The sequence below is a fragment of the Gorilla gorilla genome, chromosome 7 (assembly GCF_029281585.2).
Source record: "Gorilla gorilla gorilla isolate KB3781 chromosome 7, NHGRI_mGorGor1-v2.1_pri, whole genome shotgun sequence".
NCBI lineage: Eukaryota > Metazoa > Chordata > Mammalia > Primates > Hominidae > Gorilla > Gorilla gorilla.
Window position 1 is genome coordinate 75,637,895 of NC_073231.2, and position 72,089 is coordinate 75,709,983.

The following is a 72,089-nucleotide window of genomic DNA, read 5'->3' on the forward strand; positions in this document are numbered from 1 at the left end:
TTTTTAAACGAAGATATTTCCTTTTCTAACGTGCACACCAAAGCGCTTGAAATGTCCACTTGCAAATTCCACAAAAAGAGGGTTTCAAATCTGCTCTGTCTAAAGGAAGGTTCAACTCTGTGAGTTGAACACACGCAACCCAAAGAAGTTACTGAGAATTCTTCTGTCTAGCATTAGATGAAGAAATCCCGTTTCCAACGAAATCCTCATAGAGGTCCAAATATCCAGTTGCAGACTTTACAAACAGAGTGTTTCCAAACTGTTCTATGAAAAGAAAGGTTACACTCTGTGAGTGGAACGCACACATCACAAAGTGGTTTCTGGGAATGATTCTCTCTAGTTTTTATACGAAGATATTTCCTTTTCTACCGTGGGCGCCAAAGCGCTTGTAATGTCCACTTGCAAATTCCACAAAAAGAGGGTTTCAAATCTGCTCTGTCTAAAGGAATGCTCAACTCTGTGAGTTGAACACACGCAACCCAAAGAAGTTACTGAGAATTCTTCTGTCTAGCATTACATGAAGAAATCCCGTTTCCAATGAAATCCTCAAAGAGGTCCAAATATCCACTTGCAGACTTTACAAACAGAGTGTTTCCAAACTGTTCTATGAAAAGAAAGGTTACACTCTGTTAGTGGAATGCACACATCACAAAGCAGTTTCTGAGAATGATTCTCTTTAGTTTTTATACGAAGATATTTCCTTTTCTACCGTTGGCCCCAAAGCGCTTGAAATGTCCACTTGCAAATTCCACAAAAAGAGGGTTTCAAATCTGCTCTGTCTAAAGGAAGGCTCAGCTCTGTGAGTTGAACACACGCAACCCAAAGAAGTTACTGAGAATTCTTCTGTCTAGCATTAGATGAAGAAATCCCGTTTCCAACGAAATCCTCAAAGAGGTCCAAATATCCACTTGCAGACTTTACAAACAGAGTGTTTCCAAACTGTTCTATGAAAAGAAAGGTTAAACTCTGTGAGTGGAAAGCACACATCACAAAGTGGTTTCTGAGAATGATTCTCTCTAGTTTTTAAACGAAGATATTTCCTTTTCTACCGTTGGCCCCAAAGCGCTTGAAATGTCCACTTGCAAATTCCACAAAAAGAGGGTTTCAAATCTGCTCTGTCTAAAGGAAGGTTCAACTCTGTGAGTTGAACACACGCAACCCAAAGAAGTTACTGAGAATTCTTCTGTCTAGCATTAGATGAAGAAGTCCCATTTCCAACGAAATCCTCACAGAGGTCCAAATATCCACTTGCAGACTTTACAAACAGAGTGTTTCCAAACTGTTCTATGAAAAGAAAGGTTACACTCTGAGTGGAACGCACACATCACAAAGCGGTTTCTGAGAATGATTCTCTCTAGTTTTTATACGAAGATATTTCCTTTTCTGCTGTTGGCCCCAAAGCGCTTGAAATGTCCACTTGCAAATTCCACAAAAAGAGGGTTTCAAATCTGCTCTGTCTAAAGGAAGGCTCAACTCTGTGAGTTGAACACACGCAACCCAAAGAAGTTACGGAGAATTCTTCTGTCTAGCATTAGATGAAGAAATCCCGTTTCCAACGAAATCCTCAAAGAGGTCCAAATATCCACTTGCACACTTTACAAACAGAGTGTTTCCAAACTGTTCTATGAAAAGAAAGGTTAAACTCTGTGAGTGGAATGCACACATCACAAAGTGGTTTCTGAGAATGATTCTCTCTAGTTTTTAAACGAAGATATTTCCTTTTCAACCGTGGGCGCCAAATCGCTTGAAATGTCCACTTGCAAATTCCACAAAAAGAGGGTTTCAAATCTGCTCTGTCTAAAGGAAGGTTCAACTCTGTGAGTTGAACACACACAACCCAAAGAAGTTACTGAGAATTCTTCTGTCTAGCATTAGATGAAGAAATCCCGTTTCCAACGAAATCCTCAAAGAGGTCCAAATATCCACTTGCAGACTTTACAAACAGAGTGTTTCCAAACTGTTCTATGAAAAGAAAGGTTAAACTCTGTGAGTGGAACGCACACATCACAAAGTGGTTTCTGAGAATGATTCTCTCTAGTTTTTATACGAAGATATTTCCTTTTCTACCGTTGGCCCCAAAGCGCTTGAAATGTCCACTTGCAAATTCCACAAAAAGAGGGTTTCCAATCTGCTCTGTCAAAAGGAAGGTTCAACTCTGTGAGTTGAACACACGCAACCCAAAGTAGTTACTGAGAATTCTTCTGTGTAGCATTAGATGAAGAAATCCCGTTTCCAACGAAATCCTCAAAGACGTCCAAATATCCACTTGCAGACTTTACAAACAGACTGTTTCCAAACTGTTCTATGAAAAGAAAGTTTAAACTCTGTGAGAGGAACGCACACATCACAAAGTGGTTTCTGGGAATGATTCTCTCTGGTTTTTATACGAAGATATTTCCTTTTCTATCGTTGGCCCCAAAGCGCCTGAAATGTCGACTTGCAAATTCCACAAAAAGAGGGTTTCTAATCAGCTCTGTCAAAAGGAAGGTTCAACTCTGTGAGTTGAACACACGCAACCCAAAGAAGTTACTGAGAATTTTTCTGTCTAGCGTTATATGCAGAAATCCCGTTTCGAACGAAATCCTCAAAGAGGTCCAAATATCCACTTGCAGACATTACAAACAGAGTGTTTCCAAACTGTTCTATGAAAAGAAAGGTTACACTCTGTGAGTGGAACGCACACATCACAAAGTGGTTTCTGAGAATGATTCTCTCTAGTTTTTATACGAAGATATTTCCTTTTCTACCATGGGCGCCAAAGCGCTTGAAATATCCACTTGCAAATTCCACAAAAAGAGGGTTTCAAATCTGCTCTGTCTAAAGGAAGGTTCAACTCTGTGAGTTGAACACACGCAACCCAAAGAAGTTACTGAGAATTCTTCTGTCTAGCATTAGATGAAGAAATCCCGTTTCCAATGAAATCCTCAAAGAGGTCCAAATATCCACTTGCAGACTTTACAAAGAGAGTGTTTCCAAACTGTTCTATGAAAAGAAAGGTTACACTCTGTGAGTAGAACGCACACATCACAAAGCGGTTTCTGAGAATGATTCTCTCTAGTTTTTATACGAAGATATTTCCTTTTCTGCCGTTGGCCCCAAAGCGCTTGAAATGTCCACTTGCAAATTCCACAAAAAGAGGGTTTCAAATCTGCTCTGTCTAAAGGAAGGCTCAACTCTGTGAGTTGAACACACGCAACCCAAAGAAGTTACGGAGAATTCTTCTGTCTAGCATTAGATGAAGAAATCCCGTTTCCAACGAAATCCTCAAAGAGGTCCAAATATCCACTTGCACACTTTACAAACAGAGTGTTTCCAAACTGTTCTATGAAAAGAAAGGTTAAACTCTGTGAGTGGAACGCACACATCACAAAGTGGTTTCTGAGAATGATTCTCTCTAGTTTTTATACGAAGATATTTCCTTTTCAACCGTGGGCGCCAAAGCGCTTGAAATGTCCACTTGCAAATTCCACAAAAAGAGGGTTTCAAATCTGCTCTGTCTAAAGGAAGGTTCAACTCTGTGAGTTGAACACACGCAACCCAAAGAAGTTACTGAGAATTCTTCTGTCTAGCATTAGATGAAGAAATCCCGTTTCCAACGAAATCCTCAAAGAGGTCCAAATATCCACTTGCAGACTTTACAAACAGAGTGTTTCCAAACTGTTCTATGAAAAGAAAGGTTAAACTCTGTGAGTGGAACGCACACATCACAAAGTGGTTTCTGAGAATGATTCTCTCTAGTTTTTATACGAAGATATTTCCTTTTCTACCGTTGGCCCCAAAGCGCTTGAAATGTCCACTTGCAAATTCCACAAAAAGAGGGTTTCCAATCTGCTCTGTCAAAAGGAAGGTTCAACTCTGTGAGTTGAACACACGCAACCCAAAGTAGTTACTGAGAATTCTTCTGTCTAGCATTAGATGAAGAAATCCCGTTTCCAACGAAATCCTCAAAGACGTCCAAATATCCACTTGCAGACTTTACAAACAGACTGTTTCCAAACTGTTCTATGAAAAGAAAGGTTAAACTCTGTGAGAGGAACGCACACATCACAAAGTGGTTTCTGAGAATGATTCTCTCTGGTTTTTATACGAAGATATTTCCTTTTCTACCGTTGGCCCCAAAGCGCCTGAAATGTCGACTTGCAAATTCCACAAAAAGAGGGTTTCTAATCAGCTCTGTCAAAAGGAAGGTTCAACTCTGTGAGTTGAACACACGCAACCCAAAGAAGTTACTGAGAATTTTTCTGTCTAGCGTTATATGCAGAAATCCCGTTTCCAACGAAATCCTCAAAGAGGTCCAAATATCCACTTGCAGACTTTACAAACAGAGTGTTTCCAAACTGTTCTATGAAAAGAAAGGTTACACTCTGTGAGTGGAACGCACACATCACAAAGTGGTTTCTGAGAATGATTCTCTCTAGTTTTTATACGAAGATATTTCCTTTTCTACCGTGGGCGCCAAAGCGCTTGAAATATCCACTTGCAAATTCCACAAAAAGAGGGTTTCAAATCTGCTCTGTCTAAAGGAAGGTTCAACTCTGTGAGTTGAACACACGCAACCCAAAGAAGTTACTGAGAATTCTTCTGTCTAGCATTAGATGGAGAAATCCCGTTTCCAATGAAATCCTCAAAGAGGTCAAAATATCCACTTGCAGACTTTACAAAGAGAGTGTTTCCAAACTGTTCTATAAAAAGAAAGGTTACACTCTGTGAGTAGAACGCACACATCACAAAGCGGTTTCTGAGAATGATTCTCTCTAGTTTTTATACGAAGATATTTCCTTTTCTACCGTTGGCCCCAAAGCGCTTGAAATGTCCTCTTGCAAATTCCACAAAAAGAGGGTTTCCAATCTGCTCTGTCAAAAGGAAGGTTCAACTCTGTGAGTTGAACACACGCAACCCAAAGAAGTTACTGAGAATTCTTCTGTCTAGCATTAGATGAAGAAATCCCGTTTCCAACGAAATCCTCAAAGAGGTCCAAATATCCACTTGCATACTTTACAAACAGAGTGTTTCCAAACTGTTCTATGAAAAGAAAGGTTAAACTCTGTGAGAGGAACGCACACATCACAAAGTGGTTTCTGAGAATGATTCTCTCTAGTTTTTATACCAAGATATTTCCTTTTCTTCCGTTGGCCCCAAAGCGCTTGAAATGTCCACTTGCAAATTCCACAAAAAGAGGGTTTCAAATCTGCTCTGTCTAAAGAAAGGTTCAACTCTGTGAGTTGAACACACGCAACCGAAAGAAGTTACTGAGAATTCTTCTGTCTAGCATTAGATGAAGAAATCCCGTTTCCAACGAAATCCTCAAAGAGGTCCAAATATCCACTTGCAGACTTTACAAACAGACTGTTTCCAAACTGTTCTATGAAAAGAAAGGTTACACTCTGTGAGTGGAACCGCACACATCACAAAGCGGTTTCTGAGAATGATTCTCTCTAGTTTTTATACGAAGATATTTCCTTTTCTACCGTTGGCCCCAAAGCGCTTGAAATGTCCTCTTGCAAATTCCTCAAAAAGAGGGTTTCCAATCTGCTCTGTCAAAAGGAAGGTTCAACTCTGTGAGTTGAACACACGCAACCCAAAGAATTTACTGAAAATTCTTCTGTCTAGCATTAGATGAATAAACCCCGTTTCCAACGAAATCCTCATAGAGGTCCAAATATCCACTTGCAGACTTTACAAACAGAGTGTTTCCAAACTGTTCTATGAAAAGAAAGGTTAAACTCTGTGAGTGGAACGCACACATCACAAAGTGGTTTCTGGGAATGATTCTCTCTAGTTTTTATACGAAGATATTTTCTTTTCTACCGTGGGCGCCAAAGCGCTTGAAATATCCACTTGCAAATTCCACAAAAAGAGGGTTTCAAATCTGCTCTGTCTAAAGGAAGGTTCAACTCTGTGAGTTGAACACACGCAACCCAAAGAAGTTACTGAGAATTCTTCTGTCTAGCATTAGATGAAGAAATCCCGTTTCCAATGAAATCCTCAAAGAGGTCCAAATATCCACTTGCAGACTTTACAAACAGAGTGTTTCCAAACTGTTCTATGAAATGAAAGGTTAAACTCTGTGAGTGGAACGCACACATCACAAAGTGGTTTCTGAGAATGATTCTCTCTAGTTTTTATACGAAGATATTTCCTTTTCTTCCCTAGGCCCCAAAGCGCATGAAATGTCCACTTGCAAATTCCACAAAAAGAAGGTTTCTCATCTGCTCTGTCAAAAGGAAGGTTCAACTCTGTGAGTTGAACACACGCAACCCAAAGAAGTTACTGAGAATTCTTCTGTCTAGCATTAGATGAAGAAATCCCGTTTCCAACGAAATCCTCAAAGAGGTCCAAATATCCACTTGCAGACTTTACAAACAGACTGTTTCCAAACTGTTCTATGAAAAGAAAGGTTAAACTCTGTGAGAGGAACGCACACATCACAAAGTGGTTTCTGAGAATGATTCTCTCTAGTTTTTATACGAAGATATTTCCTTTTCTTCCTTTGGCCCCAAAGCGCTTGAAATGGCCACTTGCAAATTCCACAAAGAGAGGGTTTCTAATCTGCTCTGTCAAAAGGAAGGTTCAACTCTGTTAGTTGAACACACGCAACCCACAGAAGTTACTGAGAATTCTTCTGTCTAGCGTTATATGCAGAAATCCCGTTTCCAACGAAATCCTCAAAGATATCCAAATATCCACTTGCAGACTTTACAAACAGACTGTTTCCAAACTGTTCTATGAAAAGAAAGTTTAAACTCTGTGAGAGGAACGCACACATCACAAAGTGGTTTCTGAGAATGATTCTCTCTAGTTTTTATACGAAGATATTTCCTTTTCTACCGTTGGCCCCAAAGCGCCTGAAATGTCGACTTGCAAATTCCACAAAAAGAGGGTTTCAAATCTGCTCTGTCAAAAGGAAGGTTCAACTCTGTGAGTTGAACACACGCAGCCCAAAGAAGTTACTGAGAATTCTTCTGTCTAGCATTAGATGAAGAAATCCCGTTTCCAACGAAATCCTCAAAGAGGTCCAAATATCCACTTGCAGACTTTACAAACAGAGTGTTTCCAAACTGTTCTATGAAAAGAAAGGTTAAACTCTGTGAGAGGAACGCACACATCACAAAGTGGTTTCTGAGAATGATTCTCTCTAGTTTTTATACGAAGATATTTCCTTTTCTACCGTCGGCCCCAAAGCGCTTGAAATGTCCACTTGCAAATTCCACAAAAAGAGGGTTTCCAATCTGCTCTGTCAAAAGGAAGGTTCAACTCTGTGAGTTGAACACACGCAACCCAAAGAAGTTACTGAGAATTCTTCTGTCTAGCATTAGATGAAGAAATCCCGTTTCCAACGAAATCCTCAAAGAGGTCCAAATATCCACTTGCAGACTTTACAAACAGAGTGTTTCCAAACTGTTCTATGAAAAGAAAGGTTAAACTCTGTGAGTGGAACGCACACATCACAAAGCGGTTTCTGAGAATGATTCTCTCTAGTTTTTATACGAAGATATTTCCTTTTCTACCGTTGGCCCCAAAGCGCTTGAAATGTCCTCTTGCAAATTCCACAAAAAGAGGGTTTCCAATCTGCTCTGTCAAAAGGAAGGTTCAACTCTGTGAGTTGAACACACGCAACCCAAAGAAGTTACTGAGAATTCTTCTGTCTAGCATTAGATGAAGAAATCCCGTTTCCAACGAAATCCTCAAAGAGGTCCAAATATCCACTTGCATACTTTACAAACAGAGTGTTTCCAAACTGTTCTATGAAAAGAAAGGTTAAACTCTGTGAGTGGAACGCACACATCACAAAGTGGTTTCTGAGAATGATTCTCTCTAGTTTTTATACCAAGATATTTCCTTTTCTTCCGTTGGCCCCAAAGCGCTTGAAATGTCCACTTGCAAATTCCACAAAAAGAGGGTTTCAAATCTGCTCTGTCTAAAGAAAGGTTCAACTCTGTGAGTTGAACACACGCAACCGAAAGAAGTTACTGAGAATTCTTCTGTCTAGCATTAGATGAAGAAATCCCGTTTCCAACGAAATCCTCAAAGAGGTCCAAATATCCACTTGCAGACTTTACAAACAGACTGTTTCCAAACTGTTCTATGAAAAGAAAGGTTACACTCTGTGAGTGGAACCGCACACATCACAAAGCGGTTTCTGAGAATGATTCTCTCTAGTTTTTATACGAAGATATTTCCTTTTCTACCGTTGGCCCCAAAGCGCTTGAAATGTCCTCTTGCAAATTCCTCAAAAAGAGGGTTTCCAATCTGCTCTGTCAAAAGGAAGGTTCAACTCTGTGAGTTGAACACATGCAACCCAAAGAATTTACTGAAAATTCTTCTGTCTAGCATTAGATGAATAAACCCCGTTTCCAACGAAATCCTCATAGAGGTCCAAATATCCACTTGCAGACTTTACAAACAGAGTGTTTCCAAACTGTTCTATGAAAAGAAAGGTTAAACTCTGTGAGTGGAACGCACACATCACAAAGTGGTTTCTGGGAATGATTCTCTCTAGTTTTTATACGAAGATATTTTCTTTTCTACCGTGGGCGCCAAAGCGCTTGAAATATCCACTTGCAAATTCCACAAAAAGAGGGTTTCAAATCTGCTCTGTCTAAAGGAAGGTTCAACTCTGTGAGTTGAACACACGCAACCCAAAGAAGTTACTGAGAATTCTTCTGTCTAGCATTAGATGAAGAAATCCCGTTTCCAATGAAATCCTCAAACAGGTCCAAATATCCACTTGCAGACTTTACAAACAGAGTGTTTCCAAACTGTTCTATGAAATGAAAGGTTAAACTCTGTGAGTGGAACGCACACATCACAAAGTGGTTTCTGAGAATGATTCTCTCTAGTTTTTATACGAAGATATTTCCTTTTCTTCCCTAGGCCCCAAAGCGCATGAAATGTCCACTTGCAAATTCCACAAAAAGAAGGTTTCTCATCTGCTCTGTCAAAAGGAAGGTTCAACTCTGTGAGTTGAACACACGCAACCCAAAGAAGTTACTGAGAATTCTTCTGTCTAGCATTAGATGAAGAAATCCCGTTTCCAACGAAATCCTCAAAGAGGTCCAAATATCCACTTGCAGACTTTACAAACAGACTGTTTCCAAACTGTTCTATGAAAAGAAAGGTTAAACTCTGTGAGAGGAACGCACACATCACAAAGTGGTTTCTGAGAATGATTCTCTCTAGTTTTTATACGAAGATATTTCCTTTTCTTCCTTTGGCCCCAAAGCGCTTGAAATGGCCACTTGCAAATTCCACAAAGAGAGGGTTTCTAATCTGCTCTGTCAAAAGGAAGGTTCAACTCTGTTAGTTGAACACACGCAACCCACAGAAGTTACTGAGAATTCTTCTGTCTAGCGTTATATGCAGAAATCCCGTTTCCAACGAAATCCTCAAAGATATCCAAATATCCACTTGCAGACTTTACAAACAGACTGTTTCCAAACTGTTCTATGAAAAGAAAGTTTAAACTCTGTGAGAGGAACGCACACATCACAAAGTGGTTTCTGAGAATGATTCTCTCTAGTTTTTATACGAAGATATTTCCTTTTCTACCGTTGGCCCCAAAGCGCCTGAAATGTCGACTTGCAAATTCCACAAAAAGAGGGTTTCAAATCTGCTCTGTCAAAAGGAAGGTTCAACTCTGTGAGTTGAACACACGCAGCCCAAAGAAGTTACTGAGAATTCTTCTGTCTAGCATTAGATGAAGAAATCCCGTTTCCAACGAAATCCTCAAAGAGGTCCAAATATCCACTTGCAGACTTTACAAACAGAGTGTTTCCAAACTGTTCTATGAAAAGAAAGGTTAAACTCTGTGAGAGGAACGCACACATCACAAAGTGGTTTCTGAGAATGATTCTCTCTAGTTTTTATACGAAGATATTTCCTTTTCTACCGTCGGCCCCAAAGCGCTTGAAATGTCCACTTGCAAATTCCACAAAAAGAGGGTTTCCAATCTGCTCTGTCAAAAGGAAGGTTCAACTCTGTGAGTTGAACACACGCAACCCAAAGAAGTTACTGAGAATTCTTCTGTCTAGCATTAGATGAAGAAATCCCGTTTCCAACGAAATCCTCAAAGAGGTCCAAATATCCACTTGCAGACTTTACAAACAGAGTGTTTCCAAACTGTTCTATGAAAAGAAAGGTTAAACTCTGTGAGTGGAACGCACACATCACAAAGCGGTTTCTGAGAATGATTCTCTCTAGTTTTTATATGAAGATATTTCCTTTTCTACCGTTGGCCCCAAAGCGCATGAAATGTCCACTTGCAAATTCCACAAAAAGAGAGTTTCAAATCTGCTCTGTCTAAAGGAAGGTTCAACTCTGTGAGTTGAACACACACAACCCAAAGAAGTTACTGAAAATTTTTCTGTCTAGCATTAGATGAAGAAATCCTGTTTCCAACCAAATCCTCAAAGAGGTCCAAATATCAACTTGCAGACTTTACAAACAGAGTGTTTCCACACTGTTCTATGAAAAGAAAGGTTAAACTCTGTGAGTGGAATGAACACATCACAAAGTGGTTTCTGAGAATGATTCTCTCTAGTTTTTATACCAAGATATTTCCTTTCCTGCCTTTGGCCCATAAGCGCTTGAAATGTCCACTTGCAAATTCCACAAAAAGAGGGTTTCTAATCTGCTCTGTCTAAAGGAAGGTTCAACTCTGTGAGTTGAACACACACAACCCAAAGAAGTTACTGAGAATTCTTCTGTCTAGCATTAGATGAAGAAATCCCGTTTCCAACGAAATCCTCAAAGAGGTCCAAGTATCCTCTTGCAGACTTTGCAAACAGAGTGTTTCCAAACTGTTCTATGAAAAGAAAGGTTAAACTCTGTGAGTGGAACGCACACATCACAAAGTGGTTTCTGGGAATGATTCTCTCTAGTTTTTATACGAAGATATTTCCTATTCCACCGTTGGCCCCAAAGCGCTTGAAATGTCCACTTGCAAATTCCACAAAAGGAGTGTTTCAAATCTGCTCTGTCAAAAGGAAGGTTCAACTCTGTGAGTTGAACACACGCAACCCAAAGAAGTTACTGAGAATTCTTCTGTCTAGCATTAGATGAAGAAATCCCGTTTCCAACGAAATCCTCAAAGAGGTCCAAATATCCACTTGCAGACTTTACAAACAGAGTGTTTCCAAACTGTTCTATGAAAAGAAAGGTTACACTCTGTGAGTGGAACGCACACATCACAAAGCGGTTTCTGAGAATGATTCTCTCTAGTTTTTATACGAAGATATTTCCTTTTCTACCGTTGGCCCCAAACCGCTTGAAATGTCCACTTGCAAATTCCACAAAAAGAGGGTTTCAAATCTGCTCTGTCTATAGGAAGGCTCAACTCTGTGAGTTGAACACACGCAACCCAAAGAAGTTACTGAGAATTTTTCTGTCTAGCATTAGATGAAGAAATCCCGTTTCCAAAGAAATCCTCAAAGAGGTCCAAATATCCACTTGCAGACTTTACAAACAGACTGTTTCCAAACTGTTCTATGAAAAGAAAGGTTAAACTCTGTGAGTGGAACGCACACATCACAAAGTGGTTTCTGGGAATGATTCTCTCTAGTTTTTATACGAAGATATTTTCTTTTCTACCGTGGGCGCCAAAGCGCTTGAAATATCCACTTGCAAATTCCACAAAAAGAGGGTTTCAAATCTGCTCTGTCTAAAGGAAGGTTCAACTCTGTGAGTTGAACACACGCAACCCAAAGAAGTTACTGAGAATTCTTCTGTCTAGCATTAGATGAAGAAATCCCGTTTCCAATGAAATCCTCAAACAGGTCCAAATATCCACTTGCAGACTTTACAAACAGAGTGTTTCCAAACTGTTCTATGAAATGAAAGGTTAAACTCTGTGAGTGGAACGCACACATCACAAAGTGGTTTCTGAGAATGATTCTCTCTAGTTTTTATACGAAGATATTTCCTTTTCTTCCCTAGGCCCCAAAGCGCATGAAATGTCCACTTGCAAATTCCACAAAAAGAAGGTTTCTCATCTGCTCTGTCAAAAGGAAGGTTCAACTCTGTGAGTTGAACACACGCAACCCAAAGAAGTTACTGAGAATTCTTCTGTCTAGCATTAGATGAAGAAATCCCGTTTCCAACGAAATCCTCAAAGAGGTCCAAATATCCACTTGCAGACTTTACAAACAGACTGTTTCCAAACTGTTCTATGAAAAGAAAGGTTAAACTCTGTGAGAGGAACGCACACATCACAAAGTGGTTTCTGAGAATGATTCTCTCTAGTTTTTATACGAAGATATTTCCTTTTCTTCCTTTGGCCCCAAAGCGCTTGAAATGGCCACTTGCAAATTCCACAAAGAGAGGGTTTCTAATCTGCTCTGTCAAAAGGAAGGTTCAACTCTGTTAGTTGAACACACGCAACCCACAGAAGTTACTGAGAATTCTTCTGTCTAGCGTTATATGCAGAAATCCCGTTTCCAACGAAATCCTCAAAGATATCCAAATATCCACTTGCAGACTTTACAAACAGACTGTTTCCAAACTGTTCTATGAAAAGAAAGTTTAAACTCTGTGAGAGGAACGCACACATCACAAAGTGGTTTCTGAGAATGATTCTCTCTAGTTTTTATACGAAGATATTTCCTTTTCTACCGTTGGCCCCAAAGCGCCTGAAATGTCGACTTGCAAATTCCACAAAAAGAGGGTTTCAAATCTGCTCTGTCAAAAGGAAGGTTCAACTCTGTGAGTTGAACACACGCAGCCCAAAGAAGTTACTGAGAATTCTTCTGTCTAGCATTAGATGAAGAAATCCCGTTTCCAACGAAATCCTCAAAGAGGTCCAAATATCCACTTGCAGACTTTACAAACAGAGTGTTTCCAAACTGTTCTATGAAAAGAAAGGTTAAACTCTGTGAGAGGAACGCACACATCACAAAGTGGTTTCTGAGAATGATTCTCTCTAGTTTTTATACGAAGATATTTCCTTTTCTACCGTCGGCCCCAAAGCGCTTGAAATGTCCACTTGCAAATTCCACAAAAAGAGGGTTTCCAATCTGCTCTGTCAAAAGGAAGGTTCAACTCTGTGAGTTGAACACACGCAACCCAAAGAAGTTACTGAGAATTCTTCTGTCTAGCATTAGATGAAGAAATCCCGTTTCCAACGAAATCCTCAAAGAGGTCCAAATATCCACTTGCAGACTTTACAAACAGAGTGTTTCCAAACTGTTCTATGAAAAGAAAGGTTAAACTCTGTGAGTGGAACGCACACATCACAAAGCGGTTTCTGAGAATGATTCTCTCTAGTTTTTATATGAAGATATTTCCTTTTCTACCGTTGGCCCCAAAGCGCATGAAATGTCCACTTGCAAATTCCACAAAAAGAGAGTTTCAAATCTGCTCTGTCTAAAGGAAGGTTCAACTCTGTGAGTTGAACACACACAACCCAAAGAAGTTACTGAAAATTTTTCTGTCTAGCATTAGATGAAGAAATCCTGTTTCCAACCAAATCCTCAAAGAGGTCCAAATATCAACTTGCAGACTTTACAAACAGAGTGTTTCCACACTGTTCTATGAAAAGAAAGGTTAAACTCTGTGAGTGGAATGAACACATCACAAAGTGGTTTCTGAGAATGATTCTCTCTAGTTTTTATACCAAGATATTTCCTTTCCTGCCTTTGGCCCATAAGCGCTTGAAATGTCCACTTGCAAATTCCACAAAAAGAGGGTTTCTAATCTGCTCTGTCTAAAGGAAGGTTCAACTCTGTGAGTTGAACACACACAACCCAAAGAAGTTACTGAGAATTCTTCTGTCTAGCATTAGATGAAGAAATCCCGTTTCCAACGAAATCCTCAAAGAGGTCCAAGTATCCTCTTGCAGACTTTGCAAACAGAGTGTTTCCAAACTGTTCTATGAAAAGAAAGGTTAAACTCTGTGAGTGGAACGCACACATCACAAAGTGGTTTCTGGGAATGATTCTCTCTAGTTTTTATACGAAGATATTTCCTATTCCACCGTTGGCCCCAAAGCGCTTGAAATGTCCACTTGCAAATTCCACAAAAGGAGTGTTTCAAATCTGCTCTGTCAAAAGGAAGGTTCAACTCTGTGAGTTGAACACACGCAACCCAAAGAAGTTACTGAGAATTCTTCTGTCTAGCATTAGATGAAGAAATCCCGTTTCCAACGAAATCCTCAAAGAGGTCCAAATATCCACTTGCAGACTTTACAAACAGAGTGTTTCCAAACTGTTCTATGAAAAGAAAGGTTACACTCTGTGAGTGGAACGCACACATCACAAAGCGGTTTCTGAGAATGATTCTCTCTAGTTTTTATACGAAGATATTTCCTTTTCTACCGTTGGCCCCAAACCGCTTGAAATGTCCACTTGCAAATTCCACAAAAAGAGGGTTTCAAATCTGCTCTGTCTATAGGAAGGCTCAACTCTGTGAGTTGAACACACGCAACCCAAAGAAGTTACTGAGAATTTTTCTGTCTAGCATTAGATGAAGAAATCCCGTTTCCAAAGAAATCCTCAAAGAGGTCCAAATATCCACTTGCAGACTTTACAAACAGACTGTTTCCAAACTGTTCTATGAAAAGAAAGGTTAAACTCTGTGAGTGGAACGCACACATCACAAAGTGGTTTCTGAGAATGATTCTCTCTAGTTTTTATACGAAGATATTTCCTTTTCTACCGTTGGCCCCAAAGCGCTTGAAATGTCCACTTGCAAATTCCACAAAAAGAGGGTTTCCAATCTGCTCTGTCAAAAGGAAGGTTCAACTCTGTGAGTTGAACACACGCAACCCAAAGAAGTTACTGAGAATTCTTCTGTCTAGCTTTAGATGAAGAAATCCCGTTTCCAACGAAATCCTCAAAGAGGTCCAAATATCAACTTGCAGACTTTACAAACAGAGTGTTTCCAAACTGTTCTATGAAAAGAAAGGTTAAACTCCGTGAGTGGAACGAACACATCACAAAGTGGTTTCTGAGAATGATTCTCTCTAGTTTTTATACGAAGATATTTCCTTTTCTACCGTTGTCCCCGAAGCGCTTGAAATGTCCACTTGCAAATTCCACAAAAAGAGGGTTTCAAATCTGCTCTGTCTAAAGGAAGGTTCAACTCTGTGAGTTGAACACACACAACCCAAAGAAGTTACTGAGAATTTTTCTGTCTAGCATTAGATGAAGAAATCCTGTTTCCAACCAAATCCTCAAAGAGGTCCAAATATCAACTTGCAGACTTTACAAACAGAGTGTTTCCAAACTGTTCTATGAAAAGAAAGGTTAAACTCTGTGAGTGGAACGCACACATCACAAAGTGGTTTCTGAGAATGATTCTCTCTAGTTTTTATACGAAGATATTTCCTTTTCTACCGTGGGCGCCAAAGCGCTTGAAATGTCCACTTGCAAATTCCACAAAAAGAGGGTTTCAAATCTGCTCTGTCTAAAGGAAGGTTCAACTCTGTGAGTTGAACACACGCAACCCAAAGAAGTTACTGAGAATTCTTCTGTCTAGCATTAGATGAAGAAATCCCGTTTCCAACGAAATCCTCAAAGAGGTCCAAATATCCACTTGCAGACTTTACAAGCAGACTGTTTCCAAACTGTTCTATGAAAAGAAAGGTTACACTCTGTGAGTGGATCGCACACATCACAAAGCGGTTTCTGAGAATGATTCTCTCTAGTTTTTATACGAAGATATTTCCTTTTCTACCGTTGGCCCCAAAGCGCTTGAAATGTCCTCTTGCAAATTCCACAAAAAGAGGGTTTCCAATCTGCTCTGTCAAAAGGAAGGTTCAACTCTGTGAGTTGAACACACGCAACCCAAAGAAGTTACTGAGAATTCTTCTGTCTAGCATTGGATGAAGAAATCCCGTTTCCAACGAAATCCTCAAAGAGGTCCAAATATCCACTTGCAGACCTTACAAACAGAGTGTTTCCAAACTGTTCTATGAAAAGAAAGGTTAAACTCTGTGAGTGGAACGCACACATCACAAAGTGGTTTCTGAGAATGATTCTCTCTAGTTTTTAAACGAAGATATTTCCTTTTCTAACGTGCACACCAAAGCGCTTGAAATGTCCACTTGCAAATTCCACAAAAAGAGGGTTTCAAATCTGCTCTGTCTAAAGGAAGGTTCAACTCTCTGAGTTGAACACACGCAACCCAAAGAAGTTACTGAGAATTCTTCTGTCTAGCATTAGATGAAGAAATCCCGTTTCCAACGAAATCCTCAAAGAGGTCCAAATATCCACTTGCAGACTTTACAAACAGAGTGTTTCCAAACTGTTCTATGAAAAGAAAGGTTACACTCTGTGAGTGGAATGCACACATCACAAAGTGGTTTCTGGGAATGATTCTCTCTAGTTTTTATACGAAGATATTTCCTTTTCTACCGTGGGCGCCAAAGCGCTTGTAATGTCCACTTGCAAATTCCACAAAAAGAGGGTTTCAAATCTGCTCTGTCTAAAGGAATGCTCAACTCTGTGAGTTGAACACACGCAACCCAAAGAAGTTACTGAGAATTCTTCTGTCTAGCATTACATGAAGAAATCCCGTTTCCAATGAAATCCTCAAAGAGGTCCAAATATCCACTTGCAGACTTTACAAACAGAGTGTTTCCAAACTGTTCTATGAAAAGAAAGGTTACACTCTGTTAGTGGAACGCACACATCACAAAGTGGTTTCTGAGAATGATTCTCTCTAGTTTATAAACGAAGATATTTCCTTTTCTACCGTTGGCCCCAAAGCGCTTGAAATGTCCACTTGCAAATTCCACAAAAAGAGGGTTTCAAATCTGCTCTGTCTAAAGGAGGGCTCAACTCTGTGAGTTGAACACACGCAACCCAAAGAAGTTACGGAGAATTCTTCTGTCTAGCATTAGATGAAGAAATCGCGTTTCCAACGAAATCCTCAAAGAGGTCCAAATATCCACTTGCACACTTTACAAACAGAGTGTTTCCAAACTGTTCTATGAAAAGAAAGGTTAAACTCTGTGAGTGGAACGCACACATCACAAAGTGGTTTCTGAGAATGATTCTCTCTAGTTTTTATACGAAGATATTTCCTTTTCTACCGTTGGCCCCAAAGCGCCTGAAATGTCGACTTGCAAATTCCACAAAAAGAGGGTTTCTAATCAGCTCTGTCAAAAGGAAGGTTCAACTCTGTGAGTTGAACACACGCAACCCAAAGAAGTTACTGAGAATTTTTCTGTCTAGCGTTATATGCAGAAATCCCGTTTCCAACGAAATCCTCAAAGAGGTCCAAATATCCACTTGCAGACTTTACAAACAGAGTGTTTCCAAACTGTTCTATGAAAAGAAAGGTTACACTCTGTGAGTGGAACGCACACATCACAAAGTGGTTTCTGAGAATGATTCTCTCTAGTTTTTATACGAAGATATTTCCTTTTCTACCGTGGGTGCCAAAGCGCTTGAAATATCCACTTGCAAATTCCACAAAAAGAGGGTTTCAAATCTGCTCTGTCTAAAGGAAGGTTCAACTCTGTGAGTTGAACACACGCAACCCAAAGAAGTTACTGAGAATTCTTCTGTCTGGCATTAGATGAAGAAATCCCGTTTCCAATGAAATCCTAAAAGAGGTCCAAATATCCACTTGCAGACTTTACAAAGAGAGTGTTTCCAAACTGTTCTATGAAAAGAAAGGTTACACTCTGTGAGTAGAACGCACACATCACAAAGCGGTTTCTGAGAATGATTCTCTCTAGTTTTTATACGAAGATATTTCCTTTTCTACCGTTGGCCCCAAAGCGCTTGAAATGTCCTCTTGCAAATTCCACAAAAAGAGGGTTTCCAATCTGCTCTGTCAAAAGGAAGGTTCAACTCTGTGAGTTGAACACACGCAACCCAAAGAAGTTACTGAGAATTCTTCTGTCTAGCATTAGATGAAGAAATCCCGTTTCCAACGAAATCCTCAAAGAGGTCCAAATATCCACTTGCATACTTTACAAACAGAGTGTTTCCAAACTGTTCTATGAAAAGAAAGGTTAAACTCTGTGAGTGGAACGCACACATCACAAAGTGGTTTCTGAGAATGATTCTCTCTAGTTTTTATACCAAGATATTTCCTTTTCTTCCGTTGGCCCCAAAGCGCTTGAAATGTCCACTTGCAAATTCCACAAAAAGAGGGTTTCAAATCTGCTCTGTCTAAAGAAAGGTTCAACTCTGTGAGTTGAACACACGCAACCGAAAGAAGTAACTGAGAATTCTTCTGTCTAGCATTAGATGAAGAAATCCCGTTTCCAACGAAATCCTCAAAGACGTCCAAATATCCACTTGCAGACTTTACAAACAGACTGTTTCCAAACTGTTCTATGAAAAGAAAGGTTACACTCTGTGAGTGGAACCGCACACATCACAAAGCGGTTTCTGAGAATGATTCTCTCTAGTTTTTATACGAAGATATTTCCTTTTCTACCGTTGGCCCCAAAGCGCTTGAAATGTCCTCTTGCAAATTCCTCAAAAAAAGGGTTTCCAATCTGCTCTGTCAAAAGGAAGGTTCAACTCTGTGAGTTGAACACACGCAACCCAAAGAAGTTACTGAGAATTCTTCTGTCTAGCATTAGATGAAGAAACCCCGTTTCCAACGAAATCCTCATAGAGGTCCAAATATCCACTTGCAGACTTTACAAACAGAGTGTTTCCAAACTGTTCTATGAAAAGAAAGGTTAAACTCTGTGAGTGGAACGCACACATCACAAAGTGGTTTCTGGGAATGATTCTCTCTAGTTTTTATACGAAGATATTTCCTTTTCTACCGTGGGCGCCAAAGCGCTTGAAATATCCACTTGCAAATTCCACAAAAAGAGGGTTTCAAATCTGCTCTCTCTAAAGGAAGGTTCAACTCTGTGAGTTGAACACACGCAACCCAAAGAAGTTACTGAGAATTCTTCTGTCTAGCATTAGATGAAGAAATCCCGTTTCCAATGAAATCCTCAAAGAGGTCCAAATATCCACTTGCAGACTTTACAAACAGAGTGTTTCCAAACTGTTCTATGAAATGAAAGGTTAAACTCTGTGAGTGGAACGCACACATCACAAAGCGGTTTCTGAGAATGATTCTCTCTAGTTTTTATACGAAGATATTTCCTTTTCTTCCCTTGGCCCCAAATCGCATGAAATGTCCACTTGCAAATTCCACAAAAAGAAGGTTTCTCATCTGCTCTGTCAAAAGGAAGGTTCAACTCTGTGAGTTGAACACACGCAACCCAAAGAAGTTACTGAGAATTCTTCTGTCTAGCATTAGATGAAGAAATCCCGTTTCCAACGAAATCCTCAAAGACGTCCAAATATCCACTTGCAGACTTTACAAACAGAGTGTTTCCAAACTGTTCTATGAAAAGAAAGGTTACACTCTGTGAGTGGAACGCACGCATCACAAAGTGGTTTCTGAGAATGATTCTCTCTAGTTTTTATACGAAGATATTTCCTTTTCTACCGTGGGCGCCAAAGCGCTTGAAATATCCACTTGCAAATTCCACAAGAAGAGGGTTTCAAATCTGCTCTGTCTAAAGGAAGGTTCAACTCTGTGAGTTGAACACACGCAACCCAAAGAAGTTACTGAGAATTCTTCTGTCTAGCATTAGATGAAGAAATCCCGTTTCCAATGAAATCCTCAAAGAGGTCCAAATATCCACTTGCAGACTTTACAAAGAGAGTGTTTCCAAACTGTTCTATGAAAAGAAAGGTTACACTCTGTGAGTAGAACGCACACATCACAAAGCGGTTTCTGAGAATGATTCTCTCTAGTTTTTATACGAAGATATTTCCTTTTCTACCGTTGGCCCCAAAGCGCTTGAAATGTCCTCTTGCAAATTCCACAAAGAGAGGGTTTCAAAACTGCTCTGTCAAAAGGAAGGTTCAACTCTGTGAGTTGAACACACGCAACCCAAAGAAGTTACTGAGAATTCTTCTGTCTAGCATTAGATGAAGAAATCCCGTTTCCAACGAAATCCTCAAAGAGGTCCAAATATCCACTTGCATACTTTACAAACAGAGTGTTTCCAAACTGTTCTATGAAAAGAAAGGTTAAACTCTGTGAGTGGAACGCACACATCACAAAGTGGTTTCTGAGAATGATTCTCTCTAGTTTTTATACCAAGATATTTCCTTTTCTTCCGTTGGCCCCAAGGCGCTTGAAATGTCCACTTGCAAATTCCACAAAAAGAGGGTTTCAAATCTGCTCTGTCTAAAGAAAGGTTCAACTCTGTGAGTTGAACACACGCAACTGAAAGAAGTTACTGAGAATTCTTCTGTCTAGCATTAGATGAAGAAATCCCGTTTCCAACGAAATCCTCAAAGACGTCCAAATATCCACTTGCAGACTTTACAAACAGACTGTTTCCAAACTGTTCTATGAAAAGAAAGGTTACACTCTGTGAGTGGAACCGCACACATCACAAAGCGGTTTCTGAGAATGATTCTCTCTAGTTTTTATACGAAGATATTTCCTTTTCTACCGTTGGCCCCAAAGCGCTTGAAATGTCCTCTTGCAAATTCCTCAAAAAGAGGGTTTCCAATCTGCTCTGTCAAAAGGAAGGTTCAACTCTGTGAGTTGAACACACGCAACCCAAAGAAGTTACTGAGAATTCTTCTGTCTAGCATTAGATGAAGAAACCCCGTTTCCAACGAAATCCTCATAGAGGTCCAAATATCCACTTGCAGACTTTACAAACAGAGTGTTTCCAAACTGTTCTATGAAAAGAAAGGTTAAACTCTGTGAGTGGAACGCACACATCACAAAGCGGTTTCTGAGAATGATTCTCTCTAGTTTTTATACGAAGATATTTCCTTTTCTTCCCTTGGCCCCAAAGCGCATGAAATGTCCACTTGCAAATTCCACAAAAAGAAGGTTTCTCATCTGCTCTGTCAAAAGGAAGGTTCAACTCTGTGAGTTGAACACACGCAACCCAAAGAAGTTACTGAGAATTCTTCTGTCTAGCATTAGATGAAGAAATCCCGTTTCCAACGAAATCCTCAAAGACGTCCAAATATCCACTTGCAGACTTTACAAACAGAGTGTTTCAAAACTGTTCTATGAAAAGAAAGGTTACACTCTGTGAGTGGAACGCACACATCACAAAGTGTTTTCTGAGAATGATTCTCTCTAGTTTTTATACGAAGATATTTCCTTTTCTACCGTGGGCGCCAAAGCGCTTGAAATATCCACTTGCAAATTCCACAAAAAGAGGGTTTCAAATCTGCTCTGTCTAAAGGAAGGTTCAACTCTGTGAGTTGAACACACGCAACCCAAAGAAGTTACTGAGAATTCTTCTGTCTAGCATTAGATGAAGAAATCCCGTTTCCAATGAAATCCTCAAAGAGGTCCAAATATCCACTTGCAGACTTTACAAAGAGAGTGTTTCCAAACTGTTCTATGAAAAGAAAGGTTACACTCTGTGAGTAGAATGCACACATCACAAAGCGGTTTCTGAGAATGATTCTCTCTAGTTTTTATACGAAGATATTTCCTTTTCTACCGTTGGCCCCAAAGCGCTTGAAATGTCCTCTTGCAAATTCCACAAAAAGAGGGTTTCCAATCTGCTCTGTCAAAAGGAAGGTTCAACTCTGTGAGTTGAACACACGCAACCCAAAGAAGTTACTGAGAATTCTTCTGTCTAGCATTAGATGAAGAAATCCCGTTTCCAACGAAATCCTCAAAGAGGTCCAAATATCCACTTGCATACTTTACAAACAGAGTGTTTCCAAACTGTTCTATGAAAAGAAAGGTTAAACTCTGTGAGTGGAACGCACACATCACAAAGTGGTTTCTGAGAATGATTCTCTCTAGTTTTTATACCAAGATATTTCCTTTTCTTCCGTTGGCCCCAAAGCGCTTGAAATGTCCACTTGCAAATTCCACAAAAAGAGGGTTTCAAATCTGCTCTGTCTAAAGAAAGGTTCAACTCTGTGAGTTGAACACACGCAACCGAAAGAAGTTACTGAGAATTCTTCTGTCTAGCGTTATATGCAGAAATCCCGTTTCCAACGAAATCCTCAAAGATATCCAAATATCCACTTGCAGACTTTACAAACAGACTGTTTCCAAACTGTTCTATGAAAAGAAAGTTTAAACTCTGTGAGAGGAACGCACACATCACAAAGTGTTTTCTGAGAATGATTCTCTCTAGTTTTTATACGAAGATATTTCCTTTTCTACCGTTGGCCCCAAAGCGCCTGAAATGTCCACTTGCAAATTCCACAAAAAGAGGGTTTCTAATCTGCTCTGTCAAAAGGAAGGTTCAACTCTGTGAGTTGAACACACGCAACCCAAAGAAGTTACTGAGAATTCTTCTGTCTAGCATTAGATGAAGAAACCCTGTTTCCAACGAAATCCTCATAGAGGTCCAAATATCCACTTGCAGACCTTACAAACAGAGTGTTTCCAAACTGTTCTATGAAAAGAAAGGTTAAACTCTGTGAGTGGAACGCACACATCACAAAGTGGTTTCTGGGAATGATTCTCTCTAGTTTTTATACGAAGATATTTCCTTTTCTACCGTGGGCACCAAAGCGCTTGAAATATCCACTTGCAAATTCCACAAAAAGAGGGTTTCAAATCTGCTCTGTCTAAAGGAAGGTTCAACTCTGTGAGTTGAACACACGCAACCCAAAGAAGTTACTGAGAATTCTTCTGTCTAGCATTAGATGAAGAAACCCCGTTTCCAAAGAAATCCTCATAGAGGTCCAAATATCCACTTGCAGACTTTACAAACAGAGTGTTTCCAAACTGTTCTATGAAAAGAAAGGTTAAACTCTGTGAGTGGAACGCACACATCACAAAGTGGTTTCTGGGAATGATTCTCTCTAGTTTTTATACGAAGATATTTCCTTTTCTACCGTTGGCCCCAAAGCGCTTGAAATGTCCTCTTGCAAATTCCACAAAAAGAGGGTTTCCAATCTGCTCTGTCAAAAGGAAGGTTCAACTCTGTGAGTTGAACACACGCAACCCAAAGAAGTTACTGAGAATTCTTCTGTCTAGCATTAGATGAAGAAATCCCGTTTCCAACGAAATCCTCAAAGAGGTCCAAATATCCACTTGCATACTTTACAAACAGAGTGTTTCCAAACTGTTCTATGAAAAGAAAGGTTAAACTCTGTGAGTGGAACGCACACATCACAAAGTGGTTTCTGAGAATGATTCTCTCTAGTTTTTATACCAAGATATTTCCTTTTCTTCCGTTGGCCCCAAAGCGCTTGAAATGTCCACTTGCAAATTCCACAAAAAGAGGGTTTCAAATCTGCTCTGTCTAAAGAAAGGTTCAACTCTGTGAGTTGAACACACGCAACCGAAAGAAGTTACTGAGAATTCTTCTGTCTAGCGTTATATGCAGAAATCCCGTTTCCAACGAAATCCTCAAAGATATCCAAATATCCACTTGCAGACTTTACAAACAGACTGTTTCCAAACTGTTCTATGAAAAGAAAGTTTAAACTCTGTGAGAGGAACGCACACATCACAAAGTGGTTTCTGAGAATGATTCTCTCTAGTTTTTATACGAAGATATTTCCTTTTCTACCGTTGGCCCCAAAGCGCCTGAAATGTCCACTTGCAAATTCCACAAAAAGAGGGTTTCTAATCTGCTCTGTCAAAAGGAAGGTTCAACTCTGTGAGTTGAACACACGCAACCCAAAGAAGTTACTGAGAATTCTTCTGTCTAGCATTAGATGAAGAAACCCTGTTTCCAACGAAATCCTCATAGAGGTCCAAATATCCACTTGCAGACCTTACAAACAGAGTGTTTCCAAACTGTTCTATGAAAAGAAAGGTTAAACTCTGTGAGTGGAACGCACACATCACAAAGTGGTTTCTGGGAATGATTCTCTCTAGTTTTTATACGAAGATATTTCCTTTTCTACCGTGGGCACCAAAGCGCTTGAAATATCCACTTGCAAATTCCACAAAAAGAGGGTTTCAAATCTGCTCTGTCTAAAGGAAGGTTCAACTCTGTGAGTTGAACACACGCAACCCAAAGAAGTTACTGAGAATTCTTCTGTCTAGCATTAGATGAAGAAACCCCGTTTCCAAAGAAATCCTCATAGAGGTCCAAATATCCACTTGCAGACTTTACAAACAGAGTGTTTCCAAACTGTTCTATGAAAAGAAAGGTTAAACTCTGTGAGTGGAACGCACACATCACAAAGTGGTTTCTGGGAATGATTCTCTCTAGTTTTTATACGAAGATATTTCCTTTTCTACCGTGGGCGCCAAAGCGCATGAAATATCCACTTGCAATTTCCACAAAAAGAGGGTTTCAAATCTGCTCTGTCTAAAGGAAGGCTCAACTCTGTGAGTTGAACACACGCAACCCAAAAAGTTACTGAGAATTCTTCTGTCTGCATTAGATGAAGAAATCCCGTTTCCAACGAAATCCTCAAAGAGGTCCAAATATCCACTTGCAGACTTTACAAACAGAGTGTTTCCAAACTGTTCTATGAAAAGAAAGGTTAAACTCTGTGAGTGGAACGCACACATCACAAAGCGATTTCTGAGAATGATTCTCTCTTGTTTTTATACGAAGATATTTCCTTTTCTACCGTTGGCCCCAAAGCGCTTGAAATGTCCACTTGCAAATTCCACAAAAAGAGGGTTTCAAATCTGCTCTGTCAAAAGGAATGTTCAACTCTGTGAGTTGAACACACGCAACCCAAAGAAGTTACTGAGAACTCTTCTGTCTAGCATTAGATGAAGAAATCCCGTTTCCAACGAAATCCTCAAAGAGGTCCAAATATCCACTTGCAGACTTTACAAACAGAGTGTTTCCAAACTGTTCTATGAAAAGAAAGGTTAAACTCTGTGAGAGGAACGCACACATCACAAAGTGGTTTCTGAGAATGATTCTCTCTAGTTTTTATACGAAGATATTTCCTTTTCTTCCGTAGGCCCCAAAGCGCTTGAAATGTCCTCTTGCAAATTCCACAAAGAGAGGGTTTCTAATCTGCTCTGTCAATAGGAAGGTTCAACTCTGTGAGTTGAACACACGCAACCCAAAGAAGTTACTGAGAATTCTTCTGTCTAGCGTTATATGCAGAAATCCCGTTTCCATCGAAATCCTCAAAGAGGTCCAAATATCCACTTGCAGACTTTACAAACAGAGTGTTTCCAAACTGTTCTATGAAAAGAAAGGTTACACTCTGTGAGTGGAACGCACACATCACAAAGCGGTTTCTGAGAATGATTCTCTCTAGTTTTTATACGAAGATATTTCCTTTTCTACAGTTGGCCCCAAAGCGCTTGAAATGTCCACTTGCAAATTCCACAAAAAGAGGGTTTCCAATCTGCTCTGTCAAAAGGAAGGTTCAACTCTGTGAGTTGAACACACGCAACCCAAAGAAGTTACTGAGAATTCTTCTGTCTAGCATTAGATGAAGAAATCCCGTTTCCAAAGAAATCCTCAAAGAGGTCCAAATATCCACTTGCAGACTTTACAAACAGAGTGTTTCCAAACTGTTCTATGAAAAGAAAGGTTAAACTCTGTGAGTGGAAAGCACACATCACAAAGTGGTTTCTGAGAATGATTCTCTCTAGTTTTTATACGAAGATATTTCCTTTTCTGCCGTCGGCCCCTAAGCGCTTGAAATGTCCACTTGCAAATTCCACAAAAAGAGGGTTTCCAATCTGCTCTGTCAAAAGGAAGGTTCAACTCTGTGAGTTGAACACACGCAACCCAAAGAAGTTACTGAGAATTCTTCTGTCTAGCATTAGATGAAGAAATCCCGTTTCCAACGAAATCCTCAAAGAGGTCCAAATATCCACTTGCAGACTTTACAAACAGAGTGTTTCCAAACTGTTCTATGAAAAGAAAGGTTAAACTCTGTGAGTGGAACGCACACATCACAAAGCGGTTTCTGAGAATGATTCTCTCTAGTTTTTATATGAAGATATTTCCTTTTCTACCGTTGGCCCCAAAGCGCATGAAATGTCCACTTGCAAATTCCACAAAAAGAGAGTTTCAAATCTGCTCTGTCTAAAGCAAGGTTCAACTCTGTGAGTTGAACACACACAACCCAAAGAAGTTACTGAGAATGTTTCTGTCTAGCATTAGATGAAGAAATCCTGTTTCCAACCAAATCCTCAAAGAGGTCCAAATATCCACTTGCAGAGTTTACAAACAGAGTGTTTCCAAACTGTTCTATGAAAAGAAAGGTTACACTCTGTGAGTGGAATGCACACATCACAAAGCGGTTTCTGAGAATGATTCTCTCTAGTTTTTATACGAAGATATTTCCTTTTCTACCGTTGGCCCCAAACCTCTTGAAATGTCCACTTGCAAATTCCACAAAAAGAGGGTTTCAAATCTGCTCTGTTTAAGGAAGGCTCAACTCTGTGAGTTGAACACACGCAACCCAAAGAAGTTACTGAGAATTCTTCTGTCTAGCATTAGATGAAGAAATCCCGTTTCCAAAGAAATCCTCAAAGAAGTCCAAATATCCACTTGCAGACTTTACAAACAGAGTGTTTCCAAACTGTTCTATGAAAAGAAAGGTTAAACTCTGTGAGTGGAACGCACACATCACAAAGCGATTTCTGAGAATGATTCTCTCTTGTTTTTATACGAAGATATTTCCTTTTCTACCGTTGGCCCCAAAGCGCTTGAAATGTCCACTTGCAAATTCCACAAAAAGAGGGTTTCCAATCTGCTCTGTCTACAGGAAGTTTCAACTCTGTGAGATGAACACACGCAACCGAAAGAAGTTACTGAGAATTCCTCTGTCTAGCATTAGATGAAGAAATCCCGTTTCCAACGAAATCCTCAAAGAGGTCCAAATATCCACTTGCAGACTTTACAAACAGAGTGTTTCCAAACTGTTCTATGAAAACAAAGGTTACACTCTATGAGTGGAACGCACACATCACAAAGTGGTTTCTGAGAATGATTCTCTCTAGTTTTTATACGAAGATATTTCCTTTTCTACCGTGGGTGCCAAAGCCCTTGAAATGTCCACTTGCAAATTCCACAAAAAGAGGGTTTCAAATCTGCTCTGTCTAAGGGAAGGCTCAACTCTGTGAGTTGAACACACGCAACCCAAAGAAGTTACTGAGAATTCTTCTGTCTAGCATTAGATGAAGAAATCCCGTTTCCAACGAAATCCTCAAAGAGGTACAAATATCCACTTGCAGACTTTACAAACAGAGTGTTTCCAAACTGTTCTATGAAAAGAAAGGTTAAACTCTGTGAGTGGAACGCACACATCACAAAGCGATTTCTGAGAATGATTCTCTCTTGTTTTTATACGAAGATATTTCCTTTTCTATCGTTGGCCCCAAAGCGCTTGAAATGTCCACTTGCAAATTCCACAAAAAGAGGGTTTCCAATCTGCTCTGTCAAAAGGAATGTTCAACTCTGTGAGTTGAACACACGCAACCCAAAGAAGTTACTGAGAACTCTTCTGTCTAGCATTAGATGAAGAAATCCCATTTCCAAAGAAATCCTCAAAGAAGTCCAAATATCCACTTGCAGACTTTACAAACAGAGTGTTTCCAAACTGTTCTATGAAAAGAAAGGTTAAACTCTGTGAGTGGAACGCACACATCACAAAGCGATTTCTGAGAATGATTCTCTCTTGTTTTTATACGAAGATATTTCCTTTTCTACCGTTGGCCCCAAAGCGCTTGAAATGTCCACTTGCAAATTCCACAAAAAGAGGGTTTCAAATCTGCTCTGTCAAAAGGAATGTTCAACTCTGTGAGTTGAACACACGCAACCCAAAGAAGTTACTGAGAACTCTTCTGTCTAGCATTAGATGAAGAAATCCCGTTTCCAACGAAATCCTCAAAGAGGTCCAAATATCCACTTGCAGACTTTACAAACAGAGTGTTTCCAAACTGTTCTATGAAAAGAAAGGTTAAACTCTGTGAGAGGAACGCACACATCACAAAGTGGTTTCTGAGAATGATTCTCTCTAGTTTTTATACGAAGATATTTCCTTTTCTTCCGTAGGCCCCAAAGCGCTTGAAATGTCCTCTTGCAAATTCCACAAAGAGAGGGTTTCTAATCTGCTCTGTCAATAGGAAGGTTCAACTCTGTGAGTTGAACACACGCAACCCAAAGAAGTTACTGAGAATTCTTCTGTCTAGCGTTATATGCAGAAATCCCGTTTCCATCGAAATCCTCAAAGAGGTCCAAATATCCACTTGCAGACTTTACAAACAGAGTGTTTCCAAACTGTTCTATGAAAAGAAAGGTTACACTCTGTGAGTGGAATGCACACATCACAAAGCGGTTTCTGAGAATGATTCTCTCTAGTTTTTATACGAAGATATTTCCTTTTCTACAGTTGGCCCCAAAGCGCTTGAAATGTCCACTTGCAAATTCCACAAAAAGAGGGTTTCCAATCTGCTCTGTCAAAAGGAAGGTTCAACTCTGTGAGTTGAACACACGCAACCCAAAGAAGTTACTGAGAATTCTTCTGTCTAGCATTAGATGAAGAAATCCCGTTTCCAAAGAAATCCTCAAAGAGGTCCAAATATCCACTTGCAGACTTTACAAACAGAGTGTTTCCAAACTGTTCTATGAAAAGAAAGGTTAAACTCTGTGAGTGGAAAGCACACATCACAAAGTGGTTTCTGAGAATGATTCTCTCTAGTTTTTATACGAAGATATTTCCTTTTCTGACGTCGGCCCCTAAGCGCTTGAAATGTCCACTTGCAAATTCCACAAAAAGAGGGTTTCCAATCTGCTCTGTCAAAAGGAAGGTTCAACTCTGTGAGTTGAACACACGCAACCCAAAGAAGTTACTGAGAATTCTTCTGTCTAGCATTAGATGAAGAAATCCCGTTTCCAACGAAATCCTCAAAGAGGTCCAAATATCCACTTGCAGACTTTACAAACAGAGTGTTTCCAAACTGTTCTATGAAAAGAAAGGTTAAACTCTGTGAGTGGAACGCACACATCACAAAGCGGTTTCTGAGAATGATTCTCCCTAGTTTTTATATGAAGATATTTCCTTTTCTACCGTTGGCCCCAAAGCGCATGAAATGTCCACTTGCAAATTCCACAAAAAGAGAGTTTCAAATCTGCTCTGTCTAAAGCAAGGTTCAACTCTGTGAGTTGAACACACACAACCCAAAGAAGTTACTGAGAATTTTTCTGTCTAGCATTAGATGAAGAAATCCTGTTTCCAACCAAATCCTCAAAGAGGTCCAAATATCCACTTGCAGAGTTTACAAACAGAGTGTTTCCAAACTGTTCTATGAAAAGAAAGGTTACACTCTGTGAGTGGAATGCACACATCACAAAGCGGTTTCTGAGAATGATTCTCTCTAGTTTTTATACGAAGATATTTCCTTTTCTACCGTTGGCCCCAAACCTCTTGAAATGTCCACTTGCAAATTCCACAAAAAGAGGGTTTCAAATCTGCTCTGTTTAAGGAAGGCTCAACTCTGTGAGTTGAACACACGCAACCCAAAGAAGTTACTGAGAATTCTTCTGTCTAGCATTAGATGAAGAAATCCCGTTTCCAAAGAAATCCTCAAAGAAGTCCAAATATCCACTTGCAGACTTTACAAACAGAGTGTTTCCAAACTGTTCTATGAAAAGAAAGGTTAAACTCTGTGAGTGGAACGCACACATCACAAAGCGATTTCTGAGAATGATTCTCTCTTGTTTTTATACGAAGATATTTCCTTTTCTACCGTTGGCCCCAAAGCGCTTGAAATGTCCACTTGCAAATTCCACAAAAAGAGGGTTTCAAATCTGCTCTGTCAAAAGGAATGTTCAACTCTGTGAGTTGAACACACGCAACCCAAAGAAGTTACTGAGAACTCTTCTGTCTAGCATTAGATGAAGAAATCCCGTTTCCAACGAAATCCTCAAAGAGGTCCAAATATCCACTTGCAGACTTTACAAACAGAGTGTTTCCAAACTGTTCTATGAAAAGAAAGGTTAAACTCTGTGAGAGGAACGCACACATCACAAAGTGGTTTCTGAGAATGATTCTCTCTAGTTTTTATACGAAGATATTTCCTTTTCTTCTGTAGGCCCCAAAGCGCTTGAAATGTCCTCTTGCAAATTCCACAAAGAGAGGGATTCTAATCTGCTCTGTCAATAGGAAGGTTCAACTCTGTGAGTTGAACACACGCAACCCAAAGAAGTTACTGAGAATTCTTCTGTCTAGCGTTATATGCAGAAATCCCGTTTCCAACGAAATCCTCAAAGAGGTCCAAATATCCACTTGCAGACTTTACAAACAGAGTGTTTCCAAACTGTTCTATGAAAAGAAAGGTTACACTCTGTGAGTGGAACGCACACATCACAAAGCGGTTTCTGAGAATGATTCTCTCTAGTTTTTATACGAAGATATTTCCTTTTCTACAGTTGGCCCCAAAGCGCTTGAAATGTCCACTTGCAAATTCCACAAAAAGAGGGTTTCCAATCTGCTCTGTCAAAAGGAAGGTTCAACTCTGTGAGTTGAACACACGCAACCCGAAGAAGTTACTGAGAATTCTTCTGTCTAGCATTAGATGAAGAAATCCCGTTTCCAAAGAAATCCTCAAAGAGGTCCAAATATCCACTTGCAGACTTTACAAACAGAGTGTTTCCAAACTGTTCTATGAAAAGAAAGGTTACACTCTGTGAGTGGAAAGCACACATCACAAAGTGGTTTCTGAGAATGATTCTCTCTAGTTTTTATACGAAGATATTTCCTTTTCTGCCGTCGGCCCCTAAGCGCATGAAATGTCCACTTGCAAATTCCACAAAAAGAGGGTTTCCAATCTGCTCTGTCAAAAGGAAGGTTCAACTCTGTGAGTTGAACACACGCAACCCAAAGAAGTTACTGAGAATTCTTCTGTCTAGCATTAGATGAAGAAATCCCGTTTCCAACGAAATCCTCAAAGAGGTCCAAATATCCACTTGCAGACTTTACAAACAGAGTGTTTCCAAACTGTTCTATGAAAAGAAAGGTTAAACTCTGTGAGTGGAACGCACACATCACAAAGCGGTTTCTGAGAATGATTCTCTCTAGTTTTTATATGAAGATATTTCCTTTTCTACCGTTGGCCCCAAAGCGCATGAAATGTCCACTTGCAAATTCCACAAAAAGAGAGTTTCAAATCTGCTCTGTCTAAAGCAAGGTTCAACTCTGTGAGTTGAACACACACAACCCAAAGAAGTTACTGAGAATTTTTCTGTCTAGCATTAGATGAAGAAATCCTGTTTCCAACCAAATCCTCAAAGAGGTCCAAATATCCACTTGCAGAGTTTACAAACAGAGTGTTTCCAAACTGTTCTATGAAAAGAAAGGTTACACTCTGTGAGTGGAATGCACACATCACAAAGCGGTTTCTGAGAATGATTCTCTCTAGTTTTTATACGAAGATATTTCCTTTTCTACCGTTGGCCCCAAACCTCTTGAAATGTCCACTTGCAAATTCCACAAAAAGAGGGTTTCAAATCTGCTCTGTTTAAGGAAGGCTCAACTCTGTGAGTTGAACACACGCAACCCAAAGTAGTTACTGAGAATTCTTCTGTCTAGCATTAGATGAAGAAATCCCGTTTCCAAAGAAATCCTCAAAGAAGTCCAAATATCCACTTGCAGACTTTACAAACAGACTGTTTCCAAACTGTTCTATGAAAAGAAAGGTTAAACTATGTGAGTGGAACGCACACATCACAAAGTGGTTTCTGAGAATGATTCTCTCTAGTTTTTATACGAAGATATTTCCTTTTCTACCGTTGGCCCCAAAGCGCTTGAAATGTCCACTTTGAAATTCCACAAAAAGAGGGTTTCAAATCTGCTCTGTCTAAAGGAAGGTTCAACTCTGTGAGTTGAACACACGCAACCCAAAAAGTTACTGAGAATTCTTCTGTCTAGCATTAGATGAAGAAATCCCGTTTCCAACGAAATCCTCAAAGAGGTCCAAATATCCACTTGCAGACTTTACAAACAGAGTGTTTCCAAACTGTTCTATGAAAAGAAAGGTTAAACTCTGTGAGTGGAACGCACACATCACAAAGTGGTTTCTGAGAATGATTCTCTCTAGTTTTTATACGAAGATATTTCCTTTTCTACCGTTGGCCCCAAAGAGCTTGAAATGTCCACTTGCAAATTCCACAAAAAGAGGGTTTCAAATCTGCTCTGACTAAAGGAAGGTTCAACTCTGTGAGTTGAACACACGCAACCCAAAGAAGTTACTGAGAATTCTTCTGTCTAGCATTAGATGAAGAAATCCCGTTTCCAACGAAATCCTCAAAGAGGTCCAAATATCCACTTGCAGACTTTAAAAAACAGAGTGTTTCCAAACTGTTCTATGAAAAGAAAGGTTAAACTCTGTGAGTGGAACGCACACATCGCAAAGTGGTTTCTGAGAATGATTCTCTCTAGTTTTTATACGAAGATATTTCCTTTTCTACCGTGGGCGCCAAAGCGCATGAAATGTCCACTTGCAAATTCCACAAAAAGAGGGTTTCAAATCTGCTCTGTCTACAGGAAGGTTCAACTCTGTGAGTTGAACACACGCAACCGAAAGAAGTTACTGAGAATTCCTCTGTCTAGCATTAGATGAAGAAATCCCGTTTCCAACGAAATCCTCAAAGAGGTCCAAATATCCACTTGCAGACTTTACAAACAGAGTGTTTCCAAACTGTTCTATGAAAACAAAGGTTACACTCTGTGAGTGGAACGCACACATCACAAAGTGGTTTCTGAGAATGATTCTCTCTAGTTTTTATACGAAGATATTTCCTTTTCTACCGTGGGTGCCAAAGCCCTTGAAATGTCCACTTGTAAATTCCACAAAAAGAGGGTTTCAAATCTGCTCTGTCTAAGGGAAGGCTCAACTCTGTGAGTTGAACACACGCAACCCAAAGATGTTACTGAGAATTCTTCTGTCTAGCATTAGATGAAGAAATCCCGTTTCCAACCAAATCCTCAAAGAGGTCCAAATATCCACTTGCAGACTTTACAAACAGAGTGTTTCCAAACTGTTCTATGAAAAGAAAGGTTAAACTCTGTGAGTGGAACGCACACATCACAAAGCGATTTCTGAGAATGATTCTCTCTTGTTTTTATACGAAGATATTTCCTTTTCTATCGTTGGCCCCAAAGCGCTTGAAGTGTCCACTTGCAAATTCGACAAAAAGAGGGTTTCAAATCTGCTCTGTCAAAACGAATGTTCAACTCTGTGAGTTGAACACACGCAACCCAAAGAAGTTACTGAGAACTCTTCTGTCTAGCATTAGATGAAGAAATCCCGTTTCCAACGAAAACCTCAAAGACGTCCAAATATCCACTTGCAGACTTTACAAACAGACTGTTTCCAAACTGTTCTATGAAAAGAAAGGTTAAACTCTGTGAGAGGAACGCACACATCACAAAGCGGTTTCTGAGAATGATTCTCTCTAGTTTTTATACGAAGATATTTCCTTTTCTACCGTTGGCCCCAAATCGCTTGTAATGTCCACTTGCAAATTCCACAAAAAGAGGGTTTCAAATCTGCTCTGACTAAAGGAAGGCTCAACTCTGTGAGTTGAAGACACGCAACCCAAGGAAGTTACTGAGAATTCTTCTGTCTAGCATTAGATGAAGAAATCCCGTTTCCTACGAAATCCTCAAAGAGGTCCAAATATCCACTTGCAGACTTTACAAACAGAGTGTTTCCAAACTATTCTATGAAAAGAAAGGTTACACTCTGTGAGTGGAATGCACACATCACAAAGCAGTTTCTGAGAATGATTCTCTCTAGTTTTTATACGAAGATATTTCCTTTTCTACCGTTGGCCCCAAAGCGCTTGAAATGTCCACTTGCAAATTCCACAAAAAGAGGGTTTCCAATCTGCTCTGTCAAAAGGAAGGTTCAACTCTGTGAGTTGAACACACACAGCCCAAAGAAGTTACTGAGAATTCTTCTGTCTAGCATTAGATGAAGAAATCCCGTTTCCTACGAAATCCTCAAAGAGGTCCAAATATCCACTTGCAGACTTTACAAACAGAGTGTTTCCAAACTGTTCTATGAAAAGAAAGGTTAAACTCTGTGAGAGGAACGCACACATCACAAAGTGGTTTCTGAGAATGATTCTCTCTAGTTTTTATACGAAGATATTTCCTTTTCTTCCGTAGGCCCCAAAGCGCTTGAAATGTCCTCTTGCAAATTCCACAAAGAGAGGGTTTCTAATCTGCTCTGTCAAAAGGAAGGTTCAACTCTGTGAGTTGAACACACGCAACCCAAAGAAGTTACTGAGAATTCTTCTGTCTAGCGTTATATGCAGAAATCCCGTTTCCAGCGAAATCCTCAAAGAGGTCCAAATATCCACTTGCAGACTTTACAAACAGAGTGTTTCCAAACTGTTCTATGAAAAGAAAGGTTACACTCTGTGAGTGGAACGCACACATCACAAAGCGGTTTCTGAGAATGATTCTCTCTAGTTTTTATACGAAGATATTTCCTTTTCTACAGTTGGCCCCAAAGCGCTTGAAATGTCCACTTGCAAATTCCACAAAAAGAGGGTTTCCAATCTGCTCTGTCAAAAGGAAGGTTCAACTCTGTGAGTTGAACACACGCAACCCAAAGAAGTTACTGAGAATTCTTCTGTCTAGCATTAGATGAAGAAATCCCGTTTCCAAAGGAATCCTCAAAGAGGTCCAAATATCCACTTGCAGACTTTACAAACAGAGTGTTTCCAAACTGTTCTATGAAAAGAAAGGTTAAACTCTGTGAGTGGAAAGCACACATCACAAAGTGGTTTCTGAGAATGATTCTCTCTAGTTTTTATACGAAGATATTTCCTTTTCTGCCGTCGGCCCCTAAGCGCTTGAAATGTCCACTTGCAAATTCCACAAAAAGAGGGTTTCCAATCTGCTCTGTCAAAAGGAAGGTTCAACTCTGTGAGTTGAACACACGCAACCCAAAGAAGTTACTGAGAATTCTTCTGTCTAGCATTAGATGAAGAAATCCCGTTTCCAACGAAATCCTCAAAGAGGTCCAAATATCCACTTGCAGACTTTACAAACAGAGTGTTTCCAAACTGTTCTATGAAAAGAAAGGTTAAACTCTGTGAGTGGAACGCACACATCACAAAGCGGTTTCTGAGAATGATTCTCTCTAGTTTTTATATGAAGATATTTCCTTTTCTACCGTTGGCCCCAAAGCGCATGAAATGTCCACTTGCAAATTCCACAAAAAGAGAGTTTCAAATCTGCTCTGTCTAAAGGAAGGTTCAACTCTGTGAGTTGAACACACACAACCCAAAGAAGTTACTGAGAATTTTTCTGTCTAGCATTAGATGAAGAAATCCTGTTTCCAACCATATCCTCAAAGAGGTCCAAATATCCACTTGCAGAGTTTACAAACAGAGTGTTTCCAAACTGTTCTATGAAAAGAAAGGTTACACTCTGTGAGTGGAATGCACACATCACAAAGCGGTTTCTGAGAATGATTCTCTCTAGTTTTTATACGAAGATATTTCCTTTTCTACCGTTGGCCCCAAACCTCTTGAAATGTCCACTTGCAAATTCCACAAAAAGAGGGTTTCAAATCTGCTCTGTTTAAGGAAGGCTCAACTCTGTGAGTTGAACACAGGCAACCCAAAGAAGTTACTGAGAATTCTTCTGTCTAGCATTAGATGAAGAAATCCCGTTTCCAAAGAAATCCACAAAGAAGTCCAAATATCCACTTGCAGACTTTACAAACAGACTGTTTCCAAACTGTTCTATGAAAAGAAAGGTTAAACTCTGTGAGTGGAACGCACACATCACAAAGTGGTTTCTGAGAATGATTCTCTCTAGTTTTTATACGAAGATATTTCCTTTTCTAACGTTGGCCCCAAAGCGCATGAAATATCCACTTGCAAATTCCACAAAAAGAGGGTTTCCAATCTGCTCTGTCAAAAGGAAGGTTCAACTCTGTGAGTTGAACACACACAACCCAAAGAAGTTACTGAGAATTCTTCTGTCTAGCATTAGATGAAGAAATCCCGTTTCCAACGAAATCCTCAAAGAGGTCCAAATACCCACTTGCAGACTATACAAACAGAGTGTTTCCAAACTGTTCTATGAAAAGAAAGGTTAAACTCTGTGAGTGGAACGCACACATCACTAAGTGGTTTCTGAGAATGATTCTCTCTAGTTTTTATACGAAGATATTTCCTTTTCTACCGTTGGCCCCAAAGCGCTTGAAATGTCCACTTTCAAATTCCACAAAAAGAGGGTTTCCAATCTGCTCTGTCAAAAGGAAGGTTCAACTCTGTGAGTTGAACACACGCAACCCAAAGAAGTTACTGAGAATTCTTCTGTCTAGCATTAGATGAAGAAATCCCGTTTCCAACGAAATCCTCAAAGAGGTCCAAATATCCACTTGCAGACTTTACAAACAGAGGGTTTCCAAACTGTTCTATGAAAAGAAAGGTTAACTCCGTGAGTGGAACGCACACATCACAAAGCGGTTTCTGAGAATGATTCTCTCTAGTTTTTATACGAAGATATCTCCTTTTCTACCGTTGTCCCCGAAGCGCTTGAAATGTCCACTTGCAAATTCCACAAAAAGAGGGTTTCAAATCTGCTCTGTCTAAAGGAAGGTTCAACTCTGTGAGTTGAACACACACAACCCAAAGAAGTTACTGAGAATTTTTCTGTCTAGCATTAGATGAAGAAATCCTGTTTCAAACCAAATCCTCAAAGAGGTCCAAATATCAACTTGCAGACTTTACAAACAGAGTGTTTCCAAACTGTTCTATGAAAAGAAAGGTTAAACTCTGTGAGTGGAACGAACACATCACAAAGTGGTTTCTGAGAATGATTCTCTCTAGTTTTTATACCAAGATATTTCCTTTCCTGCCTTTGGCCCAAAAGTGCTTGAAATGTCCACTTGCATATTCCACAAAAAGAGGGTTTCCAATCTGCTCTGTCTAAAGGAAGGTTCAACTCTGTGAGTTGAACACACGCAACCCAAAGAAGTTACTGAGAATTCTTCTGTCTAGCATTAGATGAAGAAATCCCGTTTCCAACGAAATCCTCAAAGAGGTCCAAATATCCACTTGCAGACTTTACAAACAGAGTGTTTCCAAACTGTTCTATGAAAAGAAAGGTTAAACACTGTGAGTGGAACGCACAGATCACAAAGTGGTTTCTGGGAATGATTCTCTCTAGTTTTTATACGAAGATATTTCCTTTTCCACCATTGGCCCCAAAGCGCTTGAAATGTCCACTTGCAAATTCCACAAAAGGAGGGTTTCAAATCTGCTCTGACAAAAGGAAGGTTCAACTCTGTGAGTTGAACACACGCAATGCAAAGAAGTTACTGAGAATTCTTCTGTCTAGCATTAGATGAAGAAATCCCGTTTCCAAAGAAATCCTCAAAGAGGTCCAAATATCCACTTGCAGACTTTACAAACAGAGTGTTTCCAAACTGTTCTATGAAAAGAAAGGTTAAACTCTGTGAGTGGAAAGCACACATCACAAAGTGGTTTCTGAGAATGATTCTCTCTAGTTTTTATACGAAGATATTTCCTTTTCTGCCGTCGGCCCCTAAGCGCTTGAAATGTCCACTTGCAAATTCCACAAAAAGAGGGTTTCCAATCTGCTCTGTCAAAAGGAAGGTTCAACTCTGTGAGTTGAACACAGGCAACCCAAAGAAGTTACTGAGAATTCTTCTGCCTAGCATTAGATGAAGAAATCCCGTTTCCAAAGAAATCCACAAAGAAGTCCAAATATCCACTTGCAGACTTTACAAACAGACTGTTTCCAAACTGTTCTATGAAAAGAAAGGTTAAACTCTGTGAGTGGAACGCACACATCACTAAGTGGTTTCTGAGAATGATTCTCTCTAGTTTTTATACGAAGATATTTCCTTTTCTACCGTTGGCCCCAAAGCGCTTGAAATGTCCACTTTCAAATTCCACAAAAAGAGGGTTTCCAATCTGCTCTGTCAAAAGGAAGGTTCAACTCTGTGAGTTGAACACACGCAACCCAAAGAAGTTACTGAGAATTCTTCTGTCTAGCATTAGATGAAGAAATCCCGTTTCCAACGAAATCCTCAAAGAGGTCCAAATATCCACTTGCAGACTTTACAAACAGAGTGTTTCCAAACTGTTCTATGAAAAGAAAGGTTAACTCCGTGAGTGGAACGCACACATCACAAAGCGGTTTCTGAGAATGATTCTCTCTAGTTTTTATACGCAGATATCTCCTTTTCTACCGTTGTCCCCGAAGCGCTTGAAATGTCCACTTGCAAATTCCACAAAAAGAGGGTTTCAAATCTGCTCTGTCTAAAGGAAGGTTCAACTCTGTGAGTTGAACACACACAACCCAAAGAAGTTACTGAGAATTTTTCTGTCTAGCATTAGATGAAGAAATCCTGTTTCCAACCAAATCCTCAAAGAGGTCCAAATATCAACTTGCAGACTTTACAAACAGAGTGTTTCCAAACTGTTCTATGAAAAGAAAGGTTAAACTCTGTGAGTGGAATGAACACATCACAAAGTGGTTTCTGAGAATGATTCTCTCTAGTTTTTATACCAAGATATTTCCTTTCCTGCCTTTGGCCCAAAAGCGCTTGAAATGTCCACTTGCAAATTCCACAAAAAGAGGGTTTCCAATCTGCTCTGTCTAAAGGAAGGTTCAACTCTGTGAGTTGAACACACGCAACCCAAAGAAGTTACTGAGAATTCTTCTGTCTAGCATTAGATGAAGAAATCCCGTTTCCAACGAAATCCTCAAAGAGGTCCAAATATCCACTTGCAGACTTTACAAACAGAGTGTTTCCAAACTGTTCTATGAAAAGAAAGGTTAAACACTGTGAGTGGAACGCACAGATCACAAAGTGGTTTCTGGGAATGATTCTCTCTAGTTTTTATACGAAGATATTTCCTTTTCCACCATTGGCCCCAAAGCGCTTGAAATGTCCACTTGCAAATTCCACAAAAGGAGGGTTTCAAATCTGCTCTTACAAAACGAAGGTTCAACTCTGTGAGTTGAACACACGCAATGCAAAGAAGTTACTGAGAATTCTTCTGTCAAGCATTAGATGAAGAAATCCCGTTTCCAACGAAATCCTCAAAGAGGTCCAAATATCCACTTGCAGACTTTACAAACAGAGTGTTTCCAAACTGTTCTATGAAAAGAAAGGTTAAACTCTGTGAGTGGAATGCACACATCACAAAGCGGTTTCTGAGAATGATTCTCTCTAGTTTTTATATGAAGATATTTCCTTTTCTACCGTTGGCCCAAAAGCGCTTGAAATGTCCACTTGCAAATTCCACAAAAAGAGAGTTTCAAATCTGCTCTGTCTAAAGGAAGGTTCAACTCTGTGAGTTGAACACACACAACCCAAAGAAGTTACTGAGAATTTTTCTGTCTAGCATTAGATGAAGAAATCCTGTCTCCAACCAAATCCTCAAAGAGGTTCAAATATCAACTTGCAGACTTTACAAACAGAGTGTTTCCAAACTGTTCTATGAGAAGAAAGGTTAAACTCTGTGAGTGGAACGAACACATCACAAAGTGGTTTCTGAGAATGATTCTCTCTAGTTTTTATACCAAGATATTTCCTTTCCTGCCTTTGGCCCAAATGCGCTTGAAATGTCCACTTGCAAATTCCACAAAAAGAGGGTTTCTAATCTGCTCTGTCTAAAGGAAGGTTCAACTCTGTGAGTTGAACACACGCAACCCAAAGAAGTTACTGAGAATTCTTCTGTCTAGCATTAGATGAAGAAATCCCGTTTCCAACGAAATCCTCAAAGAGGTCCAAATATCCACTTGCATACTTTACAAACAGAGTGTTTCCAAACTGTTCTATGAAAAGAAAGGTTAAACTCTGTGAGTGGAACGCACACATCACAAAGTGGTTTCTGAGAATGATTCTCTCTAGTTTTTATACCAAGATATTTCCTTTTCTTCCGTTGGCCCCAAAGCCCTTGAAATGTCCACTTGCAAATTCCACAAAAAGAGGGTTTCAAATCTGCTCTGTCTAAAGAAAGGTTCAACTCTGTGAGTTGAACACACGCAACCGAAAGAAGTTACTGAGAATTCTTCTGTCTAGCTTTAGATGAAGAAATCCCGTTTCCAACGAAATCCTCAAAGACGTCCAAATATCCACTTGCAGACTTTACAAACAGACTGTTTCCAAACTGTTCTATGAAAAGAAAGGTTACACTCTGTGAGTGGAACCGCACACATCACAAAGCGGTTTCTGAGAATGATTCTCTCTAGTTTTTATACGAAGATATTTCCTTTTCTACCGTTGGCCCCAAAGCGCTTGAAATGTCCTCTTGCAAATTCCTCAAAAAGAGGGTTTCCAATCTGCTCTGTCAAAAGGAAGGTTCAACTCTGTGAGTTGAACACACGCAACCCAAAGAAGTTACTGAGAATTCTTCTGTCTAGCATTAGATGAAGAAACCCCGTTTCCAACGAAATCCTCATAGAGGTCCAAATATCCACTGGCAGACTTTACAAACAGAGTGTTTCCAAACTGTTCTATGAAAAGAAAGGTTAAACTCTGTGAGTGGAACGCACACATCACAAAGTGGTTTCTGGGAATGATTCTCTCTAGTTTTTATACGAAGATATTTCCTTTTCTACCGTGGGCGCCAAAGCGCTTGAAATATCCACTTGCAAATTCCACAAAAAGAGGGTTTCAAATCTGCTCTGTCTAAAGGAAGGTTCAACTCTGTGAGTTGAACACACGCAACCCAAAGAAGTTACTGAGAATTCTTCTGTCTAGCATTAGATGAAGAAATCCCGTTTCCAATGAAATCCTCAAAGAGGTCCAAATATCCACTTGCAGACTTTACAAACAGAGTGTTTCCAAACTGTTCTATGAAATGAAAGGTTAAACTCTGTGAGTGGAACGCACACATCACAAAGTGGTTTCTGAGAATGATTCTCTCTAGTTTTTATACGAAGATATTTCCTTTTCTTCCCTTGGCCCCAAAGCACATGAAATGTCCACTTGCAAATACCACAAAAAGAAGGTTTCTCATCTGCTCTGTCAAAAGGAAGGTTCAACTCTGTGAGTTGAACACACGCAACCCAAGGAAGTTACTGAGAATTCTTCTGTCTAGCATTAGATGAAGAAATCCCGTTTCCAACGAAATCCTCAAAGACGTCCAAATATCCACTTGCAGACTTTACAAACAGACTGTTTCCAAACTGTTCTATGAAAAGAAAGGTTAAACTCTGTGAGAGGAACGCACACATCACAAAGTGGTTTCTGAGAATGATTCTCTCTAGTTTTTATACGAAGATGTTTCCTTTTCTTCCTTTGGCCCCAAAGCGCTTGAAATGGCCACTTGCAAATTCCACAAAGAGAGGGTTTCTAATCTGCTCTGTCAAAAGGAAGGTTCAACTCTGTTAGTTGAACACACTCAACCCACAGAAGTTACTGAGAATTCTTCTGTCTAGCGTTATATGCAGAAATCCCGTTTCCAACGAAATCCTCAAAGATATCCAAATATCCACTTGCAGACTTTACAAACAGACTGTTTCCAAACTGTTCTATGAAAAGAAAGTTTAAACTCTGTGAGAGGAACGCACACATCACAAAGTGGTTTCTGAGAATGATTCTCTCTAGTTTTTATACGAAGATATTTCCTTTTCTACCATTGGCCCCAAAGCGCCTGAAATGTCGACTTGCAAATTCCACAAAAAGAGGGTTTCTAATCTGCTCTGTCAAAAGGAAGGTTCAACTCTGTGAGTTGAACACACGCAACCCAAAGAAGTTACTGAGAATTTTTCTGTCTAGAGTTATATGCAGAAATCCCGTTTCCAACGAAATCCTCAAAGAGGTCCAAATATCCACTTGCAGACTTTACAAACAGAGTGTTTCCAAACTTTTCTATGAAAAGAAAGGTTAAACTCTGTGAGTGGAACGCACACATCACAAAGTGGTTTCTGAGAATGATTCTCTCTAGTTTTTATACGAAGATATTTCCTTTTCTACCGTCAGCCCCAAAGCGCTTGAAATGTCCACTTGCAAATTCCACAAAAAGAGGGTTTCCAATCTGCTCTGTCAAAAGGAAGGTTCAACTCTGTGAGTTGAACACACGCAACCCAAAGAAGTTACGGAGAATTCTTCTGTCTAGCATTAGATGAGGAAATCCCGTTTCCAACGAAATCCTCAAAGAGGTCCAAATATCCACTTGCAGACTTTACAAACAGAGTGTTTCCAAACTGTTCTATGAAAAGAAAGGTTAAACTCTGTGAGTGGAACGCACACATCACAAAGCGGTTTCTGAGAATGATTCTCTCTAGTTTTTATATGAAGATATTTCCTTTTCTACCATTGGCCCCAAAGCGCTTGAAATGTCCACTTGCAAATTCCACAAAAAGAGGGTTTCTAATCTGCTCTGTCTAAAGGAAGGTTCAACTCTGTGAGTTGAACACACGCAACCCAAAGAAGTTACTGAGAATTCTTCTGTCTAGCATTAGATGAAGAAATCCCGTTTCCTACGAAATCCTCAAAGAGGTCCAAATATCCACTTGCAGACTTTACAAACAGAGTGTTTCCAAACTGTTCTATGAAAAGAAAGGTTAAACACTGTGAGTGGAACGCACACATCACAAAGTGGTTTCTGGGAATGATTCTCTCTAGTTTTTATACGAAGATATTTCCTATTCCAGCGTTGGCCCCAAAGCGCTTGAAATGTCCACTTGCAAATTCCACAAAAGGAGTGTTTCAAATCTGCTCTGTCAAAAGGAAGGTTCAACTCTGTGAGTTGAACACACGCAACCCAAAGAAGTTACTGAGAATTCTTCTGTCTAGCATTAGATGAAGAAATCCCGTTTCCAACGAAATCCTCAAAGAGGTCCAAATATCCACTTGCAGACTTTACAAACAGAGTGTTTCCAAACTGTTCTATGAAAAGAAAGGTTACACTCTGTGAGTGGAACGCACACATCACAAAGCGGTTTCTGAGAATGATTCTCTCTAGTTTTTATACGAAGATATTTCCTTTTCTACCGTTGGCCCCAAACCGCTTGAAATGTCCACTTGCAAATTCCACAAAAAGAGGGTTTCCAATCTGCTCTGTCTAAAGGAAGGCTCAACTCTGTGAGTTGAACACACGCAACCCAAAGAAGTTACTGAGAATTCTTCTGTCTAGCATTAGATGAAGAAATCCCGATTCCAAAGAAATCCTCAAAGAGGTCCAAATATCCACTTGCAGACTTTACAAACAGACTGTTTCCAAACTGTTCTATGAAAAGAAAGGTTACACTCTGTGAGTGGAACGAACACATCACAAAGTGGTTTCTGAGAATGATTCTCTCTAGTTTTTATACCAAGATATTTCCTTTCCTGCCTTTGCCCCAAAAGCGCTTGAAATGTCCACTTGCAAATTCCACAAAAAGAGGGTTTCCAATCTGCTCTGTCTAAAGGAAGGTTCAACTCTGTGAGTTGAACACATGCAACCCAAAGAAGTTACTGAAAATTCTTCTGTCTAGCATTAGATGAAGAAATCCCGTTTCCAACGAAATCCTCAAAGAGGTCCAAATATCCACTTGCAGACCTTACAAACAGAGTGTTTCCAAACTCTTCTATGAAAAGAAAGGTTAAACACTGTGAGTGGAACGCACAGATCACAAAGTGGTTTCTGGGAATGATTCTCTCTAGTTTTTATACGAAGATATTTCCTTTTCCACCGTTGGCCCCAAAGCGCTTGAAATGTCCACTTGCAAATTCCACAAAAGGAGGGTTTCAAATCTGCTCTGTCAAAAGGAAGGTTCAACTCTGTGAGTTGAACACACGCAATGCAAAGAAGTTACTGAGAATTCTTCTGTCTAGCATTAGATGAAGAAATCCCGTTTCCAAAGAAATCCTCAAAGAGGTCCAAATATCCACATGCAGACTTTACAAACAGAGTGTTTCCAAACTGTTCTATGAAAAGAAAGGTTAAACTCTGTGAGTGGAACGCACACATCACAAAGCGGTTTCTGAGAATGATTCTCTCTAGTTTTTATATGAAGATATTTCCTTTTCTACCGTTGGCCCAAAAGCGCTTGAAATGTCCACTTGCAAATTCCACAAAAAGAGAGTTTCAAATCTGCTCTGTCTAAAGGAAGGTTCAACTCTGTGAGTTGAACACACACAACCCAAAGAAGTTACTGAGAATTTTTCTGTCTAGCATTAGACGAAGAAATCCTGTTTCCAACCAAATCCTAAAAGAGGTCCAAATATCAACTTGCAGACTTTACAGAGTGTTTCCAAACTCTTCTATGAAAAGAAAGGTTAAACTCTGTGAGTGGAACGAACACATCACAAAGCGGTTTCTGAGAATGATTCTCTCTAGTTTGTATACGAAGATATTTCCTTTTCTACCATTGGCCCCAAAGCGCTTGAAATGTCCACTTGCAAATTCCACAAAAAGAGGGTTTCCAATCTGTTCTGTCAAAAGGAAGGTTCAACTCTGTGAGTTGAACACACGCAACCCAAAAAAGTTACTGAGAATTCTTCTGTCTAGCATTAGATGAGGAAATCCCGTTTCCAAAGAAATCCTCAAAGAGTTCCAAATATCCACTTGCAGACTTTACAAACAGAGTGTTTCCAAACTTTTCTATGAAAAGAAAGGTTAAACTGTGTGAGTGGAATGCACACATCACAAAGCGGTTTCTGAGAATGATTCTCTCTAGTTTTTATATGAAGATATTTCCTTTTCTACCATTGGCCCCAAAGCGCTTGAAATGTCCACTTGCAAATTCCACAAAAAGAGAGTTTCAAATCTGCTCTGTCTAAAGGAAGGTTCAACTCTGTGAGTTGAACACACACAAAACAAAGAAGTTACTGAGAATTTTTCTGTCTAGCATTAGATGAAGAAATCCTGTTTCCAACCAAATCCTCAAAGAGGTCCAAATATCAACTTGCAGACATTACAAACAGAGTGTTTCCAAACTGTTCTATGAAAAGAAAGGTTAAACCCTGTGAATGGAACGAACACATCACAAAGTGGTTTCTGAGAATGATTCTCTCTAGTTTTTATACCAAGATATTTCCTTTCCTGCCTTTGGCCCAAAAGCGCTTGAAATGTCCACTTGCAAATTCCACAAAAAGAGGGTTTCCAATCTGCTCTGTCTAAAGGAAGGTTCAACTCTGTGAGTTGAACACACGCAACCCATAGAAGTTACTGAGAATTCTTCTGTCTAGCATTAGATGAAGAAATCCCGTTTCCAACGAAATCCTCAAAGAGGTCCAAATATCCACTTGCAGACTTTACAAACAGAGTGTTTCCAAACTGTTCTATGAAAAGAAAGGTTAAACACTGTGAGTGGAACGCACAGATCACAAAGTGGTTTCTGGGAATGATTCTCTCTAGTTTTTATACGAAGATATTTCCTTTTCCACCGTTGGCCCCAAAGCGCTTGAAATGTCCACTTGCAAATTCCACAAAAGGAGGGTTTCAAATCTGCTCTGTCAAAAGGAACGTTCAACTCTGTGAGTTGAACACACGCAATGCAAAGAAGTTTCTGAGAATTCTTCTGTCTAGCATTAGATGAAGAAATCCCGTTTCCAAAGAAATCCTCAAAGAGGTCCAAATATCCACTTGCAGACTTTACAAACAGAGTGTTTCCAATCTGTTCTATGAAAAGAAAGGTTAAACTCTGTGAGTGGAACGCACACATCACAAAGCGGTTTCTGATAATGATTCTCTCTAATTTTTATATGAAGATATTTCCTTTTCTACCGTTGGCCCAAAAGCGCTTGAAATGTCCACTTGCAAATTCCACAAAAAGAGAGTTTCAAATCTGCTCTGTCTAAAGGAAGGTTCAACTCTGTGAGTTGAACACACACAACCCAAAGAAGTTACTGAGAATTTTTTTGTCTAGCATTAGATGAAGAAATCCTGTTTCCAACCAAATCCTCAAAGAGGTCCAAATATCAACTTGCAGACTTTACAGAGTGTTTCCAAACTGTTCTATGAAAAGAAAGGTTAAACTCTGTGAGTGGAACGAACACATCACAAAGCGGTTTCTGAGAATGATTCTCTCTAGTTTGTATACGAAGATATTTCCTTTTCTACCATTGGCCCCAAAGCGCTTGAAATGTCCACTTGCAAATTCCACAAAAAGAGGGTTTCCAATCTGCTCTGTCAAAAGGAAGGTTCAACTCTGTGAGTTGAACACACGCAACCCAAAAAAGTTACTGAGAATTCTTCTGTCTAGCATTAGATGAGGAAATCCCGTTTCCAAAGAAATCCTCAAAGAGTTCCAAATATCCACTTGCAGACTTTACAAACAGAGTGTTTCCAAACTTTTCTATGAAAAGAAAGGTTAAACTGTGTGAGTGGAACGCACACATCACAAAGCGGTTTCTGAGAATGATTCTCTCTAGTTTTTATATGAAGATATTTCCTTTTCTACCATTGGCCCCAAAGCGCTTGAAATGTCCACTTGCAAATTCCACAAAAAGAGAGTTTCAAATCTGCTCTGTCTAAAGGAAGGTTCAACTCTGTGAGTTGAACACACACAAAACAAAGAAGTTACTGAGAATTTTTCTGTCTAGCATTAGATGAAGAAATCCTGTTTCCAACCAAATCCTCAAAGAGGTCCAAATATCAACTTGCAGACTTTACAAACAGAGTGTTTCCAAACTGTTCTATGAAAAGAAAGGTTAAACTCTGTGAATGGAACGAACACATCACAAAGTGGTTTCTGAGAATGATTCTCTCTAGTTTTTATACCAAGATATTTCCTTTCCTGCCTTTGGCCCAAAAGCGCTTGAAATGTCCACTTGCAAATTCCACAAAAAGAGGGTTTCCAATCTGCTCTGTCTAAAGGAAGGTTCAACTCTGTGAGTTGAACACACGCAACCCATAGAAGTTACTGAGAATTCTTCTGTCTAGCATTAGATGAAGAAATCCCGTTTCCAACGAAATCCTCAAAGAGGTCCAAATATCCACTTGCAGACTTTACAAACAGAGTGTTTCCAAACTGTTCTATGAAAAGAAAGGTTAAACACTGTGAGTGGAACGCACAGATCACAAACTGGTTTCTGGGAATGATTCTCTCTAGTTTTTATACGAAGATATTTCCTTTTCCACCGTTGGCCCCAAAGCGCTTGAAATGTCCACTTGCAAATTCCACAAAAGGAGGGTTTCAAATCTGCTCTGTCAAAAGGAACGTTCAACTCTGTGAGTTGAACACACGCAATGCAAAGAAGTTTCTGAGAATTCTTCTGTCTAGCATTAGATGAAGAAATCCCGTTTCCAAAGAAATCCTCAAAGAGGTCCAAATATCCACTTGCAGACTTTACAAACAGAGTGTTTCCAATCTGTTCTATGAAAAGAAAGGTTAAACTCTGTGAGTGGAACGCACACATCACAAAGCGGTTTCTGATAATGATTCTCTCTAGTTTTTATATGAAGATATTTCCTTTTCTACCGTTGGCCCAAAAGCGCTTGAAATGTCCACTTGCAAATTCCACAAAAAGAGAGTTTCAAATCTGCTCTGTCTAAAGGAAGGTTCAACTCTGTGAGTTGAACACACACAACCCAAAGAAGTTACTGAGAATTTTTTTGTCTAGCATTAGATGAAGAAATCCTGTTTCCAACCAAATCCTCAAAGAGGTCCAAATATCAACTTGCAGACTTTACAGAGTGTTTCCAAACTGTTCTATGAAAAGAAAGGTTAAACTCTGTGAGTGGAACGAACACATCACAAAGCGGTTTCTGAGAATGATTCTCTCTAGTTTGTATACGAAGATATTTCCTTTTCTACCATTGGCCCCAAAACTCTTGAAATGTCCACTTGCAAATTCCACAAAAAGAGGGTTTCCAATCTGCTCTGTCAAAAGGAAGGTTCAACTCTGTGAGTTGAACACACGCAACCCAAAAAAGTTACTGAGAATTCTTCTGTCTAGCATTAGATGAGGAAATCCCGTTTCCAAAGAAATCCTCAAAGAGTTCCAAATATACACTTGCAGACTTTACAAACAGAGTGTTTCCAAACTTTTCTATGAAAAGAAAGGTTAAACTGTGTGAGTGGAACGCACACATCACAAAGCGGTTTCTGAGAATGATTCTCTCTAGTTTTTATATGAAGATATTTCCTTTTCTACCATTGGCCCCAAAGCGCTTGAAATGTCCACTTGCAAATTCCACAAAAAGAGAGTTTCAAATCTGCTCTGTCTAAAGGAAGGTTCAACTCTGTGAGTTGAACACACACAAAACAAAGAAGTTACTGAGAATTTTTCTGTCTAGCATTAGATGAAGAAATCCTGTTTCCAACCAAATCCTCAAAGAGGTCCAAATATCAACTTGCAGACTTTACAAACAGAGTGTTTCCAAACTGTTCTATGAAAAGAAAGGTTAAACTCTGTGAATGGAACGAACACATCACAAAGTGGTTTCTGAGAATGATTCTCTCTAGTTTTTATACCAAGATATTTCCTTTCCTGCCTTTGGCCCAAAAGCGCTTGAAATGTCCACTTGCAAATTCCACAAAAAGAGGGTTTCCAATCTGCTCTGTCTAAAGGAAGGTTCAACTCTGTGAGTTGAACACACGCAACCCATAGAAGTTACTGAGAATTCTTCTGTCTAGCATTAGATGAAGAAATCCCGTTTCCAACGAAATCCTCAAAGAGGTCCAAATATCCACTTGCAGACTTTACAAACAGAGTGTTTCCAAACTGTTCTATGAAAAGAAAGGTTAAACACTGTGAGTGGAACGCACAGATCACAAAGTGGTTTCTGGGAATGATTCTCTCTAGTTTTTATACGAAGATATTTCCTTTTCCACCGTTGGCCCCAAAGCGCTTGAAATGTCCACTTGCAAATTCCACAAAAGGAGGGTTTCAAATCTGCTCTGTCAAAAGGAACGTTCAACTCTGTTAGTTGAACACACGCAATGCAAAGAAGTTTCTGAGAATTCTTCTGTCTAGCATTAGATGAAGAAATCCCGTTTCCAAAGAAATCCTCAAAGAGGTCCAAATATCCACTTGCAGACTTTACAAACAGAGTGTTTCCAATCTGTTCTATGAAAAGAAAGGTTAAACTCTGTGAGTGGAACGCACACATCACAAAGCGGTTTCTGATAATGATTCTCTCTAGTTTTTATATGAAGATATTTCCTTTTCTACCGTTGGCCCAAAAGCGCTTGAAATGTCCACTTGCAAATTCCACAAAAAGAGAGTTTCAAATCTGCTCTGTCTAAAGGAAGGTTCAACTCTGTGAGTTGAACACACACAACCCAAAGAAGTTACTGAGAATTTTTTTGTCTAGCATTAGATGAAGAAATCCTGTTTCCAACCAAATCCTCAAAGAGGTCCAAATATCAACTTGCAGACTTTACAGAGTGTTTCCAAACTGTTCTATGAAAAGAAAGGTTAAACTCTGTGAGTGGAACGAACACATCACAAAGCGGTTTCTGAGAATGATTCTCTCTAGTTTGTATACGAAGATATTTCCTTTTCTACCATTGGCCCCAAAGCGCTTGAACTGTCCACTTGCAAATTCCACAAAAAGAGGGTTTCCAATCTGCTCTGTCAAAAGGAAGGTTCAACTCTGTGAGTTGAACACACGCAACCCAAAGAAGTTACTGAGAATTTTTCTGTCTAGCATTAGACGAAGAAATCCTGTTTCCAACCAAATCCTAAAAGAGGTCCAAATATCAACTTGCAGACTTTACAGAGTGTTTCCAAACTCTTCTATGAAAAGAAAGGTTAAACTCTGTGAGTGGAACGAACACATCACAAAGCGGTTTCTGAGAATGATTCTCTCTAGTTTTTATATGAAGATATTTCCTTTTCTACCATTGGCCCCAAAGCGCTTGAAATGTCCACTTGCAAATTCCACAAAAAGAGAGTTTCAAATCTGCTCTGTCTAAAGGAAGGTTCAACTCTGTGAGTTGAACACACACAAAACAAAGAAGTTACTGAGAATTTTTCTGTCTAGCATTAGATGAAGAAATCCTGTTTCCAACCAAATCCTCAAAGAGGTCCAAATATCAACTTGCAGACTTTACAAACAGAGTGTTTCCAAACTGTTCTATGAAAAGAAAGGTTAAACTCTGTGAATGGAACGAACACATCACAAAGTGGTTTCTGAGAATGATTCTCTCTAGTTTTTATACCAAGATATTTCCTTTCCTGCCTTTGGCCCAAAAGCGCTTGAAATGTCCACTTGCAAATTCCACAAAAAGAGGGTTTCCAATCTGCTCTGTCTAAAGGAAGGTTCAACTCTGTGAGTTGAACACACGCAACCCATAGAAGTTACTGAGAATTCTTCTGTCTAGCATTAGATGAAGAAATCCCGTTTCCAACGAAATCCTCAAAGAGGTCCAAATATCCACTTGCAGACTTTACAAACAGAGTGTTTCCAAACTGTTCTATGAAAAGAAAGGTTAAACACTGTGAGTGGAACGCACAGATCACAAAGTGGTTTCTGGGAATGATTCTCTCTAGTTTTTATACGAAGATATTTCCTTTTCCACCGTTGGCCCCAAAGCGCTTGAAATGTCCACTTGCAAATTCCACAAAAGGAGGGTTTCAAATCTGCTCTGTCAAAAGGAACGTTCAACTCTGTGAGTTGAACACACGCAATGCAAAGAAGTTTCTGAGAATTCTTCTGTCTAGCATTAGATGAAGAAATCCCGTTTCCAAAGAAATCCTCAAAGAGGTCCAAATATCCACTTGCAGACTTTACAAACAGAGTGTTTCCAATCTGTTCTATGAAAAGAAAGGTTAAACTCTGTGAGTGGAACGCACACATCACAAAGCGGTTTCTGATAATGATTCTCTCTAGTTTTTATATGAAGATATTTCCTTTTCTACCGTTGGCCCAAAAGCGCTTGAAATGTCCACTTGCAAATTCCACAAAAAGAGAGTTTCAAATCTGCTCTGTCTAAAGGAAGGTTCAACTCTGTGAGTTGAACACACACAACCCAAAGAAGTTACTGAGAATTTTTTTGTCTAGCATTAGATGAAGAAATCCTGTTTCCAACCAAATCCTCAAAGAGGTCCAAATATCAACTTGCAGACTTTACAGAGTGTTTCCAAACTGTTCTATGAAAAGAAAGGTTAAACTCCGTGAGTGGAACGAACACATCACAAAGTGGTTTCTGAGAATGATTCTCTCTAGTTTTTATACCAAGATATTTCCTTTCCTGCCTTTCGCCCAAAAGCGCTTGAAATGTCCACTTGCAAATTCCACAAAAAGAGGGTTTCTAATCTGCTCTGTCTAAAGGAAGGTTCAACTCTGTGAGTTGAACACACGCAACCCAAAGAAGTTACTGAGAATTCTTCTGTCTAGCATTAGATGAAGAAATCCCGTTTCCAACGAAATCCTCAAAGAGGTCCAAATATCCACTTGCAGACTTTACAAACAGAGTGTTTCCAAACTGTTCTATGAAAAGAAAGGTTAAACACTGTGAGTGGAACGCACACATCACAAAGTGGTTTCTGGGAATGATTCTCTCTAGTTTTTATACGAAGATATTTCCTATTCCAGCGTTGGCCCCAAAGCGCTTGAAATGTCCACTTGCAAATTCCACAAAAGGAGTGTTTCAAATCTGCTCTGTCAAAAGGAAGGTTCAACTCTGTGAGTTGAACACACGCAACCCAAAGAAGTTACTGAGAATTCTTCTGTCTAGCATTAGATGAAGAAATCCCGTTTCCAACGAAATCCTCAAAGAGGTCCAAATATCCACTTGCAGACTTTACAAACAGAGTGTTTCCAAACTGTTCTATGAAAAGAAAGGTTACACTCTGTGAGTGGAACGCACACATCACAAAGCGGTTTCTGAGAATGATTCTCTCTAGTTTTTATACGAAGATATTTCCTTTTCTACCGTTGGCCCCAAACCGCTTGAAATGTCCACTTGCAAATTCCACAAAAAGAGGGTTTCCAATCTGCTCTGTCTAAAGGAAGGCTCAACTCTGTGAGTTGAACACACGCAACCCAAAGAAGTTACTGAGAATTCTTCTGTCTAGCATTAGATGAAGAAATCCCGATTCCAAAGAAATCCTCAAAGAGGTCCAAATATCCACTTGCAGACTTTACAAACAGAGTGTTTCCAAACTGTTCTATGAAAAGAAAGGTTACACTCTGTGAGTGGAACGAACACATCACAAAGTGGTTTCTGAGAATGATTCTCTCTAGTTTTTATACCAAGATATTTCCTTTCCTGCCTTTGCCCCAAAAGCGCTTGAAATGTCCACTTGCAAATTCCACAAAAAGAGGGTTTCCAATCTGCTCTGTCTAAAGGAAGGTTCAACTCTGTGAGTTGAACACATGCAACCCAAAGAAGTTACTGAAAATTCTTCTGTCTAGCATTAGATGAAGAAATCCCGTTTCCAACGAAATCCTCAAAGAGGTCCAAATATCCACTTGCAGACTTTACAAACAGAGTGTTTCCAAACTGTTCTATGAAAAGAAAGGTTAAACACTGTGAGTGGAACGCACAGATCACAAAGTGGTTTCTGGGAATGATTCTCTCTAGTTTTTATACGAAGATATTTCCTTTTCCACCGTTGGCCCCAAAGCGCTTGAAATGTCCACTTGCAAATTCCACAAAAGGAGGGTTTCAAATCTGCTCTGTCAAAAGGAAGGTTCAACTCTGTGAGTTGAACACACGCAATGCAAAGAAGTTACTGAGAATTCTTCTGTCTAGCATTAGATGAAGAAATCCCGTTTCCAAAGAAAGCCTCAAAGAGGTCCAAATATCCACATGCAGACTTTACAAACAGAGTGTTTCCAATCTGTTCTATGAAAAGAAAGGTTAAACTCTGTGAGTGGAACGCACACATCACAAAGCGGTTTCTGAGAATGATTCTCTCTAGTTTTTATATGAAGATATTTCCTTTTCTACCGTTGGCCCAAAAGCGCTTGAAATGTCCACTTGCAAATTCCACAAAAAGAGAGTTTCAAATCTGCTCTGTCTAAAGGAAGGTTCAACTCTGTGAGTTGAACACACACAACCCAAAGAAGTTACTGAGAGTTTTTCTGTCTAGCATTAGACGAAGAAATCCTGTTTCCAACCAAATCCTAAAAGAGGTCCAAATATCAACTTGCAGACTTTACAGAGTGTTTCCAAACTCTTCTATGAAAAGAAAGGTTAAACTCTGTGAGTGGAACGAACACATCACAAAGCGGTTTCTGAGAATGATTCTCTCTAGTTTGTATACGAAGATATTTCCTTTTCTACCATTGGCCCCAAAGCGCTTGAAATGTCCACTTGCAAATTCCACAAAAAGAGGGTTTCCAATCTGTTCTGTCAAAAGGAAGGTTCAACTCTGTGAGTTGAACACACGCAACCCAAAAAAGTTACTGAGAATTCTTCTGTCTAGCATTAGATGAGGAAATCCCGTTTCCAAAGAAATCCTCAAAGAGTTCCAAATATCCACTTGCAGACTTTACAAACAGAGTGTTTCCAAACTTTTCTATGAAAAGAAAGGTTAAACTGTGTGAGTGGAATGCACACATCACAAAGCGGTTTCTGAGAATGATTCTCTCTAGTTTTTATATGAAGATATTTCCTTTTCTACCATTGGCCCCAAAGCGCTTGAAATGTCCACTTGCAAATTCCACAAAAAGAGAGTTTCAAATCTGCTCTGTCTAAAGGAAGGTTCAACTCTGTGAGTTGAACACACACAAAACAAAGAAGTTACTGAGAATTTTTCTGTCTAGCATTAGATGAAGAAATCCTGTTTCCAACCAAATCCTCAAAGAGGTCCAAATATCAACTTGCAGACTTTACAAACAGAGTGTTTCCAAACTGTTCTATGAAAAGAAAGGTTAAACTCTGTGAATGGAATGAACACATCACAAAGTGGTTTCTGAGAATGATTCTCTCTAGTTTTTATACCAAGATATTTCCTTTCCTGCCTTTGGCCCAAAAGCGCTTGAAATGTCCACTTGCAAATTCCACAAAAAGAGGGTTTCCAATCTGCTCTGTCTAAAGGAAGGTTCAACTCTGTGAGTTGAACACACGCAACCCATAGAAGTTACTGAGAATTCTTCTGTCTAGCATTAGATGAAGAAATCCCGTTTCCAACGAAATCCTCAAAGAGGTCCAAATATCCACTTGCAGACTTTACAAACAGAGTGTTTCCAAACTGTTCTATGAAAAGAAAGGTTAAACACTGTGAGTGGAACGCACAGATCACAAAGTGGTTTCTGGGAATGATTCTCTCTAGTTTTTATACGAAGATATTTCCTTTTCCACCGTTGGCCCCAAAGCGCTTGAAATGTCCACTTGCAAATTCCACAAAAGGAGGGTTTCAAATCTGCTCTGTCAAAAGGAACGTTCAACTCTGTGAGTTGAACACACGCAATGCAAAGAAGTTTCTGAGAATTCTTCTGTCTAGCATTAGATGAAGAAATCCCGTTTCCAAAGAAATCCTCAAAGAGGTCCAAATATCCACTTGCAGACTTTACAAACAGAGTGTTTCCAATCTGTTCTATGAAAAGAAAGGTTAAACTCTGTGAGTGGAACGCACACATCACAAAGCGGTTTCTGATAATGATTCTCTCTAATTTTTATATGAAGATATTTCCTTTTCTACCGTTGGCCCAAAAGCGCTTGAAATGTCCACTTGCAAATTCCACAAAAAGAGAGTTTCAAATCTGCTCTGTCTAAAGGAAGGTTCAACTCTGTGAGTTGAACACACACAACCCAAAGAAGTTACTGAGAATTTTTTTGTCTAGCATTAGATGAAGAAATCCTGTTTCCAACCAAATCCTCAAAGAGGTCCAAATATCAACTTGCAGACTTTACAGAGTGTTTCCAAACTGTTCTATGAAAAGAAAGGTTAAACTCTGTGAGTGGAACGAACACATCACAAAGCGGTTTCTGAGAATGATTCTCTCTAGTTTGTATACGAAGATATTTCCTTTTCTACCATTGGCCCCAAAGCGCTTGAAATGTCCACTTGCAAATTCCACAAAAAGAGGGTTTCCAATCTGCTCTGTCAAAAGGAAGGTTCAACTCTGTGAGTTGAACACACGCAACCCAAAGAAGTTACTGAGAATTCTTCTGTCTAGCATTAGATGAGGAAATCCCGTTTCCAAAGAAATCCTCAAAGAGTTCCAAATATCCACTTGCAGACTTTACAAACAGAGTGTTTCCAAACTTTTCTATGAAAAGAAAGGTTAAACTGTGTGAGTGGAACGCACACATCACAAAGCGGTTTCTGAGAATGATTCTCTCTAGTTTTTATATGAAGATATTTCCTTTTCTACCATTGGCCCCAAAGCGCTTGAAATGTCCACTTGCAAATTCCACAAAAAGAGAGTTTCAAATCTGCTCTGTCTAAAGGAAGGTTCAACTCTGTGAGTTGAACACACACAAAACAAAGAAGTTACTGAGAATTTTTCTGTCTAGCATTAGATGAAGAAATCCTGTTTCCAACCAAATCCTCAAAGAGGTCCAAATATCAACTTGCAGACTTTACAAACAGAGTGTTTCCAAACTGTTCTATGAAAAGAAAGGTTAAACTCTGTGAATGGAACGAACACATCACAAAGTGGTTTCTGAGAATGATTCTCTCTAGTTTTTATACCAAGATATTTCCTTTCCTGCCTTTGGCCCAAAAGCGCTTGAAATGTCCACTTGCAAATTCCACAAAAAGAGGGTTTCCAATCTGCTCTGTCTAAAGGAAGGTTCAACTCTGTGAGTTGAACACACGCAACCCATAGAAGTTACTGAGAATTCTTCTGTCTAGCATTAGATGAAGAAATCCCGTTTCCAACGAAATCCTCAAAGAGGTCCAAATATCCACTTGCAGACTTTACAAACAGAGTGTTTCCAAACTGTTCTATGAAAAGAAAGGTTAAACACTGTGAGTGGAACGCACAGATCACAAAGTGGTTTCTGGGAATGATTCTCTCTAGTTTTTATACGAAGATATTTCCTTTTCCACCGTTGGCCCCAAAGCGCTTGAAATGTCCACTTGCAAATTCCACAAAAGGAGGGTTTCAAATCTGCTCTGTCAAAAGGAACGTTCAACTCTGTGAGTTGAACACACGCAATGCAAAGAAGTTTCTGAGAATTCTTCTGTCTAGCATTAGATGAAGAAATCCCGTTTCCAAAGAAATCCTCAAAGAGGTCCAAATATCCACTTGCAGACTTTACAAACAGAGTGTTTCCAATCTGTTCTATGAAAAGAAAGGTTAAACTCTGTGAGTGGAACGCACACATCACAAAGCGGTTTCTGATAATGATTCTCTCTAATTTTTATATGAAGATATTTCCTTTTCTACCGTTGGCCCAAAAGCGCTTGAAATGTCCACTTGCAAATTCCACAAAAAGAGAGTTTCAAATCTGCTCTGTCTAAAGGAAGGTTCAACTCTGTGAGTTGAACACACACAACCCAAAGAAGTTACTGAGAATTTTTTTGTCTAGCATTAGATGAAGAAATCCTGTTTCCAACCAAATCCTCAAAGAGGTCCAAATATCAACTTGCAGACTTTACAGAGTGTTTCCAAACTGTTCTATGAAAAGAAAGGTTAAACTCTGTGAGTGGAACGAACACATCACAAAGCGGTTTCTGAGAATGATTCTCTCTAGTTTGTATACGAAGATATTTCCTTTTCTACCATTGGCCCCAAAGCGCTTGAAATGTCCACTTGCAAATTCCACAAAAAGAGGGTTTCCAATCTGCTCTGTCAAAAGGAAGGTTCAACTCTGTGAGTTGAACACACGCAACCCAAAGAAGTTACTGAGAATTCTTCTGTCTAGCATTAGATGAGGAAATCCCGTTTCCAAAGAAATCCTCAAAGAGTTCCAAATATCCACTTGCAGACTTTACAAACAGAGTGTTTCCAAACTTTTCTATGAAAAGAAAGGTTAAACTGTGTGAGTGGAACGCACACATCACAAAGCGGTTTCTGAGAATGATTCTCTCTAGTTTTTATATGAAGATATTTCCTTTTCTACCATTGGCCCCAAAGCGCTTGAAATGTCCACTTGCAAATTCCACAAAAAGAGAGTTTCAAATCTGCTCTGTCTAAAGGAAGGTTCAACTCTGTGAGTTGAACACACACAAAACAAAGAAGTTACTGAGAATTTTTCTGTCTAGCATTAGATGAAGAAATCCTGTTTCCAACCAAATCCTCAAAGAGGTCCAAATATCAACTTGCAGACTTTACAAACAGAGTGTTTCCAAACTGTTCTATGAAAAGAAAGGTTAAACTCTGTGAATGGAACGAACACATCACAAAGTGGTTTCTGAGAATGATTCTCTCTAGTTTTTATACCAAGATATTTCCTTTCCTGCCTTTGGCCCAAAAGCGCTTGAAATGTCCACTTGCAAATTCCACAAAAAGAGGGTTTCCAATCTGCTCTGTCTAAAGGAAGGTTCAACTCTGTGAGTTGAACACACGCAACCCATAGAAGTTACTGAGAATTCTTCTGTCTAGCATTAGATGAAGAAATCCCGTTTCCAACGAAATCCTCAAAGAGGTCCAAATATCCACTTGCAGACTTTACAAACAGAGTGTTTCCAAACTGTTCTATGAAAAGAAAGGTTAAACACTGTGAGTGGAACGCACAGATCACAAAGTGGTTTCTGGGAATGATTCTCTCTAGTTTTTATACGAAGATATTTCCTTTTCCACCGTTGGCCCCAAAGCGCTTGAAATGTCCACATGCAAATTCCACAAAAGGAGGGTTTCAAATCTGCTCTGTCAAAAGGAACGTTCAACTCTGTGAGTTGAACACACGCAATGCAAAGAAGTTTCTGAGAATTCTTCTGTCTAGCATTAGATGAAGAAATCCCGTTTCCAAAGAAATCCTCAAAGAGGTCCAAATATCCACTTGCAGACTTTACAAACAGAGTGTTTCCAATCTGTTCTATGAAAAGAAAGGTTAAACTCTGTGAGTGGAACGCACACATCACAAAGCGGTTTCTGATAATGATTCTCTCTAGTTTTTATATGAAGATATTTCCTTTTCTACCGTTGGCCCAAAAGCGCTTGAAATGTCCACTTGCAAATTCCACAAAAAGAGAGTTTCAAATCTGCTCTGTCTAAAGGAAGGTTCAACTCTGTGAGTTGAACACACACAACCCAAAGAAGTTACTGAGAATTTTTTTGTCTAGCATTAGATGAAGAAATCCTGTTTCCAACCAAATCCTCAAAGAGGTCCAAATATCAACTTGCAGACTTTACAGAGTGTTTCCAAACTGTTCTATGAAAAGAAAGGTTAAACTCTGTGAGTGGAACGAACACATCACAAAGCGGTTTCTGAGAATGATTCTCTCTAGTTTGTATACGAAGATATTTCCTTTTCTACCATTGGCCCCAAAGCGCTTGAACTGTCCACTTGCAAATTCCACAAAAAGAGGGTTTCCAATCTGCTCTGTCAAAAGGAAGGTTCAACTCTGTGAGTTGAACACACGCAACCCAAAGAAGTTACTGAGAATTTTTCTGTCTAGCATTAGACGAAGAAATCCTGTTTCCAACCAAATCCTAAAAGAGGTCCAAATATCAACTTGCAGACTTTACAGAGTGTTTCCAAACTCTTCTATGAAAAGAAAGGTTAAACTCTGTGAGTGGAACGAACACATCACAAAGCGGTTTCTGAGAATGATTCTCTCTAGTTTTTATATGAAGATATTTCCTTTTCTACCATTGGCCCCAAAGCGCTTGAAATGTCCACTTGCAAATTCCACAAAAAGAGAGTTTCAAATCTGCTCTGTCTAAAGGAAGGTTCAACTCTGTGAGTTGAACACACACAAAACAAAGAAGTTACTGAGAATTTTTCTGTCTAGCATTAGATGAAGAAATCCTGTTTCCAACCAAATCCTCAAAGAGGTCCAAATATCAACTTGCAGACTTTACAAACAGAGTGTTTCCAAACTGTTCTATGAAAAGAAAGGTTAAACTCTGTGAATGGAACGAACACATCACAAAGTGGTTTCTGAGAATGATTCTCTCTAGTTTTTATACCAAGATATTTCCTTTCCTGCCTTTGGCCCAAAAGCGCTTGAAATGTCCACTTGCAAATTCCACAAAAAGAGGGTTTCCAATCTGCTCTGTCTAAAGGAAGGTTCAACTCTGTGAGTTGAACACACGCAACCCATAGAAGTTACTGAGAATTCTTCTGTCTAGCATTAGATGAAGAAATCCCGTTTCCAACGAAATCCTCAAAGAGGTCCAAATATCCACTTGCAGACTTTACAAACAGAGTGTTTCCAAACTGTTCTATGAAAAGAAAGGTTAAACACTGTGAGTGGAACGCACAGATCACAAAGTGGTTTCTGGGAATGATTCTCTCTAGTTTTTATACGAAGATATTTCCTTTTCCACCATTGGCCCCAAAGCGCTTGAAATGTCCACTTGCAAATTCCACAAAAGGAGGGTTTCAAATCTGCTCTGTCAAAAGGAACGTTCAACTCTGTGAGTTGAACACACGCAATGCAAAGAAGTTTCTGAGAATTCTTCTGTCTAGCATTAGATGAAGAAATCCCGTTTCCAAAGAAATCCTCAAAGAGGTCCAAATATCCACTTGCAGACTTTACAAACAGAGTGTTTCCAATCTGTTCTATGAAAAGAAAGGTTAAACTCTGTGAGTGGAACGCACACATCACAAAGCGGTTTCTGATAATGATTCTCTCTAGTTTTTATATGAAGATATTTCCTTTTCTACCGTTGGCCCAAAAGCGCTTGAAATGTCCACTTGCAAATTCCACAAAAAGAGAGTTTCAAATCTGCTCTGTCTAAAGGAAGGTTCAACTCTGTGAGTTGAACACACACAACCCAAAGAAGTTACTGAGAATTTTTTTGTCTAGCATTAGATGAAGAAATCCTGTTTCCAACCAAATCCTCAAAGAGGTCCAAATATCAACTTGCAGACTTTACAGAGTGTTTCCAAACTGTTCTATGAAAAGAAAGGTTAAACTCTGTGAGTGGAACGAACACATCACAAAGCGGTTTCTGAGAATGATTCTCTCTAGTTTGTATACGAAGATATTTCCTTTTCTACCATTGGCCCCAAAGCGCTTGAAATGTCCACTTGCAAATTCCACAAAAAGAGGGTTTCCAATCTGCTCTGTCAAAAGGAAGGTTCAACTCTGTGAGTTGAACACACGCAACCCAAAAAAGTTACTGAGAATTCTTCTGTCTAGCATTAGATGAGGAAATCCCGTTTCCAAAGAAATCCTCAAAGAGTTCCAAATATCCACTTGCAGACTTTACAAACAGAGTGTTTCCAAACTTTTCTATGAAAAGAAAGGTTAAACTGTGTGAGTGGAACGCACACATCACAAAGCGGTTTCTGAGAATGATTCTCTCTAGTTTTTATATGAAGATATTTCCTTTTCTACCATTGGCCCCAAAGCGCTTGAAATGTCCACTTGCAAATTCCACAAAAAGAGAGTTTCAAATCTGCTCTGTCTAAAGGAAGGTTCAACTCTGTGAGTTGAACACACACAAAACAAAGAAGTTACTGAGAATTTTTCTGTCTAGCATTAGATGAAGAAATCCTGTTTCCAACCAAATCCTCAAAGAGGTCCAAATATCAACTTGCAGACTTTACAAACAGAGTGTTTCCAAACTGTTCTATGAAAAGAAAGGTTAAACTCTGTGAATGGAACGAACACATCACAAAGTGGTTTCTGAGAATGATTCTCTCTAGTTTTTATACCAAGATATTTCCTTTCCTGCCTTTGGCCCAAAAGCGCTTGAAATGTCCACTTGCAAATTCCACAAAAAGAGGGTTTCCAATCTGCTCTGTCTAAAGGAAGGTTCAACTCTGTGAGTTGAACACACGCAACCCATAGAAGTTACTGAGAATTCTTCTGTCTAGCATTAGATGAAGAAATCCCGTTTCCAACGAAATCCTCAAAGAGGTCCAAATATCCACTTGCAGACTTTACAAACAGAGTGTTTCCAAACTGTTCTATGAAAAGAAAGGCTAAACACTGTGAGTGGAACGCACAGATCACAAAGTGGTTTCTGGGAATGATTCTCTCTAGTTTTTATACGAAGATATTTCCTTTTCCACCGTTGGCCCCAAAGCGCTTGAAATGTCCACTTGCAAATTCCACAAAAGGAGGGTTTCAAATCTGCTCTGTCAAAAGGAACGTTCAACTCTGTGAGTTGAACACACGCAATGCAAAGAAGTTTCTGAGAATTCTTCTGTCTAGCATTAGATGAAGAAATCCCGTTTCCAAAGAAATCCTCAAAGAGGTCCAAATATCCACTTGCAGACTTTACAAACAGAGTGTTTCCAATCTGTTCTATGAAAAGAAAGGTTAAACTCTGTGAGTGGAACGCACACATCACAAAGCGGTTTCTGATAATGATTCTCTCTAGTTTTTATATGAAGATATTTCCTTTTCTACCGTTGGCCCAAAAGCGCTTGAAATGTCCACTTGCAAATTCCACAAAAAGAGAGTTTCAAATCTGCTCTGTCTAAAGGAAGGTTCAACTCTGTGAGTTGAACACACACAACCCAAAGAAGTTACTGAGAATTTTTTTGTCTAGCATTAGATGAAGAAATCCTGTTTCCAACCAAATCCTCAAAGAGGTCCAAATATCAACTTGCAGACTTTACAGAGTGTTTCCAAACTGTTCTATGAAAAGAAAGGTTAAACTCTGTGAGTGGAACGAACACATCACAAAGCGGTTTCTGAGAATGATTCTCTCTAGTTTGTATACGAAGATATTTCCTTTTCTACCATTGGCCCCAAAGCGCTTGAACTGTCCACTTGCAAATTCCACAAAAAGAGGGTTTCCAATCTGCTCTGTCAAAAGGAAGGTTCAACTCTGTGAGTTGAACACACGCAACCCAAAGAAGTTACTGAGAATTCTTCTGTCTAGCATTAGATGAGGAAATCCCGTTTCCAAAGAAATCCTCAAAGAGTTCCAAATATCCACTTGCAGACTTTACAAACAGAGTGTTTCCAAACTTTTCTATGAAAAGAAAGGTTAAACTCTGTGAGTGGAACGCACACATCACAAAGTGGTTTCTGAGAATGATTCTCTCTAGTTTTTATATGAAGATATTTCCTTTTCTACCGTCAGCCCCAAATCGCTTGAAATGTCCACTTGCAAATTCCACAAAAAGAGGGTTTCCAATCTTCTCTGTCAAAAGGAAGGTTCAACTCTGTGAGTTGAACACACGCAACCCAAGGAAGTTACTGAGAATTCTTCTGTCTAGCATTAGATGAAGAAATCCCGTTTCCAACGAAATCCTCAAAGAGGTCCAAATATCCACTTGCAGACTTTACAAACAGAGTGTTTCCAAACTGTTCTATGAAAAGAAAGGTTAAACTCTGTGAGTGGGACGCACACATCACAAAGCGGTTTCTGAGAATGATTCTCTCTAGTTTTTATATGAAGATATTTCCTTTTCTACCATTGGCCCCAAAGCGCTTGAAATGTCCACTTGCAAATTCCACAAAAAGAGAGTTTCAAATCTGCTCTGTCTAAAGGAAGGTTCAACTCTGTGAGTTGAACACACACAAAACAAAGAAGTTACTGAGAATTTTTCTGTCTAGCATTAGATGAAGAAATCCTGTTTCCAACCAAATCCTCAAAGAGGTCCAAATATCAACTTGCAGACTTTACACACAGAGTGTTTCCAAACTGTTCTATGAAAAGAAAGGTTAAACTCTGTGAGTGGAACGAACACATCACAAAGTGGTTTCTGAGAATGATTCTCTCTAGTTTTTATACCAAGATATTTCCTTTCCTGCCTTTCGCCCAAAAGCGCTTGAAATGTCCACTTGCAAATTCCACAAAAAGAGGGTTTCTAATCTGCTCTGTCTAAAGGAAGGTTCAACTCTGTGAGTTGAACACACGCAACACAAAGAAGTTACTGAGAATTCTTCTGTCTAGCATTAGATGAAGAAATCCCGTTTCCAACGAAATCCTCAAAGAGGTCCAAATATCCACTTGCAGACTTTACAAACAGAGTGTTTCCAAACTGTTCTATGAAAAGAAAGGTTAAACACTGTGAGTGGAACGCACACATCACAAAGTGGTTTCTGGGAATGATTCTCTCTAGTTTTTATACGAAGATATTTCCTATTCCACCATTGGCCCCAAAGCGCTTGAAATGTCCACTTGCAAATTCCAGAAAAGGAGTGTTTCAAATCTGCTCTGTCAAAAGGAAGGTTCAACTCTGTGAGTTGAACACACGCAACCCAAAGAAGTTACTGAGAATTCTTCTGTCTAGCATTAGATGAAGAAATCCCGTTTCCAACGGAATCCTCAAAGAGGTCCAAATATCCACTTGCAGACTTTACAAACAGAGTGTTTCCAAACTGTTCTATGAAAAGAAAGGTTACACTCTGTGAGTGGAACGCACACATCACAAAGCGGTTTCTGAGAATGATTCTCTCTAGTTTTTATACGAAGATATTTCCTTTTCTACCGTTGGCCCCAAACCGCTTGAAATGTCCACTTGCAAATTCCACAAAAAGAGGGTTTCCAATCTGCTCTGTCTAAAGGAAGGCTCAACTCTGTGAGTTGAACACACGCAACCCAAAGAAGTTACTGAGAATTCTTCTGTCTAGCATTAGATGAAGAAATTCCGTTTCCAAAGAAATCCTCAAAGAGGTCCAAATATCCACTTGCAGACTTTACAAACAGACTGTTTCCAAACTGTTCTATGAAAAGAAAGGTTAAACTCTGTGAGTGGAACGAACACATCACAAAGTGGTTTCTGAGAATGATTCTCTCTAGTTTTTATACCAAGATATTTCCTTTCCTGCCTTTGGCCCAAAAGCGCTTGAAATGTCCACTTGCAAATTCCACAAAAAGAGGGTTTCCAATCTGCTCTGTCTAAAGGAAGGTTCAACTCTGTGAGTTGAACACACGCAACCCAAAGAAGTTACTGAGAATTCTTCTGTCTAGCATTAGATGAAGAAATCCCGTTTCCAACGAAATCCTCAAAGAGGTCCAAATATCCACTTGCAGACTTTACAAACAGACTGTTTCCAAACTGTTCTATGAAAAGAAAGGTTAAACTCTGTGAGTGGAACGCACAGATCACAAAGTGGTTTCTGGGAATGATTCTCTCTAGTTTTTATACGAAGATATTTCCTTTTCCACCGTTGGCCCCAAAGCGCTTGAAATGTCCACTTGCCAATTCCACAAAAGGAGGGTTTCAAATCTGCTCTGTCAAAAGGAAGGTTCAACTCTGTGAGTTGAACACACGCAATGCAAAGAAGTTACTGAGAATTCTTCTGTCTAGCATTAGATGAAGAAATCCCGTTTCCAAAGAAATCCTCAAAGAGGTCCAAATATCCACTTGCAGACTTTACAAACAGACTGTTTCCAATCTGTTCTATGAAAAGAAAGGTTAAACTCTGTGAGTGGAACGCACACATCACAAAGCGGTTTCTGAGAATGATTCTCTCTAGTTTTTATATGAAGATATTTCCTTTTCTACCGTTGGCCCAAAAGCGCTTGAAATGTCCACTTGCAAATTCCACAAAAAGAGAGTTTCAAATCTGCTCTGTCTAAAGGAAGGTTCAACTCTGTGAGTTGAACACACACAACCCAAAGAAGTTACTGAGAATTTTTTTGTCTAGCATTAGATGAAGAAATCCTGTTTCCAACCAAATCCTCAAAGAGGTCCAAATATCAACTTGCAGACTTTACAGAGTGTTTCCAAACTGTTCTATGAAAAGAAAGGTTAAACTCTGTGAGTGGGTGCACACATCACAAAGCGGTTTCTGAGAATGATTCTCTCTAGTTTGTATACGAAGATATTTCCTTTTCTACAGTTGGCCCCAAAGCGCTTGAAATGTCCACTTGCAAATTCCACAAAGAGAGGGTTTCTAATCTGCTCTGTCAAAAGGAAGGTTCAACTCTGTGAGTTGAACACACGCAACCCAAAGAAGTTACTGAGAATTCTTCTGTCTAGCGTTATATGCAGAAATCCCGTTTCCATCGAAATCCTCAAAGAGGTCCAAATATCCACTTGCAGACTTTACAAACAGAGTGTTTCCAAACTGTTCTATGAAAAGAAAGGTTACACTCTGTGAGTGGAACGCACACATCACAAAGCGGTTTCTGAGAATGATTCTCTCTAGTTTTTATACGAAGATATTTCCTTTTCTACAGTTGGCCCCAAAGCGCTTGAAATGTCCACTTGCAAATTCCACAAAAAGAGGGTTTCCAATCTGCTCTGTCAAAAGGAAGGTTCAACTCTGTGAGTTGCACACACGCAACCCAAAGAAGTTACTGAGAATTCTTCTGTCTAGCATTAGATGAAGAAATCCCGTTTCCAAAGAAATCCTCAAAGAGGTCCAAATATCCACTTGCAGACTTTACAAACAGAGTGTTTCCAAACTGTTCTATGAAAAGAAAGGTTAAACTCTGTGAGTGGAAAGCACACATCACAAAGTGGTTTCTGAGAATGATTCTCTCTAGTTTTTATACGAAGATATTTCTTTTTCTGCCGACGGCCCCTAAGCGCTTGAAATGTCCACTTGCAAATTCCACAAAAAGAGGGTTTCCAATCTGCTCTGTCAAAAGGAAGGTTCAACTCTGTGAGTTGAACACACGCAACCCAAAGAAGTTACTGAGAATTCTTCTGTCTAGCATTAGATGAAGAAATCCCGTTTCCAACGAAATCCTCAAAGAGGTCCAAATATCCACTTGCAGACTTTACAAACAGAGTGTTTCCAAACTGTTCTATGAAAAGAAAGGTTAAACTCTGTGAGTGGAACGCACACATCACAAAGCGGTTTCTGAGAATGATTCTCTCTAGTTTTTATATGAAGATATTTCCTTTTCTACCGTTGGCCCCAAAGCGCATGAAATGTCCACTTGCAAATTCCACAAAAAGAGAGTTTCAAATCTGCTCTGTCTAAAGGAAGGTTCAACTCTGTGAGTTGAACACACACAACCCAAAGAAGTTACTGAGCATTTTTCTGTCTAGCATTAGATGAAGAAATCCTGTTTCCAACCAAATCCTCAAAGAGGTCCAAATATCCACTTGCAGAGTTTACAAACAGAGTGTTTCCAAACTGTTCTATGAAAAGAAAGGTTACACTCCGTGAGTGGAATGCACACATCACAAAGCGGTTTCTGAGAATGATTCTCTCTAGTTTTTATACGAAGATATTTCCTTTTCTACCGTTGGCCCCAAACCTCTTGAAATGTCCACTTGCAAATTCCACAAAAAGAGGGTTTCAAATCTGCTCTGTTTAAGGAAGGCTCAACTCTGTGAGTTGAACACACGCAACCCAAAGAAGTTACTGAGAATTTTTCTGTCTAGCATTAGATGAAGAAATCCCGTTTCCAACGAAATCCTCAAAGAGGTCCAAATATCCACTTGCAGACTTTACAAAGAGAGTGTTTCCAAACTGTTCTACGAAAAGAAAGGTTAAACTCTGTGAGTGGAACGCACACATCACGAAGCGGTTTCTGAGAATGATTCTCTCTTGTTTTTATACGAGGATATTTCCTTTTCTACCGTTGGCCCCAAAGCGCTTGAAATGTCCACTTGCAAATTCCACAAAAAGAGGGTTTCCAAACTGCTCTGTCAAAAGGAAGATTCAACTGGGTGAGTTGAACACACGCAACCCAAAGAAGTTACTGAGAATTCTTCTGTCTAGCATTAGATGAAGAAATCCCGTTTCCAACGAAAACCTCAAAGACGTCCAAATATCCACTTGCAGACTTTACAAACAGACTGTTTACAAACTGTTCTATGAAAAGAAAGGTTAAACTCTGTGAGAGGAACGCACACATCACAAAGCGGTTTCTGAGAATCATTCTCTCTAGTTTTTATACGAAGATATTTCCTTTTCTACCGTTGGCCCCAAAGCGCCTGAAATGTCGACTTGCAAATTCCACAAAAAGAGGGTTTCAAATCTGCTCTGTCAAAAGGAAGGTTCAACTCTGTGAGTTGAACACACGCAGCCCAAAGAAGTTACTGAGAATTCTTCTGTCTAGCATTAGATGAAGAAATCCCGTTTCCAACGAAATCCTCAAAGAGGTCCAAATATCCACTTGCAGACTTTACAAACAGAGTGTTTCCAAACTGTTCTATGAAAAGAAAGGTTACACTCTGTGAGTGGAACGCACACATCACAAAGCGGTTTCTGAGAATGATTCTCTCTAGTTTTTATACGAAGATATTTCCTTTTCTACCGTTGGCCCCAAACCGCTTGAAATGTCCACTTGCAAATTCCACAAAAAGAGAGTTTCAAATCTGCTCTGTCTAAAGGAAGGTTCAACTCTGTGAGTTGAACACACACAACCCAAAGAAGTTACTGAGAATTTTTCTTTCTAGCATTAGATGAAGAAATCCTGTTTCCAACCAAATCCTCAAAGAGGTCCAAATATCCACTTGCAGAGTTTACAAACAGAGTGTTTCCAAACTGTTCTATGAAAAGAAAGGTTACACTCTGTGAGTGGAATGCACACATCACAAAGCGGTTTCTGGGAATGATTCTCTCTAGTTTTTATACTAAGATATTTCCTTTTCTACCGTTGGCCCCAAACCTCTTGAAATGTCCACTTGCAAATTCCACAAAAAGAGGGTTTCAAATCTGCTCTGCTTAAGGAAGGCTCAACTCTGTGAGTTGAACACATGCAACCCAAAGAAGTTACTGAGAATTTTTCTGTCTAGCATTAGATGAAGAAATCCCGTTTCCAACGAAATCCTCAAAGAGGTCCAAATATCCACTTGCAGACTTTACAAAGAGAGTGTTTCCAAACTGTTCTATGAAAAGAAAGGTTAAACTCTGTGAGTGGAACGCACACATCACAAAGCGGTTTCTGAGAATGATTCTCTCTTGTTTTTATACGAAGATATTTCCTTTTCTACCGTTGGCCCAAAAGCGCTTGAAATGTCCACTTGCAAATTCCACAAAAAGAGGGTTTCCAATCTGCTCTGTCAAAAGGAAGATTCAACTGGGTGAGTTGAACACACGCAACCCAAAGAAGTTACTGAGAATTCTTCTGTCTAGCATTAGATGAAGAAATCCCGTTTCCAACGAAAACCTCAAAGACGTCCAAATATCCACTTGCAGACTTTACAAACAGACTGTTTCCAAACTGTTCTATGAAAAGAAAGGTTAAACTCTGTGAGAGGAACGCACACATCACAAAGCGGTTTCTGAGAATGATTCTCTCTAGTTTTTATACGAAGATATTTCCTTTTCTACCGTTGGCCCCAAAGCGCCTGAAATGTCGACTTGCAAATTCCACAAAAAGAGGGTTTCAAATCTGCTCTGTCAAAAGGAAGGTTCAACTCTGTGAGTTGAACACACGCAGCCCAAAGAAGTTACTGAGAATTCTTCTGTCTAGCATTAGATGAAGAAATCCCGTTTCCAACGAAATCCTCAAAGAGGTCCAAATATCCACTTGCAGACTTTACAAACAGAGTGTTTCCAAACTGTTCTTTGAAAAGAAAGGTTAAACTCTGTGAGAGGAATGCACACATCACAAAGTGGTTTCTGAGAATGATTCTCTCTAGTTTTTATACGAAGATATTTCCTTTTCTACCGTCGGCCCCAAAGCGCTTGAAATGTCCACTTGCAAATTCCACAAAAAGAGGGTTTCCAATCTGCTCTGTCAAAAGGAAGGTTCAACTCTGTGAGTTGAACACACGCAACCCAAAGAAGTTACTGAGAATTCTTCTGTCTAGCATTAGATGAAGAAATCCCGTTTCCAACGAAATCCTCAAAGAGGTCCAAATATCCACTTGCAGACTTTACAAACAGAGTGTTTCCAAACTGTTCTATGAAAAGAAAGGTTAAACTCTGTGAGTGGAACGCACACATCACAAAGCGGTTTCTGAGAATGATTCTCTCTAGTTTTTATATGAAGATATTTCCTTTTCTACCGTTGGCCCCAAAGGGCATGAAATGTCCACTTGCAAATTCCACAAAAAGAGAGTTTCAAATCTGCTCTGTCTAAAGGAAGGTTCAACTCTGTGAGTTGAACACACACAACCCAAAGAAGTTACTGAAAATTTTTCTGTCTAGCATTAGATGAAGAAATCCTGTTTCCAACCGAATCCTCAAAGAGGTCCAAATATCAACTTGCAGACTTTACAAACAGAGTGTTTCCAAACTGTTCTATGAAAAGAAAGGTTAAACTCTGTGAGTGGAATGAACACATCACAAAGTGGTTTCTGAGAATGATTCTCTCTAGTTTTTATACCAAGATATTTCCTTTCCTGCCTTTGGCCCAAAAGCGCTTGAAATGTCCACTTGCAAATTCCACAAAAAGAGGGTTTCTAATCTGCTCTGTCTAAAGGAAGGTTCAACTCTGTGAGTTGAACACACACACCCAAAAAAAGTTACTGAGAATTCTTCTGTCTAGCATTAGATGAAGAAATCCCGTTTCCAACGAAATCCTCAAAGAGGTCCAAGTATCCACTTGCAGACTTTGCAAACAGAGTGTTTCCAAACTGTTCTATGAAAAGAAAGGTTAAACTCTGTGAGTGGAACGCACACATCACAAAGTGGTTTCTGGGAATGATTCTCTCTAGTTTTTATACGAAGATATTTCCTATTCCACCGTTGGCCCCAAAGCGCTTGAAATGTCCACTTGCAAATTCCACAAAAGGAGTGTTTCAAATCTGCTCTGTCAAAAGGAAGGTTCAACTCTGTGAGTTGAACAAACGCAACCCAAAGAAGTTACTGAGAATTCTTCTGTCTAGCATTAGATGAAGAAATCCCGTTTCCAACGAAATCCTCAAAGAGGTCCAAATATCCACTTGCAGACTTTACAAACAGAGTGTTTCCAAACTGTTCTATGAAAAGAAAGGTTACACTCTGTGAGTGGAACGCACACATCACAAAGCGGTTTCTGAGAATGATTCTCTCTAGTTTTTATACGAAGATATTTCCTTTTCTACCGTTGTCCCCGAAGCGCTTGAAATGTCCACTTGCAAATTCCACAAAAAGAGGGTTTCAAATCTGCTCTGTCTAAAGGAAGGTTCAACTCTGTGAGTTGAACACACACAACCCAAAGAAGTTACTGAGAATTTTTCTGTCTAGCATTAGATGAAGAAATCCTGTTTCCAACCAAATCCTCAAAGAGGTCCAAATATCAACTTGCAGACTTTACAAACAGAGTGTTTCCAAACTGTTCTATGAAAAGAAAGGTTAAACTCTGTGAGTGGAACGCACACATCAAAAAGTGGTTTCTGAGAATGATTCTCTCTAGTTTTTATACGAAGATATTTCCTTTTCTACCGTGGGCGCCAAAGCGCTTGAAATGTCCACTTGCAAATTCCACAAAAAGAGGGTTTCAAATCTGCTCTGTCTAAAGGAAGGTTCAACTCTGTGAGTTGAACACACGCAACCCAAAGAAGTTACTGAGAATTCTTCTGTCTAGCATTAGATGAAGAAATCCCGTTTCCAACGAAATCCTCAAAGAGGTCCAAATATCCACTTGCAGACTTTACAAACAGACTGTTTCCAAACTGTTCTATGAAAAGAAAGGTTACACTCTGTGAGTGCATCGCACACATCACAAAGCGGTTTCTGAGAATGATTCTCTCTAGTTTTTATACGAAGATATTTCCTTTTCTACCGTTGGCCCCAAAGCGCTTGAAATGTCCTCTTGCAAATTCCACAAAAAGAGGGTTTCCAATCTGCTCTGTCAAAAGGAAGGTTCAACTCTGTGAGTTGAACACACGCAACCCAAAGAAGTTACTGAGAATTCTTCTGTCTAGCATTAGATGAAGAAATCCCGTTTCCAAAGAAATCCTCATAGAGGTCCAAATATCCACTTGCAGACGTTACAAACAGAGTGTTTCCAAACTGTTCTATGGAAAGAAAGGTTAAACTCTGTGAGTGGAACGCACACATCACAAAGTGGTTTCTGGGAATGATTCTCTCTAGTTTTTATACGAAGATATTTCCTTTTCTACCGTGGGCGCCAAAGCGCTTGAAATATCCACCTGCAAATTCCACAAAAAGAGGGTTTCAAATCTGCTCTGTCTAAAGGAAGGTTCAACTCTGTGAGTTGAACACACGCAACCCAAAGAAGTTACTGAGAATTCTTCTGTCTAGCATTAGATGAAGAAATCCCGTTTCCAATGAAATCCTCAAAGAGGTCTAAATATCCACTTGCAGACTTTACAAACAGAGTGTTTCCAAACTGTTCTATGATAAGAAAGGTTACACTCTGTCAGTGGAATGCACACATCACAAAGCAGTTTCTGAGAATGATTCTCTTTAGTTTTTATACGAAGATATTTCCTTTTCTACCGTTGGCCCCAAAGCACTTGAAATGTCCACTTGCAAATTCCACAAAAAGAGGGTTTCAAATCTCCTCTGTCTAAAGGAAGGCTCAACTCTGTGAGCTGAACACACGCAACCCAAAGAAGTTACTGAGAATTCTTCTGTCTAGCATTAGATGAAGAAATCCCTTTTCCAACGAAATCCTAAAAGAGGTCCAAATATCCACTTGCAGACTTTACAAACAGAGTGTTTCCAAACTGTTCTATGAAAAGAAAGGTTAAACTCTGTGAGTGGAACGCACACATCACAAAGTGGTTTCTGAGAATGATTCTCTCTAGTTTTTAAACGAAGATATTTCCTTTTCTACCGTGCACACCAAAGCGCTTGAAATGTCCACTTGCAAATTCCACAAAAAGAGGGTTTCAAATCTGCTCTGTCTAAAGGAAGGTTCAACTCTCTGAGTTGAACACACGCAACCCAAAGAAGTTACTGAGAATTCTTCTGTCTAGCATTAGATGAAGAAATCCCGTTTCCAACGAAATCCTCAAAGAGGTCCAAATATCCAGTTGCAGACTTTACAAACAGAGTGTTTCCAAACTGTTCTATGAAAAGAAAGGTTACACTCTGTGAGTGGAACGCACACATCACAAAGTGGTTTCTGGGAATGATTCTCTCTAGTTTTTATACGAAGATATTTCCTTTTCTACCGTGGGCGCCAAAGCGCTTGTAATGTCCACTTGCAAATTCCACAAAAAGAGGGTTTCAAATCTGCTCTGTCTAAAGGAATGCTCAACTCTGTGACTTGAACACACGCAACCCAAAGAAGTTACTGAGAATTCTTCTGTCTAGCATTAGATGAAGAAATCCCGTTTCCAATGAAATCCTCAAAGAGGTCCAAATATCCACTTGCAGACTTTACAAACAGAGTGTTTCCAATCTGTTCTATGAAAAGAAAGGTTACACTCTGTTAGTGGAATGCACACATCACAAAGCAGTTTCTGAGAATGATTCTTTTTAGTTTTTATACGAAGATATTTCCTTTTCTACCGTTGGCTCCAATGCGCTTGAAATGTCCACTTGCAAATTCCACA